This window comes from Saccopteryx leptura, chromosome 4 (genome assembly GCF_036850995.1).
Source record: "Saccopteryx leptura isolate mSacLep1 chromosome 4, mSacLep1_pri_phased_curated, whole genome shotgun sequence".
In the NCBI taxonomy this organism is placed as follows: Eukaryota; Metazoa; Chordata; class Mammalia; order Chiroptera; family Emballonuridae; genus Saccopteryx; species Saccopteryx leptura.
The window spans coordinates 187,442,377-187,514,465 of NC_089506.1; the positions used below are offsets into that span (position 1 = coordinate 187,442,377).

Genomic DNA, 72,089 nt, shown 5'->3' on the forward strand with positions numbered 1-72,089 from the left:
TTTTTTAAATCCATCCTACTACAGTACTCTGTGCCAAAAAGAGCCATTTAAACATCAATGAGATGGAAAAAGGTAAACAGTTTATACTCAGCAAACTCCCAACATTTTAATTATTTTTAAACTAAATCTTGAACATAAATCTCTTCTTTTTGCTAAAAGTCACAGTAATTCTTGTAAGGAGTTAAGTCACTGTAGATAGCTAGAAGCTTAGTTCATAAATCTTAATCTTTAATTTTTTGCCTAAGATATGCAGGGTTCTCTTACACATAATTCCCAGAGGCATCATGCCCCCCGCTGTTACAGAGATAACAGCAAGGATGCCAGATAGACCTGAGCTGGCATCAGGAGGACATTTCAGAAAGGCAGTGCAGTGGATTCGTCTCCCACCTCCTGCACATTGCTATATGACTAACTGAATGCTCTTTCATAAGTCTCTAACCTCCCCAAAATGTATATACAGGCCAGTCAGTTGAGACTGTTAAGGTAAACTTTGGATGCAGTGAGGCCCCCTGCCTTCTCAGGTTGCTAGCAATTTGATTAAAGCCGCTCATATTCCACTTGATACTCATCTCTGTGATTGCCTTTGTAGCAATGGGCAACTTGAACCCTGAGGTTAATCTATTCTTGTCCTCTCTCAGCCATTAGTTGAACTGTTTATGAGTTCACATGAGTGAAAATTTCTAGATGACCCTGCTGAGGGTCAGATATCTGGCTAAACAATGTCATGTGTTATTTTTAGTCATAATCACTGTTAGATTCAGGGAGTACTGGGGCTGCCAAAGAGTGTAACTATTGAAGTAACAGTAAGTGCTGATATGGCTCCTGTGAGGCTGGGAACAAAGAAGGTCAGAGACCCTTATCAGAAGTTTAGGTTTGAAATTTGCCACTAAGCTAAAACCGGCCCCTGTTGCTATGCTGCGTGTGACCTCCCTAGCCAATAGCTAAACTGCCACATCTGCTTCTGTACTATGCTTGCTCACTTAGGATATATAAGGGCCTGGCTGTAAGCTCCAGGCGCGGCTCCCATTTGCAGCTCCTTGTGGGCACGGTGTCTCCGGACATCTCGGGAGTTTGCCCCTGCACAGGTTAAACTGGCCAATAAAGTAACATCTTAACTCCTGAAAGTCTCCGACGTTTGTTCTCATACCTGGTGGATGCTACAACCACCACTAGCCAGACTCCTCTAAGCCATATCAATTCATAGGTCAAGGTCTAGTCTGGTCTGGGCTCCTTTGGGAAGGAAAGACAATTATTAAAACTCACTTTATAGATTAGAAAACTGAGGCTAAGTTTGTAGAAATAATTCATTCAGGGCCTACATATAAGTCACATTTGATGGATCCCTACTGGCCAGCTATCTATACAGCAACAACTCCCCTTAAATAAATTGCTTCCCTAAATGGTGTTTGCGTTGTTTAACGTGACTTGCATGGGTGCTTCAGGTGATCAGTCAGATCCTTCTTGGTGATTGTTCTCATTACTTGACTATTTCCCAAATTTATCTCCCCGATCACTTGCTTACTGGCTGGTTACCAGCTTAGGAGATATTCACTGTCTGACTTGCTATTGTTTCTTATTTGTGATTTCCAGGCTGTCCTTTGCTGTATTCTCAACTCTCATTAACCTTCAACTATTTGATTAATTCAGTCAGCCTTCCATTGCTTCAGCAAACATTTACTAAGTGTCTGTGATGTACCTGGCAGTATGCTAAGTCAGGTATTTGGAATCAAGAAGACAAAGTTCTTGCTCTGAAGAAGAAAATTCATGAATTGTGTATCATATCTCCATTAGCAATTCTCATTCCTCACTCCATGTTAGCATGACTTAGGTTTTTGTTTTAGTGGTGGTGTTTTATTTTTTTAAAAAGTTTTTTTAATCAACTGATTGATTTTACAAAAAGAGGAGGTAAGGGGAAGAACGAGAAGTACCAACTCATAGTTGCTTCACTTTAGTTGTTCATTGATTGCTTATCATATGTGCCTTGACCAGGACAAACCTAGGGTTTTGAACTGGTGGCCTGAGCATTCTAGATTTACTCTGTATCCACTGTGCTACCACAGGCCAAGGGATGTTATATTTTTTAATACTGATCTTTTCTCCTACTTTCAGATATTTTGGGGAACCCACGTGTCTATATTTTTTAATGCTCTCCATGTACATGGATTGTAATGAGCATCCTGGACTGAGAGTCACTATTTGTTCCTCAATAGGAGCTGTAAGCTTTGGGGAGTGGTAAATTTTACCATTTGCTTAAAATATTGTGTGCACATGGAAAGTGGGCCAAGAGAAGACTGAAAGAGCCAGTCATGGCCATATGAACAAGTGTCTTGTGTTGGTTTCCTGAGACATTTAGATTTTATCCTTTGGATGCTGAGAGCTGCTGGATTTAAGCAAAAGAGAAATGTTATAAGGTCCATGTTTTACTAGGTTTTCCTGGTGGTCTAATATAGGATACCCTGGATGAGGCCAACTATTGTCAAACAAAACACCTTGGGAGGTTTGATGAACAATTAGGTTAGATTATAAAGTCTTTGTCCCCCTTTGACAATATACTCTGAGATACTTATCTTTTCCTTCATTTTATGCTTCCTGTTTTATTAATTCCGTGTGTTCTTCTGAAATTTACCTACCATTCTATAATTTCTCTTTCATTCATTTGTTTCATCACCTTTTACTTTCTGCTTTCCTGGAAACCTGAAAGATTTTCATTGCGATATATCAGAATTGTTTGCAATGTCCTCTATCTGCTGAGACTAAGTTAGGCTTAGTAATAATAAGTAATAATAACTGAGACAATCTGCCCAGTTATTTCAGGAGGCCTTTGGAATTGAAGCAAGCATGGTGCTGGTGCAATTTGAGATCACAAGATGCATCTCCAGGCTATGGATTTGTGGTTTAATTGCTTGGAAAAGACTCTCCTCCATCCTGAGCTTCTGTTACCACATCTGTAAAGTGGGCATTAAAATAATGCAACACTGCTTATCTCACAGGGTTGCCGTGAGGATCAATTAAGAGAGACGTGAAAGAACTTCTTAAACTCTGCATTGAGGTGGAGATGTTTATTCTACTTGTGCTCAGGATTCTCTTCCAAACTCTCAGGTTTGTCCTTTGTTGGTATTCAAGCTTGCAGCCCCTTTTTCATTACTGCATTGTGAGGCTCCATTATCCCAGATAGTCCAGAGGTGTTCTACATTCTGAACACAGTTATTTGTCTCTCTCCCTCCACGGGGAGGCTGCTCCCAAGGATGGAGACTGTGTGGCTTGTAGCCCACAGCCTGGCATGATAACTGCAAATAACATTCACGCACTTGGCCTTTAATCAATGAACAGATGAATAAACATACTTGTGCATTATACTTTCCAGTGGCAGCTATGAAATTTAACAGGTGCCTCCTGGAGAAGAAAACCTTAATGCAAAGATGGCAAACTGTGATGGTAGAAATTTCAGGCTCTATGACAAGCTTCCAAGTAAATACAAGTTGGTGCAATAGTTGGGACTTACTGCATTTTACTAATAAGACATCCGCCTACTCAGTCCAGTGTCAGGAAGCCATAGGGACTTTCAGGCCTGAAGGGCCTTAAGAACTGACAAGTGAGTATCAGTTTAAGCAAAAGGGCTGAAAGTGAGAAAGGATAAAGAGAGGAGGAAGTGCACAAACACAGCTCAAATGTCTCCTATTTCTTTCTTTCTTCCTTTTTTTTTTTTTAAAATAAGCATTTAAGGTTTTGCTTTTGACATAATCTACAGTTTCTCAGGCCAAGCAGACATATAACATAGGTCTGAGTGATGATAATGAGCAGGTAGAATTTCCAGATGCACAGTCCTTAGATTTCTTTCATTAGGTGACACTCACAGGTATTACAGACCTTCTCCTACCAGCTCCTGACAGCCCATTAGAAAATCCCCCACTGGTCAAAAAACTAGGAAGCCATCTTCCCTAACTTACTTTGCCCTAGAAAAAAGCTCATGTCATCTTTTTGGAGTCCTGTGTGCTATGTGTGCTGCCCAGAATGACATTAGTCATATCAGAGGTGGCTAAGGTGTTCAGGGTTCGCTTGGCCATCTAGGCTGCTGTTCTCTTCACAACCATTGTTCTTGGACTCGCAGTCTTTCCAGAGAGAGGGAGCTATTCTTTGGTCGTGAATCTGACTAACTCCCTGTTTACCTCAGGACCCTCTGAAGGGCAGGACAGGAAGCAGGATGAATTGATAATCTTGGCATAGCCATGATCATCTCAAAATCCTGATGGATCAATCTGAATGTGCAGCAATGATGACCGAGGCACAGCCAGATCCTTTTGTTGTATTAAAAATCCAGGAAAATAGAGTGACCACCAAAGAACTACTTTGGTGAAGAAAGGACATGCAGGTGACCCAGCAATATCACTTCCATCAATTCAGCTCCACCAACCTTTCTCAACGCTCACTACACATGAACTGTTCTTCTCAAGACTAGGGACATAATGGTGACTAATATCTAGTGCAAGCATGGTCAACATATGGCCTGCAGGCCACATGTGACCCGCGGAATGAGTTTATGTGGCCCGCAATTAAATTTTTAATATTCTCTGCATGATGCACTGTGGAAATGAAATAAGTGGTACTTTTAAATCGTTATACATAAACTACGATATCTAACCACTGTACAACAACGAAAGTTAAAATCTCAGCTACTCAGAAGCAGAAGTGTCTTTGATTATTGAAAATCGAGATATTTAAAAAGATAGTGATAAGTGGAAAAGAATTCCGCGTGTGACTAATTTAGGGTTAACTTCCAATAATTGGTCGAATGAATTCGTGATACTTCTTTATTTTTTAAATAAATTCCATTATAAAGATTTACAACTTTTGTACTCATCTGTGCAATTTTTATAAGCAATTGAATAATGGAAAATATGGAAATTTAAAAAAACTTTCCAAGGAATATTTAGTAATCTTCAGCTCAACTTATATTTGTGACAAACTTTTTCTTTAATGAATCTAAATAAAAGTACAAGATCAAGATAGAATGATTTACATTTGGAGGTTGTGTTAAGAATAGCTACTACAAGTATAGAGCCAGATATTAAAAAAATAATAGGTGATGCAAAGAGCCTCAACACATCACATTAGTTTCTTTGTTAATTTGTTGTACTAAATTACTTACATTTATTCATAAACAAATTACATAATAAAGTTTTGTTTACTTAAACAAATCATTTTTGTATTTAACATTTTTAAAATTTTAATATTTTGTCCAACCAGTGAAAAAAGTTTTCTTTCTAATCTGGCCTGGGGGCAAAAACTGTTGGCCATGCCTGACCTAGAGTGTACCCTTAAGAAGCTTTCAATCTGGTAAGGGAATTTGGTGTAGAGACTAATTCATAGTGGTGCCAGATGGTAGGGAGTACAATAATAAAACTGTCTGCAAAGGATAGAAGTTGCCCAGAGGAGGAAGTGGGTGTATCTGTTCAAAAAGGTTGGTTAGGAAGATTCCAACAGAAGGGAATCTCTCTGAACTAGGCCTTGAAGAATGGGTAGGAGCCTTCTAGGGGGCACAGGGGAAGACAACTACATGGGTAAAGATCTGTGCATAGCTTGTTTGAAGGATTCCAAGTACTTTTTAGTTTATAAAGGCAGCCATGGAGTCAAGGGCATTTTAAAGATTTAAGATTAGTGGGTTTTCTTGAGTTCCTGTAACCTTTGAGCTTACTGATAAACTCTAGTTGTTTATTGATTTTTTCACAGAACACAAGGGTGGTCAAAATTGGAGTTTCCACAATGTTTGCAAATGATCAAGGTGGAAAGGGGACCTACAGGGGAGCACAGAAGGCCGGTCCACTGGTTGCTGCTCTAGCCCCGCCCACTTTCTCTGTGCGTAAACATTCCAGTCCCGCTGAATCACAGCTGGGTGAAAAAGAAAGCTGTGTGCTCACAGACAAAGCATAACACGCACGGCTGAAAGGAGTACTGACAGGCAAAGCCTAACACGCACGGCTGAAACGAAGTTCAGAGCAGAGACTCTCAGAAGGAAAGTGGCCATGGACCTGATCCCAAGCTTTTCCACAGAAACCTGGCTTCTCCTAGTTACCAGCCTTGTGCTCCTGTATATGTGAGTAACTGTCCAGTTTCATGGCCTCTGTAATCTTGAACTTGGGGAGCTCATCAGGCCCCCCTTTCCCTAGTCTGTTTTAAAGATCCACCAGTTAACATAGGGGAAGTTGCTTAAGTCTTTGGGTCTGCAAACTCCAAGGGGGTTATTATTGATCTTACCCTCATCTGTTGAAGGAGTAATAACCCCTTCTGCCCCCAACTCCCAGTTTCTGTAGTCTGGAGGGTTTGGTGACATTATTTGCTTGATTTTTCTGATTGCCAGTTTGGGTAAACCTAGACTACTTAACCAGAATTCAGCAGAGGCAGATTAAAAACAACTGTCTTCTATGCAGTGGAACCCTCACCCCTTTCTCAGCTTTGGGGTTCTGGGGGCAGGAGGGAGTGGCCTGGGGTTTTGCCTCATTATCTTCACCTCCCGGGATCTGTGTCTGCTGCAAGAGGTGTGTGCAAGGATCGGTCCTTGTGTGACTAGGTTTGTTCCTGCTCCCTCCGTCCCACTGCCTGGCATAACTTACACTGTGTGCCAGGATGTACCCCAGGCTTCATGGGAGGCTAGAGACTGTTCCCCCTTCTTTTCCTACTAGCTCTTCCTGCTGTTCTGTGTCTATCCGCTGACAATCCCCTCCTAAGACTCAGTTCCCACCCTCTGTAACAGGCAGAACTGTTCCCCCTAAATGAGAAAACTTTAGAGCAGAAGAAACTGGACAGAAATCATGAAATCGTATTCTTTTCTTTCACCTTTTTCTTCTAGTCTTTGGAGAAGGTTAGTGTCAGTATAGAGCTTTATTTCTTCCCGACATGAAATCTGCTAACAGCCTGTAAAGGCATAAACCCACAAGCCAATTTAGATTTAAATGTTTTTTTTTTCTGTTAAGTAACAATACAGGAGGATGAATCAAATCATTGAGCAGAAGAATTCCTTTTAAGGGTGGGATTCCTGGCATCATGGAGCAGGTTGGGAGAGGAGGTATTCTGGACATGTGGGTGGGGAAGTTCTCCTCCATGTCCCATTTGACCTCTGTCTCAATTTCAATTTCATTAAGGGTAGGAAATCATAATGACATTAATATAGAAAATATAAACTTTGTTATAATTCTTTGAAAAAAAAAATATTATGAATCCTGGGTACTATGGCGTTTTCTGTTTGATAACATTTTAAAACTAACTACAGTAATATTTAATTTCATTTATTTAATATTGGATTTTTAAAAACTGAGTTTTTTTTTTTTTGTATTTTTCTGAAGTTGGAAACGGGGAGGCAGTCAGACAGACTCCTGCATGCCCACCAGGAGGCGATGCTCTGCCCATCTGGGGTGTTGCTTTGTTGCAACCAGGGCCATTCTAGCGCCTGAGGCAGAGGCCATAGAGCCATCCTCAGCGCCCAGGCCAACTTTGCTCCAATGGAGCCTTGGCTGTGGGAGGGGAAGAGAGAGACAGAGAGGAAGGAGAGGGGGAGGGATGGAGAAGCAGATGGGCGCTTCTCCTGTGTGCCCTGGCCGGGAATCGAACCAGGGACTCCTGTACGCCAGGCCGACACTCTACCACTGAGCCAACCGGCCAGGGCTTAAAAACTGAGTTAAGATTATTTTCAGCATGTTCCTTCTGAAGGATAAAAGAAGCTGTTTGTTCAAGATTTGTGACTATAAAGGTGTGTAAATAGCCTCACCCTACTAGAATAATGTCAGGGATATGAGTCCAATGTGCAAGCATATACTTCTATGGCATAGGTTGTATGTATCTTTTAAAATATACTTGCCCAGCCAGTTACTTTAATCTCACAGTGCAGGTGAGTAAGTGAAACTGTGAGGCTGTGATGATAAGAGAGGCATCCAGGTAGCAGTCTGGATGGAGTGGGAGAATATTTCTTCCAGATACTCCTGGTCTTGGCCCCACAGGAGGTCATTCAGAGGGTGTCACTACTGGATAAACAACGCTGTGGCCTTAGAAGACACTGGGACAGCTAAGAGTCAGTAGCTGTAGAGCAAACACCCCCCTTTATAGCAACACAGTGTAAATGCAATAGAAATGATTCCTTTATTGTTAGCTCCTTCATTTGCATCAAAAGCAACATTACTCCACCAAAAAGGGGAAAGCTGGAAAGAAACCAAGGAATTCACTCAGCCCACCCTCTGCCTTGACATGAACCATAAGAGTTTAGACTCTAGGCCAGATCAATCAGCAGGAGCAGTGGTGCTGACACATTCACTTAATTGCTTGGCCTCACTTGCGAGTTCATGTAACACATTGAAAGTTGAGAAGCAGAAATGGGTTTCATTGATTTGCCATGGTTGGCATGGCAAAGGAAAAAACTAGGGTGGGACTAACCAAGGGTACCCCAGGTTTTGACAGTCAGTGAATACAGTTTCACCAGCTTTCTGGAAGAATGATCAAACACCCATTTGGGCCTGGCTGAGATGCTTTAGCTGTCCTTCAGCACAAATTCTTTTATGCAATAATTTAAAGTTTTTTTTTTATTAAATCACATACTGTAAGGTTATTAAAATCATACAGAATGTTCGAAACCTGTACTTTCTTAAGGGCTAACTTCCAAAAAATAGGAGACAAGGTTTTAATTCACCTTTCTGGAGCATGTCATGGTTACTCGTTTTATGTTGTGTGGCACATCTTTTGCTATCAACATGAAGGTACTGAAGTTTGGAAGACCCCCTTTTGGCTGAAAGTGCTTGCAGAGCACGCTGAACCATTAGACAGAACCTACTTTTCAGCCATACTATTCTCATTTGCATCTGTGGGGTATGCCTTGGAGGCCTAGCAACTTCCTCCTCAACATGCTTGCGAGCAGCCTCTTTCTTCGGCCTCTCTCTGTCCTCCACTCTTCCATCTCTCAGTAACACTGGAGTGGAAAGGCTTGCAGGGATTTAGAATGCCCCACCCCATTGTGAAACTCCACAAATGACACATAAAAGATCACATGCAGGCAGGCCTGCCACAGGAAGCACCGGCCTTAGGGGGATATTGAGATTGCTGACACACAGAAGCAGTAAACTGCTTTCTGACCGGCGGTCTTGAGAAAATGAGTGAATCTGCCATTGTGCTTAGCAGATGAGCATCACTGGTTGGAGAACCAGATACCACAAGGAAAAGAATGGTTTGAAAATGAGTTCTCTGCTTATTGGTTCCTTTATACAGTTTTATTCAGGAAGCATATTGGTCAGTCACCCTTCTCTAGAGCTCAAGTCAACCAGATTGCCTCATAACAGATTTGGGTGCAACGGAAGGGCACTCACATTTCTATAAGGCCAGTGGGAGCTTTGAACAAACACAGTGTCAATTCTGTAGAAATAAGATCACTGTGGTTATTTCAAGGCCTCTTTATGATGATATATTTCAGAAGAACCAGATTCCAAAACAGGGTCAGGGCAGAGAGGGAAGGAAAAGCTTAAATGTTACTGAGCAAACTGTCGGACAATGTCTTAGTAAGCTTGCAGTAACTTATGCAGGGGATGAAGTTAAGCAAAATCTCATCTTTGGAGCAGAGTTTTGTTTTTTCTTTTTTCTATTTAGAATTAAATCTCTGACATTATGAAAGAGTAAACTTACTAAATAGACATGGGTGAATCTCATAGAAGAATTCCAGCCTGAACCTCTCGGGAGCACTGTCATTGGAAACACTGATCAAGTATTCACTCTGACATTGGGTCCATGCAGTCTTCAGCTGCTTTTATCTAATCTTATTACTTTCTGTGAGTCTCACAGTGGAAGTAAAAAAAGAGATGATGAGTGAATGTAATTATTGCTGTTGGAGTTGCTATTATAATTTACCACGTAGTTTTTAATTCCCTAGCGTGACTGTTCCAGTTGAGTCAGTGACTGGCCAGCCCCAGCATGTATTCTGTTATCCCATGACATTCTCTTTCACTTTAAAGATATGGGACATATCCACATGGACGTTTTAAGAAGCTGGGAATTCCTGGGCCGACACCCCTGCCCTTTTTTGGAACTGTTCTGTCCTACCGGAAGGTGAGTGTTGTTTGAGTTGCCTCTTCTGCTTCTTTGTGGTTACAAATCCCAGCTGAGCTCCACAGTAAAAGGGACTCCTGGGTTCTGAGGTTTCACACTGTCCAGAAAGGGCATCAGAGGCCCCGCCCAGCACAGGGCGGGGTTTACCCCAGGGCTCTGTCAGCTGTTAGGAGCCTCAGGTTTTGCCTCCATGGGCAGCAGAGCTCTCTGGCTGATTCAGGACAGGACTTCACGTTCCAGCTGTGAGCATCACGAGCAGCATTTTCTTCCTGCCAGTGCAGATTCCCAGGAAGACATCATCATACTCAGTATTAGGAGAAAAGCGTGGAGGGGGCCTGGTAGCGCCTCATGAAGTTGGATACTCTGGATTCAGACTTTCCTGTTCTTAAATTAGGAGGCTGTTAGCCTGTTTTGTTTTGTTTTTCTTTGAAACTTCACTATAGTAGGCAGCCCACGAATTTGCCATTGGGTAATTTGCATATCCATACCTGAACTCAATCCCTGCATTTATTTTCATGGCTCCAACTCACCCCTTGCCCCCATGACGTCTTTGGGGACAGGGAGGGACTTTGGAGATGGAATAAGAGCTTTCTGCTTTCCTCTCTGCCCTATGGCTGAGTCTGAGAGGGAGTGAGTAAAACTGAGACAAGACGGTGTTTTTTTCCCTCAACTTCAGATAATTGCTTACATGGAATCACTAGAAAAGAGACGATTTGACAAAATTATTAAAAATTTAATTTATCTGAATGGAATGAACTCAGTGACACATGGGCTGCGAGTTTTGGCTAAGCCTTGTACTTGATCCAGTCCTGATGCAGTGCCCACCAGGGCCTGCCCCCCCCCCCCCCCCCCCCCGGACGGAGGCTTACCAGCTCACGTCTGGAAAGCCAATAGGCAGACCCTTGCGCGCACACCGCCTCTGCCTCAGATTATTATTCTGACCTTTATTACCTGCAGACCAGAGGCTTGTTTCTCAGATTCTCTTTCTGCCAGTTGAGGTCCTCAGTGCCTCATTTAGTTCACAAAATCCCACACTATTTTTGCCTCTGAAAAGCAATCATTTCCTTTTCGCCTTTCCCAGATCAACTTTTTATAGATGCAACCCAGATCCATATTTCTGGAATGGTTTTTGCACAGTTAAAATATGAGATACTACAGCTGAAATTTAGCAACAGGAAGATTTCTTTGGTAAGTTATTGAAGTGAAAACTCGGAGAGTTTTAGTTTCCTCTGTCCTTGTGGAGTGGCGGCATCTCCCCCTCATTCCCGTGTTGAGCTGGAAAACTGGGAAGTGAGTCACTGCCATTCATTCATTCACGCACTCACTTTCTCACTCAACAAACATGCCTTAGGCTTTTTGAATCTGCTAGACTAAAAAGGGTCGCTGGTGTCTTGAATTTCCTAATTCTGCTAGAATTCTAGAGAGGGCTCAAGAGATAAATGAAAAAGATGCTTAAGAAGGAAATAAAAGAGTGTGCGGGTCTTTCTTCTTCTCCCTCAGCTTCAGTTCTGGAATGTCTGTGGAGGTAATAGTTTAGGAGGTTATGAGAATTTAGAGACAGCACATGCACAACAAAAACACTTCAGAAAGACAAGGAGTTAGTCTCAGGTGAGAGAAGTCAAGTATCAATACTACTTGGTGAAAATGCAAGATTTAAAATTCTCCATTTCAAATATCTCCTCTATATTCTCTCTGTTCCCCAAGACACTTCTGGATAAGGATTTCCCTCTATCTGCCTTGGAAAGTAATCTTAATTTCATGGGATTCAAGTTCTTTTGGTCCCAGTTAGAGTTGTGGTTCAAAACATTTAGATTATTAATCTAATTTTGTTTCTTTTTGTAGGGCATATGGGATTTTGACCAGGAATGTTTTAAAAAGTATGGAAATATGTGGGGGTAAGTACTTGGGAAACTCCCATTGGATAGACTTGCTGTTGAAACAAGGGCCCCAAAGGTGTGGAGGACAGTCTCAGCCCAGAGCCTCTTGGTAGGAAGTCAGCTATTGTAAAGCTTTTGGAGGCTTGTCCTAGCAGGGATCCCCGATGTCACCAGGTGTCCAGGTCTGCATTCAGAATCAAGCTGGGGAGTTGCAGGCTGTTATTACTCTCTAGATGTTGTTGGGCCAGGATTCCTGGTGTCCCTTTCTGGCCAGTGTCTCATTATTCCCTCTTCTCCAGTTTTCCTTCCTTAGGTCTGTTTTACTTGGATAAAATGCATTATTTCAGACCCTTCTATATATGCTCATAAATGCATATCATAACCCTCCCCACAGGACTATTAATTAGAAGCCCAAATCCATAATTTTATATTTGGATTTGTTGCATCCTTTTGAAAAAGGACTGAAGGTATAGGGAAGCAGAATGGGAAACCACATCTGCTCAGCTTTTTAAAAACTTTCTCTGTAAGCTTGGAGTTTGGGTGTTTTAAAAGATGTTTAAGCCAAAACTTTTCACTAGAGGTTTAGTTTGTACAAGTATTGCTTTATCTACTCTGATGTACTAACTTTGAAAAGAGACAGAATATTTTTTAAAATTAATTTATTGTATTTACATAGATTCTAGTGTCCCCCGAATTCATCCTCCCCTCCCCCATGTTTCCCAGTACATCCCCCCTCCCCTCCCCATAACGACCTCCCCCCTTCCCTCCAGGATTTACTTTTCTGCTCTCATCCCATCCTATCAGCCTATCATCCCCTTTCCCCCGTCCGCTTTCCTTCTGGATCTTTTGATCTCGCCTTTGTCTCTATTCCGCTCCTCAGTTTATATTGTCTGTCGGATTCCTCAAATGAGTGAGGTCGTATGATATATTTTTTTTCTCTGCCTGGTTTATTTCACTTAACATAATAGTTTCCAGGTCTGTCCATGTTGTCACAAAAAAAAAAATAATATTTCCTTTTTCATGGACCCATAGTATTCCACTGTGTATATGTACCACTGCTTTTTAATCCACTCGTCCACTGGTGGGCACTTGGACTGTTTCCAGATCTTGGCTATTGTAAACAATGCTGCCATATACATGGGGGTACATTTCTCATTTTGACTTGCTGATGTGGTGTTCTTGGGATATACTCCTAAAAGTGGGATGGCTGAGTCAAAAGGCAGTTCGATTTTTAATTTTTTGAGGAATCTCTATACTGTTTTCCACAGTGGCTGCACCAGTCTGCATTCCCACCAGCAGTGCAGGAAGCTTCCCTTTTCTCCACATCCAACTTATTCTGTGTTGTTTTGTTGATGAGCACCATTCTGACTGGTGTGAGGTGATATCTCATTGTAGTTTTAATTTGCATTTCTCTAATGATTAGTGATGTTGAGCATTTTTTCATATGCCTATTGTCCATCTGTATGTCCTCTTTGGAGAAGTGTCTATTCAGTTCTTTTGCCCATTTTTTGATTGGATTGTTTGTCTTCCTGGTATTGAGTTTTACGAGTTCTTTATAAATTTTGGTTATTAACCCCTTATCAGACGTATTGTCGAATATGTTCTCCCATTGTGTGGTTTGCCTTTTTATTTTGTTCATATTATCTTTAGCTGTGCAAAAGCTCTTTAGTTTGATGTAGTCCCATTTGTTTATCCTGTCCTTTATTTCCCTTGCATGTGGAGATAAATCAGCAAATATATTGCTGTGAGTAATGTCAGAGAGCTTACTGCCTATGTTTTCCTCTAGGATGCTTATGGTTTCATGACTTACATTTAAATCTTTTGTCCATTTTGCGTTTATTTTTGTGAATGGTGTAAGTTGGTGGTCTAGTTTCATTTTTTGCAGGTAGCTGTCCAATTTTCCCAACACCATTTGTTAAAGAGGCTGTCTTTACTCCATTGTATGCTCTTACCTCCTTTGTCAAATATCAATTGTTCATAAAGGTGCGGATTTATTTCTGGGTTCTCTGTTCTGTTCCATTGCTCTATATGGAGAGGCAGGATATTTCTAAACCACACTGTTTCCTGGCAGGTCGATGGACTTGAGGATTTTGTAAAGTGGTCTTGGCCAGCTGCAGCAGCTGTTCCCAGGGGGAGCTGCTGGTGGTGTGGCGAGAGCAGCAGGAGAGCTGTAACCGGTGCCACCTCAATAACTTATATCACCGCTTCAACACTAAATATACTTGACATCCACTTAAACCTTCTGAGTTTTAGAAGACCTTTGGAAAATAGGCTGCATTAGTGCAGTGGTTCTCCTCTAGTTTTATATATGACACAAAACATTTGAAATTCTCTGTGAAGTGAGAGAAGGAATAAATAACAAGTATGGAAATTATCCTATTTTGTTCAAGCTAATGAAAAGGATTTATAGTAAAAAAATAAAAATGCTGGAGAACAGTGTATTTAAACTTACATGAGTAATCCTCATGTAATTAAACTTATAGTAAACCAGTCAGGAGATCAAGCCAAATAGGAATATAGCACACAAAAATAGATAGCTTTGTATGGTATCTGAGTCAAAAGTGGGATGGCCCTGCTACTAGCAGATGTCACCCACATGGGGCTGGAGACCCACTCAGGATCACTTATAGAATGAATATAACTAGCTCTGCCCGGTTGGCTCAGTGGTAAAGGGTCGGTCTGGCTTGTGGATGTCCCAGGTTCAGTTCTCAGTCAGGGCACACAGAAGGGACCTTCTCTACCCCTCCCTCTCTCCCTTCTATCTCTCTCTTCAGCCATGGCTCAGTTGGAGCAAGTTGGCCCTGGACACGGAGGATGGCTCCATGGCCTTATTTCAGATGCTAAAATAGCTAGGTTGCTGAGCAACAGAGCAGTGGCCCCAGATGGGCAGAGCATTGCCCCATGGGGGCTTGCTGGGTGGATCCCAGTTGGGGTGCATGTGGGAGTCTGTCTCTCTGCCTCCCTGCTTCTCACTTAAAAATTAAAAAAATAGAAGAATAAGTATAACTAATGAGAAGAAAAAAATATTTTAATGAATTGTACATGCTTCTTTGTGTTTTTTATTCTCTTTGTCCTTTTCTTTTAAATTTTTCTAACCTTTATTCTACCAAGGACTTCTCTTTAATAGTAGTTAAAATAATATTTTTTAAAGGATTTGCTAACTAGTAAACAAATTTTAGGGAAACAAAAAAATCATTCATATTTGTACTGTATCTTTTTGAGTATTCCAAGTCTTTCTTATCTGCAGGCATATTTTTATGTATTTGTGATCAGTATGTCTACACTTGTAGCGCAGTGGATAAAGCATTGATCTGAAACGCTGAGGTCGCCAGTTCAAAACCCTAGGCTTGCCTGGTCAAGGCACATATAGGAGTTGATGCTTTCTGCTCCTCCACCCCTTCTCTCTCTCTTTCTCTCTCTCCTCTCTAAAATGAATAAATAAAAATAAAAAAAGAAAAAGATTGTAAAAAAAAGACTATGCAACAAAGACTGCACATGGTATGTCATATACATTTTTTATGCTTTTGATATATCTTCAAAGTTGTATCTTCCAGTGACTGAGTGGGTGAACTCTATTTCTTTGTTCTCAGATAATATACTTGCCTTCAGCTATATACTATACTATTTTCCTTTTTGATTATGAAATATTTTAAACATACAAAAAATTGTGGAGAATGGTATAAGAAATACCCATGTACATGGGTACCACCTAGATTTAACAAATGTTTCAATGTTATTTCTAACCACAATCTCTAGGAATGCGGATTATGTAATATCAGAATGGAGTTTGGACTTCCAGGAATGGCTCCAGTTGCAGAAACTGGCTCATTAAATTAATCAGCTCTGTTTTCCTGGCACAGGTTCTATGATGGTCAACAGCCTGTGTTGGCTATCACCGATCCAGACATGATCAAAGCAATTCTAGTGAAAGAATGCTATGCTGTGTTCACAAACCGGCGGGTAGGTAGAACCCATTCTTTTTTTTTTGTAATTTAAAATTTTATTTATTTATTTTTAATTCTGAAAGAATAATAAATTAACAGGAAGTTGCCAAGAAAAATATCCAGGTAGGTCCTATGTCATGTACCCTTATTCAGTTTCCCCCAATAATAATGTCTTGTATAACGATAGTATCACATAACATAATATCAAAGCAAGAAATTGACATGGGTACTACCACAGAGCTTATTCAAATTTTATCACTTTTATGTGCACTCATTTGTGTGTGTGTTGCTTATAAAAATTTATTATGTATGTAGAGGATACAGAACTGTTCCATCACCATAAGGCTCCCTCTTACTATTCTTTTACTTTCCTTTTATCAGGGTCTTTAGCATAGCAAATATATTTTTTCATATTGATGTTCCCAATTTATTAATTTTTAAAATAAGTTATGCCTTTAGTGCCTGTTCTGAAAACTCTTCCCCTAGTCTTAGGTCCCAAAGATTTTCTCTTAGTTTTTTTAAACATTATATATTTTTACATTTTACAATTAAGTCTGTCTTTTATTTTGGCCCTGGCCAGTTGGCTCAGTGGATAGAGCATCAGCCTAGCATGTAGACGTCCTAGGTTCGATCCCCAGTCAGGGCACACATGAGAAGTAACCATCTGCTTCTCTTCCCTTCCCTTTCCCCCTTCCCTCTCTCTTCTCCTCTCACAGCCAGTGTGGGTGTATAGTGACTCCAGGAATAGGGGGTAATATTGGCCAGGTAGCTGGGATTCACAACATAACCACTGCATGATCCTTGGCAGCAAGAGCTGTGGATGGTCCTTGGTGGCTTCGGGGGCTGTTGGGGTTTTCAACAGCATCAACAGGTCCAGTGGTTGGCTCCTGGGCACTAGGGCAGGTAGCAGTGGTGACCCAGATTGGGTGATATACAAAATCTTGGGACTAACGGCAGGCACACATTTCCAGTGGTGAGATATGGTTCCAGTGACAGGGGTTGGGGCCAACTGTGGGCACATAAGTAGCTTAGAGTGCCTGAACTGTCAGAGTGCACTCATGTAGCTCTAGCAGCTATCTTCCATCACATGCATAAGCTGTGAGGACTGCTGGTGACTAGAGTTGAGGCTGAAACGATGTAGGGGTGTGGCTGCAGAGGTTAGCTGTGGGCATATGTGGCAACGTAACCCACTAACAGGAGTCAGAGCGGGCTCTAGGGGATGGGGCTTGTGTTATGCACATGCCCAGGCACCTGAGAATCTGCAGGACACTGGGCTAGTGTTAGGCACATGCCCAGCCACAGAGGCCAGAGCTGACTGCTGGCACAGATCCTAAGGCTACGGGCATTAGTTGGGGCACAAGTTGGGGCAGGAGTAGTACGTGGAGTGTGGTTGGGCAGGACTCAAGCTCCTGGAATTTGCGAATGTGAAAACCTGTGGGGCTCTCAGCACTAAAATCTGCTGGGGGTTCTCAGTGTCTGTGCCAGCTGTCAGCTTCCTCCGCCTCAAAGGCTGTTGGGGTCTTCTGCAGAACAACACACAAAAAAGTCATGGTCCCTCATGCCACATAGCCAATACTGGTAGTTCCTGCTCTTCTTTGCTCTTAACTGTCTCTAGACTTCTCCTCTAAGCTGGTGGAGAGGGTATAGTGAAACCAACGCAGGGCATTTGTGCACTGCCCTGAAAGGCGGGGGAAAATTTTCCCCCACCCTGTTGTTCTTTTCCCAGCAAGGGGAAGTGTCCCAGGCTGGGGAGTTTCCTCCTGGCGCTGAGCAGTGCCTGGGGGTGAGATGATGCAGGCAATAGAAAACTATTCTCCGTGTCCAGTTGTGCAGTTATTCTCAGGGGTTTTTTTTTGCCCCACTTGTTGCTGAAGCATCCCAGATGTCTAGCATTTTGTGAAGTTGTAGGAGACAACAAGCCACTTGAGGTGATATCCAGCCTTTATATTCCAGTCTCTTTCTAAAGGCTAATTGCCATTAGTATAGTTGCTGTTGAGTGATCTACTGAACTCTTGTAGACCTATTTTTGTGTGTGGATAGCTGTCTAGTTTTATTTCTTTTGGGGCACAATGGTGGCAGGAGTGTCCTTCTCCACCAGGTGATGTTACTGCAGGCTTTTCTCATTAAATGTGATGTTACCTGTAGGTTTTGTAAATGCTCTTTATCAAGTTGAGGAAGTTTTCCTTCTTTTGTAATGGGTGATTTTTTTTTTATTTTTATATCATGTGTGTCTATTAGAGATGTCTATTTTAAAACAAAAATAGTTGTTGGGAAAAATGGAAGAAAAGTTTCAAGCAGGTTGGCTTGATAGGGCAGTCCCAAACTGAGAAATAGAATGACCTCTTCATTTTGTCTCCTATCCCTAGTGGGAAAATGTAAGAGAAAAGGATTTCCATGTAATTGTATTATTTCTTTTCTTAACATCAAATAGTTTCCTTATCTTTTAAGTGTTAACTATTTTATCTTAAAAACCCTACTGTATTAGACATTTGCTTTTCAAGTTGCTCATGCTGTAAATTTAAGTAAAAGTAGAACTGGTCTGAAGCTACATACAGTTTGCCAAGACTATCTGGCTATCTGTCAGGAATCCTTTTCTATTCTGCAGAACGCTGGAGGGTCTCATTACTATGTATTCCCCTGGAAAAGCAGTTTTCCTAACATGTGGGCAGTTTGCCTTTAGAAAGAGATTGGAATTATAAAGGCTGGATATCACCTCAAGTGGCTTGTTGTCTCCTACAATTTCACAAAATGCTAGACATCTAGGATAGGGATTTATTGTCTAGCATAGGGCCTGCTATTAAGTGGATAGTTATTAAATATTTGTAATTGATGTCCATTTAACAATTGTTCAGACTTCTAAAACTTATGTAGGGCAAAATGTCTTTTGCTTTAAACTACAGACTTTTGGTCCAATGGGATTTATGAAAAGCGCCATCTCTTTGTCTGTGGATGAAACTTGGAAGAGAATACGAACATTGCTGTCTCCAACCTTCACCAGTGGAAAGCTCAAGGAGGTAGGAATATAAGAGGACATTTAATTTGAAACATAAAGAATATAATTGGGGACAGATAGAAAACATGATAGTTTCTTTCCAAAGGTAGCTGCTGAATTTGAGCTTCCTAAAAATGACTCCTTCTTTTAGTTGTATGTCTGAGCAGTGACCTTTTAAGATTCATTATGAAATATCACTTACTGCTTCCATGCTTGTGAAAGCCAGGTTTTTCCAGGACTTGATTCTTCACAATTAACTTCAGATGATGTTATATTTTGTGTCTAGATGTTCCCCATCATTCACCAGTATGCAGATGTGTTGGTGAGCAACGTGAGGAAGGAATCAGAGCAAGGCAAACCTGTCAACTTGAAAGAGTAAGTAGGAGCCCAGATGCTGGGATTCTGAGCTCTGCCTCTAGAACCTACAGCTGCCATCACAGAGCTGCAATTCCCACTGTTGAGTCACTCTTGTGACCAAACAGAAGTAGTTGTGTGGTGTTAGAACTCCAATGGGCTACCCACAAAGATGTGAGTCACCCAAAGAAGCAGGGCATCCAGTAGAGGAAGATGTTCTCCTGGGTCAATGAACTAGGACAGGGGTAGTCAACCTTTATATACCTACCGCCCACTTTTGTATCTCTGTTAGTAGTAAAATTTTCTAACCGCCCACCCGTTCCACAGTAATGGTGATTTATAAAGTAGGGAAGTAACTTTACTTTATAAAATTTATAAAGCAGAGTTACAGCAAGTTAAAGCATATAATAATAGTTACTTACCAAGTATTTTGTGTCGGATTTTTGCTAAGTTTGGCAGAATAAATCTTTATAAAACAACTTACTATAGTTAAATCTATCTTTATATTTATACTTTGGTTCCTCCGCTACTGCCCACCATGAAAGCTGGAACGCCCACTAGTGGGCAGTAGGGACCTGGTTGACTACCACTGAACCTAGGATTAATTTGTCTGCTTAATTGTCACCTTGGATATTCTGGAAGACAAAAATGCACAATTTAAAAGGAAGAAACATGATCATATCAAAGGGTTTAGGGTAGAGAGTATAAAATAATGGGAGAGGAAGGCATTGGTGCATATCGATGGGCAGTGGGTAGGGCCAGGAAGTTACAACATGGGACTTGGAACAACTTAAATCCCTTTGATTTTGGTGAGGGTACCAGCAAAATACTAAATATTAAATCTTACCAGCACTTCTTTCTTTATACTAAAAAGAGAGAAGGTCTTGTACAGACTAGGGGTAGGTTGACTATATCAATTATTGTCTACAGTAAGGTATTTTTTAATTATGCAGGAGCAGCAGATGTAAACTGGGAAAACTGGGGACATGAGATCACTTACCTATGGGATTCCCCCAGGTCAATTTTAGACTGATTTATTTTTATTATTTTTAAACCAGGGACATTCTTCTTACACTTTACAGAAATGAGTCTGCCCTCGGGCAATCTCAGATCACTGGAATTGAGGAGAGGGGGTCTTTCAGGAGCTTTAGCAGGAATATAGAGAAGGAGGGATGACATTCCAGGCAGCTGAGAGCCAGGTGCCGCTGTTCTGTGATGGGCTGAGGAGGAATCAGCTCTGAGTATAGAGACTGTGGTGAGGCAAGACTCAGACCAATGTCAGCTCTCTTGATCCCACTAAAGAGTTAGTTATCTACCCTCTGTCCTGCTTGAGCACAGTACAGCTACTATTGTCCAGACTCAAAGCACACTACTGTAATATGTCTGGTATGGGTCTTCAATCCTCTGACTGACCTCCTTGCACCCATAGCTGGGTCTAATTTGCCTTAGTGCCACCATAACCCCAGCACAGGGCCAGCTGCACCACTGGCACCTGAAAACACGTCATGATGAGTGTGACAAGAGCATAGATTTTCCAGATGTTCCAGCAGGTGCTTTGGACAGTTGTGTGACTCTTTACTTGGACATGAGTTTACATGCCGTTCTTGTTGTATGTGTTGGATGAGGATAGTAAAGAGGTGCTGACTCTAATTGTCCATGTCTTTCTTTCTCTACCCAGCATCTTTGGGGCCTACAGCATGGACGTAATTACTAGCACATCATTTGGAGTGAACATCGATTCCCTCAACAACCCACAAGATCCCTTTGTGGAAAATATCAAGAAGCTCTTAAAATTTAATTTTTCCAATCCACTCATTCTCTTATTAAGTATGTAGACTACTATATTCCTCTTTCTTTCTTCCTCCCTTCACCTTCCTTGTCCCTTCCTTCACCCTTCATCCCTCTCTTCTCTTTCATCCCTCCCATTCTTTTTCCTTCCCTCCCTCCCTTCCTCCCTCTCTCCCTCCCTCCCTTCCTATCTTCTTTTAAAAGCTTTATTGAAAAATAATCTACATACTATATATCATAATTATCCATTTAAAATGTACAGTTTAACCACTTTTACAACCTAGTGTCCATTTACAGATGAATGGATAAAGAAAATGTGACACACATGCATACACACACACAATAGAATTCAGTCATAAAAAGGAATGATCTCTTGCCATTTGTGACAACATGGATGGATCTTGAGAGCATTATGATAAGTCCAACAGAAAGACCTGTGTGACCTCCCTTATATGTGGACTCGAAAAATAACCAAACTTATAGAAAAATGATTTGTGATGATCAGAGGCAGGGTTTGAGGGTAGGGGGATTAGATAAAGGTGCTCAAAAGGTATGAAATTTCAGTTATAAGGTAAATAAGAGTATAGATTCTAAAAGTTCTTATCACAAGAGAGAAAAAGAATTAGTCACTACTGTATTTCCTCATGTATAAGACGCACCCTTTCTCAAAAAATTTGGGGTCTAAAAACTGGGTGTGTTTTATACAGTAGTTGTGGCATTTCAAATGCCATAGATGGAACTGAGGTTGAGGCAATATATGAAGACAGTGATTTGTCATCAGACACAGATGAGGACAAGCTAATGAATAGGAGTTTTGACAGTGTTGAGGAGTTGTATGAATTTTATGATGAATAAAACTTGAGTTCAACAACTTTATATAATACATTTAAAAAAAATTTGGGGGCCCCGCCTGACCTGTGAGGGCGCAGTGGATAAAAACCTCAACCTGGAAGGCTGAGGTTGCTGATTCGAAACCCTGGGCTTGGCCAGTCAAGGCACATATGGGAATTGATGCTTCCTGCTCCTCCCCCCTTCTCTCTCTCTCTCTCTGTCTCTCTTCTCTCTCTAAAATAAATAAATAAAATCTAAAAAAATATATTCTAAAAAAATTAAAAGAAATCACACATTAAAAAAACAAATAAAAAATTTTAGGCCCCAAAATTAAGGTGCGTCTTATACATGGGAGCATCTTATACATGGGGAAATACAGTATATAAGGTGATTGATATTAACTTACAATGGCAATTATATCGTAATACAGGGGTCAGGAACCTATGGCTTACGAGCCAGATGTTGTGGCTTTTTTGATGGCTGCATCTGGTTGGCAGACAAATCTTTAATAAAAAAAAATAACGTTAAAAATATAAAACATTCTCATGTATTACAATCCATTCATCTCCTACCGCTCATGTTCATGGTTGAGGATGGCTAGAGCCAATCACAGCTGTCCTCCGGGACAACACCAAATTTTTATTGGATAATGTGTAATGTACACGGGTCGTTGTGAGGTCAGGAAGTAAACTTCCCTCCCTTTAATCAAGTAGTCAGTTAGCTAATTGCAGAAACCCTTTGACAAAGAAGATGGCTAAAAGGAAAAAGATGAGGAGGATTGTACTTTTCAGCAGGAATGGACAGAGAAATTTGCCTTTGTGGAGAGAGCAGGTTCTGCAGTGTGTCCAATATGCAATGATAAAATTGCATCGATGAAACGGTCAAACATAAAGCGGCACTTCAACACATGCCATACTACATTTGCATTGAAATATCCAGCGGAGGACAGCAGGAAGAAAGTTTGTCAAGAGCTACTGTGCAGAGTGTAAGCTAGTCAGCAGTAACTTCGTGTTTGGACCCAACAAGGTGACTAAAATTCGGCTAGCTTTGCTGGTGCTTTAGCAATTGTGAGAAACGGAAAGCCATTCATAGATGGGGGTATGCCAAAACATTCATGCTTGATGTTGCCAATGAACTTTTTGACGACTTTTCGGATAAAGACAAGATAATCAAACAAATAAAAGACATGCCTCTGTCAGCAAGAACTGTTCACAATCATACCATGATGATGGCAAATCAAATTGAGGCAACACAAGTGAAGGACATAAATGCAGCACCATTCTTTTCTCTTGCTTTGGATGAGTCAACAGACATAAGTCATTTATCCCAGTTCAGTGTTATTGCAAGGTGTGCTGTCGATGACACACAACGTGAGGAAAGTCTTGCTGTTTTGCCTATGAAAGAGACAACAAGAGGGGAGGATTTATTCAAGTCTTTCACTGAGTTCGCTAAAGAAAAAAATCTACCGATAGATAAACTTATTTCAGTGTGTACTGATGGTGCTCTGTGCTTGGTGGGGAAAAACAGGATTCGTAGCGCTTCTTTGTGAACCTGAAAAGAGACCCATTCTAAGTTTTCACTGCATCCTACATCAGGAGGCGCTTTGTGCTCAGATGTGTGGCAAGCAACTTGGTGAGGTGATGTCACTGGTCATTCAGAGATGTGTGGCAAGCAGCTTGGTGAGGTGATGTCACTGGTCATTCAGAGATGTGTGGCGAGCAGCTTGGTGAGGTGATGTTGCTGGTCATTTGGGTGGTCAACTTTATTGTTGCCTGAGCTTTAAATGATTACCAGTTTAAAACACTGCTGGATGAAGTTGGGAATTATCCTGGTCTGCTTCTTCACAGCAATGTGTGTTGGTTGTCAAGAGGGAAGGTGCTCAGCTGTTTCCCGGCTTGTCTGAGTGAAATCGGACTTTTCTTGAAATGAAAAACATCGAGCATCCTGAGTTAGCTAACACTGAGTGGCTCCTGAAGTTCTACTATCTCATGGACATGACTGAACATCTGAACCAGCTCAATGTGAAAATGCAAGGCATTGGAAATACAGTCTTATCCCTTCAACAAGCAGTGTTTGCATTTGAAAACAAGCTGGAACTCTTCATTGTGGACATTGAAACAGGTTGTTTATTACACTTTGAAAAACTGGGAGAGTTTAAAGATGCATGCACAGCAAGTTACCCTGCTCAACATCTTGATCTCCAGCAGCTAGCAGGCTTCACATCTAATCTCCTGCAGTCATTCAAAGTGCAGTTTGGAGAATTTCGTGAGCACACTTGTCTTTTTAAGTTCATCACCCATCCACGTGAGTGTGCAGTGGACAGCACCAACCTGAGTTACATCCCCGGTGTCTCCGTCAGAGATTTTGAACTACAAGCTGCTGACCTGAAAGCCTCAGACATGTGGGTGAATAAGTTCAAGTCACTGAATGAAGATTTGGAAAGACTTGCACGATAGCAAGCAGAGTTGGCGAGCAAACGCAAGTGGAGAGAAATGAAAAAACTTCAACCCGTGGACCAGCTGATTGTCAAAACTTGGAATGCGCTTCCCATCACATACCACACACTGCAGCATGTGAGTATTGCTGTACTGACAATGTTTGGCTCTACGTATGCATGTGAGCAGTCTTTCTCACATCTAAAGAACGTTAAGACCAACCTAGGATCACGTTTAACGGATGGAAGTCTCTACGCCTGCATGAAGCTTAACCTCACCACGTATCAACCAGACTACAAAGCCATCAGCAAAACCATGCAGCACCAGAAGTCACATTAATGGTAAGAAGTACTTTATTCATCATTGGTTAGCAGCAGCCTAACAACATTATTAAAAAGAATTCAGAGACTTACTGTTCTTTAAAAGTGTTCGTCTTACATAAAATGCACACATTTACTTGTATTTAGTGTTAAACATATTGTATGGCTCTCATGGAATTACATTTTAAAATATGTGGTGTTCATGGCTCTCTCAGCCAAAAAGGTTCCTGACCCCTGTCGTAATATATGTGTGAATCATTATGCTGTATACCTTAAGCTTATACAGTACTGTATATCAATTAAAAGTCATTGAAAAATGGTTTTTAGTACATTTAAAGACACATACAACCATCATGGTATCAATTACTAGAATATTTTTGCCAACTTAGAAACCTTTTAACTCTCATCTACTACCCTGAACCCTAAGCAAACATTAATGTTATTTTCTCTGGCTGTAGATTTGCCTCTCCTGGACAGTTCATATGTATGGAATCACATAATATGTGGTCTTTCTGTCTGACTTCTTTAATTTAGCATAATGTTTTGAAGGTTCATTTATATTTTAGCATCTTTAAATGTTTAGATAAGTGTCTATTAAAATTCTTTGCCCATTTATAGGGTTTTTTTTCTTTTTGTGATTAAGTTATAAGAGTTCTTTATTCTAGATAACAATTCTTTATTAGATATATGATTTAAAAAGTTTTTGTTGCTATCCTGTGTTTTTATCACTTTTTTTTTTTCTGAGAGAGAGTGAGATGAGAAGCATCAACGTGTAGTTGTGGCACTTTTAGTTGTTCATTGATTGCTTCTCATCAGTGCTTTGACCCGAGGGCTCCAGCTGAGCCAGTGGCGGCCTTGGACTCAAGTGAGCAACCTCACTCAAGCTGGTGACCTTGGGGTTTCAAACCTGAGTCCTCGGCATCCCAGGTCAATGTTCTTTCCACAGTGCCACCATTGGTCAGGCAAAGTGGGTAAAATCTCTTCACTTTCTTGATAGTGTTCTTTGAAAGATAAAATTTTTAATTAAAAATTTTTTAAAAAAATTTTGATGATGTATGTGTATTTTCCCTTTTGTTGCCTGTGCTTTTGATATCATATTAATAATACATTGCCAAAATTGTCATGAATAATTACCGCTTGATTTTCTTCTAAGAGGATATAGTGTTAGTACTTATTTTTAATCCATTTTGATATTGTTTTCGTGTATGATGTGAGGTAAGAGTTCAACTTCATTCTTTTGCATATGGCTATCCTGTTATCCCAGTACTATTTATTAAGACAATCATTCCCTATTGAATCATCTTGGAACCCTTCTCAAAATTCAGTTGACCATAAACACATGGGTTTATTTGTAAACTCTAAATTGTATTCCATTGATATATATTTCTATTATACCAGTACTACATTGCATTGATTATTATAGCTTTGTGGTAAGATTTGAAATCTGGAATTGTGAGTTCTCCCACTTTAATTTTTTTTTTTCAAATTTATTTTGGTGATTCTGGTTCCCTTTTAATTTCCTAATAATTTAAAATTTATCTTATTAGTTTCTATAAAGAAGTCAGCTAGGATTCTAATAGGGAATATGTTACATCTGTAGATCAGTTCAAGGAGTATTGCTATCTTCATATTAAATTTTCTGATGCAGGAACATGGATGTTTTTCCATTTACTTAGATCTTTAGTTTATTTCAACAATGTTTTGTAGTTTTCAGAGTATAAGTTTTGCATTTCTTTAATGAAAGTTATTTCTAAGTGTTCTAGTTTTCTGGATGTTATTGTAAATGTAACTATCCTCTTGGATTGTTTATTGCAATTTATAGAAATCCAATTGATCTTGTATCTTGAAATCCTGCTGAAATTTTTTATTGATTCTAATAGGTTTTCAGTGGATTTTAAAAAGGATTTTCTATATATAAAATTATGTTATTTGATAGGAGAGATAGTTTTACTTCTTCCTTTCATATATCAAAACCTCTTATTTCTTTTTCTTGTCTACTTCCCCTGGCCATGATCTCTAGTACAATGTTAAATAACAGTGGTGAGAGAGGCATCCTTGTCTTGTTCCTAAACTTAGGGGAAAGCATTCAAACTTTCACTATTAAGTATGGTGTTAGCTATGGGTTTTTTATAGATGTCTTTTATCAGATTGAGAAATTTCTATTCCTATTTTGTTGAGTTTTTTGTTTTTTTTTAATCACAGAAGGTGTTGATTGTGTCAAATGCTTTTTCTGCATCTATTGAGATGAATATGTAGTTTTAGTTTTTTTTATTTTATTGATATGGTGTATTTTATAACCTTGCTTTCCTGGGATAGACTCCAGTTAATTATGGCGTATACTTCTATTTTGTTTCTGGATTGAGTTTGCTAGTATTTTGTTGAGGATTTGTGCATTCATGTTCATGAGATATGTTGATCTGTAGCTTTCTTTTCCTGTGATAGCTTTGCCTGGTTTTAGTACCAGGGTAATATTGGCCTTGTACAATGAGTTTAGGAATGTTCACTCCTCTTTTATCTTTAGAAGAATTTGTGAAAAAAATAGTATTCATTCTTCTTTAAACATTTGATAGAATTCACCATTGAAGCCATTTGTATGTTAGCTTTCTTGTGTGAGTAGTTTCTTCATTACTAATTCAATTTTCTTACTTGTTTAGGTCTATTCAGATTGTCTATTTCATTTTTGAGGCAGTTTCTGTAGTTTGTGTCTTTGTAGGAATTTGTCCATGTCATCTAAGTTATCTAAATTATTGCCACACCAATGCTCATAATATTCCTATATAGTTTTTTTTTTATGTAAATTCAGTAGTAATCCCCTCCTTTTCATTTCTGATTCTAGTAATTGGAATGTTCTCTTCCTTTTTCTTGGTCAATTTATCTAAATGTCTTCAAAGAATCATCTTTTGATTTTATTGCTCTTACCTATTGTTTTTATTTTTTATTTTATTAGTTTCTTCTCTCACTGTATTACGTTTTTTCTCCTGCTTGCTTTGGTTTTGTCTGCTCCTTTTTATTCATTATGTTAAAGGGGAAAGTTTGGTTATTGATTTGAGATCTTTGTTCTTTTTAAATATAGCCATAAATTTCTCTCTGAGTAGTGCTTTTGCTTCAAACTGATTTTTGATATGTCATATCTTCATTTTTACTTATCTCAAAGTAATTTCTAATTTTCCTTTTAATTTCTTGGAGGCTCACTGGGTTAGTTATGAGGGTATTTTTTAGTTTCCACATATTAGTGAGTTTCCCAATTTTCTTTCTGCTCTTGATTTCTAATTTCATTCCATTGTGGATGAAAGACATATACTGTATTATTTCTATCCTGACTATGAATTCCTTTCTAAAAAATATATTTTGGTTAATATTTCTGTTATTACACAATGTATATTTCTTTTTTTATTTTTTATTTTATCATAATTTTCTTTTATTATTGTTATATATCATAATTTTCTATGTTCATTTTATGCCATTTGTATCATCTCTACACCATTTTCTTTCTCATTTTATTTATTTATTTATTTTTTTAAATAAATTTTTATTAATGATAATGGGATGACATTAATAAATCAGGGTACATATATTCAAAGAAAACATGTCTAGGTTATTTTGTCATTAAATTATGTTGCATACCCCTCGCCCAAAGTCAGATTGTCCTCCGCCTCCCTCTATCTAGTTCTCTGTGCCCCTCCCCCTCCCCCTAACTCTCTCCCTCCCTCCCTTCCATGTACTCCCTCCCCCCACCCCTGGTAACCACCACACTCTTGTCCATGTCTCTTAGTCTCGTTTTTATATTCCACCAATGTATGGAATCATGTAGTTCTTGTTTTTTTCTGATTTACTTATTTCACTCCGTATAATGTTATCAAGATCCCACCATTTTGCTGTAAATGATCTGATGTCATCATTTCTTATGGCTGAGTAGTATTCCATAGTGTATATGTGCCACATCTTCTTTATCCAGTCTTCTATTGAAGGGCTTTTTGGTTGTTTCCATGTCTTGGCCACTGTGAACAGTGCTGCAATGAACATGGGGCTACATGTGTCTTTACGTATCAATGTTTCTGAGGTTTTGGGGTATATACCCAGTAGAGGGATTGCTGGGTCATAAGGTAGTTCTATTTGCAGTTTTTTGAGGAACCACCATACTTTCCTCCATAATGGTTGTACTACTTTACAGTCCCACCAACAGTGGATGAGAGTTCCCTTTTCTCCGCAGCCTCTCCAACATTTGCTATTCCCCGTCTTGTTGATAAAAGCTAATCTAACAGGGGTGAGGTGGTATCTCATTGTAGTTTTGATTTGCATTTCTCTAATAACTAATGAAGATGAGCATCTTTTCATATATCTGTTGGCCATTTGTATTTCTTCCTGGGAGAAGTGTCTGTTCATGTCCTCTTCCCATTTTTTTATTGGATTGTTTGTTTGTTGTTGAGTTTTATGAGTTCTTTGTAAATTTTGGATATTAGGCCCTTATCTGACTGTTGTTTGAAAATATCATTTCCCATTTAGTTGGCTGTCTGATTATTTTGATATCAGTTTCTCTTGCTGAGCAAAAACTTTTTATTCTGATGTAGTCCCATTCATTTATCTTTGCCTTCACTACTCTTGCCATTGGAGTCAAGTTCATAAAATGTTCTTTAAAACCCAGGTCCATGATTTTAGTAGCTATGTCTTCTTCTATGTACTTTATTGTTTCAGGTCTTATATTTAGGTCTTTGATCCATTTTGAATTAATTTTAGTACACGGGGACAGGCTGTAGTCGAGTTTCATTCTTTTGCATGTGGCTTTCCAGTTTTCCCAACACCATTTGTTGAAGAGGCTTTCTTTTCTCCATTGTGTGTTGTTGGCCCCTTTATCAAAGATTATTTGACCATATATTTGTGGTTTTATTTCTGGGCTTTCTATTCTGTTCCATTGGTCTGAGTGTCTATTTTTCTGCCAATACCATGCTGTTTTGATTATCGTGGCCCTATAATATAGTTTAAAGTCAGGTATTGTAATGCCCCCAGCTTCATTCTTTTTCCTTAGGATTGTTTTGGCTATTTGGGGTTTTTTATAGTTCCATATAAATCTGATTATTTTTTGTTCCATTTCTTTAAAAAATGTCATAGGAATTTTGATGGGAATTGCATTAAATTTATATATTGCTTTGGGTAATATGGCCATTTTAATTATATTTATTCTTCCTATCCAAGAACAAGGAATATTTTTCCATCTCATTGTGTCTTTTTCTATTTCTCTTAATAATGCCTTGTAATTTTCGTTATATAGGTCCTTTACATTCTTTGTTATGTTTATTCCTAGGTATTTTATTTTTTTTGTTGCAATCATGAAGGGGATTATTTTTTTGAGTTCGTTTTCTAATATTTCATTGTTGGCATATAGAAAGGCTATGGACTTTTGTATGTTAATTTTGTATCCTGCGACCTTACTGTATTGGTTTATTGTTTCTAATAATCTTTTTGTGGAGTCCTTCGGGTTTTCGATGTATAGGATCATATCATCAGCAAAAAGTGATACCTTTACTTCTTCTTTTCCAATATGGATGCCTTTTATTTCTTTGTCTTGTCTGATTGCTATGGCCAGAACTTCTATCACCACATTAAATAAGAGTGGAGAGAGTGGACAACCCTGTCTTGTTCCTGATTTAAGGTAGAAAGTCCTCAGTTTTATGCCGTTAATATGATGTTGGCTGATGGTTTATCATATATGGCCTTTATCATGTTGAGATATTTTCCTTCTATACCCATTTTGTTGAGAGTCTTAAACATAAAATTGTGTTGTATTTTATCAAAAGCCTTTTCTGCATCTATTGATAAGATCATGTGGTTTTTGTTCTTTGTTTTGTTGATATGGTATATTACGTTAATCGTTTTGCGTATGTTGAACCATCCTTGAGATTCTGGGATGAATCCCACTTGATCATGATGTATTATTTTTTTTAATATGTTGTTGTATTCGGTTTGCCAGTATTTTGTTTAGTATTTTAGCATCTGTATTCATTAGAGATATTGGTCTGTAGTTTTCTTTCTTTGTGCCATCCTTGCCAGGTTTTGGTATGAGGGTTATGTTGGCCTCATAAAATGTGTTTGGAAGTATTGCTTCTTCTTCAATTTTTTGGAAGACTTTGAGTAGAATAGGAACCAAGTCTTCTTTGAATGTTTGATAGAATTCACTAGTATAACCATCTGGGCCTGGACTTTTATTTTTGGGGAGGTTTTTAATAGTTTTTTCTATTTCCTCCCTGCTGATTGGTCTGTTTAGGCTTTCTGCTTCTTCATGACTCAGTCTAGGAAGGTTGTATTGTTCTAGGAATTTATCCATTTCTTCTAGATTGTTGTATTTGGTGGCATATAATTTTTCATAGTATTCTACAATAATTCTTTGTATATCTATGATGTCTGTGGTGATCTCTCCTCTTTCATTTTGGATTTTATTTATTTGAGTCCTGTGCCTTTTTTCCTTGGTGAGTCTGCCAAGGGTTTGTCAATTTTGTTGATCTTTTCAAAGAACCAGCTCCTTGTTTTATTGATTTTTTCTATAGTTTTTCTGTTCTCTATTTCATTTATTTCTGCTCTGATTTTTATTATCTCCTTTCTTCGGCTGGTTTTGGGTTGTCTTTGTTCTTCTTTTTCTAGTTCCTTAAGGTGTGAAGTTAAGTGGTTTACTTCGGCTCTCTCTTGTTTGTTCATATAGGCCTGAAGTGATATGAACTTTCCTCTTATTACTGCTTTTGCTGCATCCCAGAGATTCTGATATGTCGTATTTTCATTTTCATTTGTCTGTATATATCTTTTGATCTCTGCGCTTATTTCTTCTTTGACCCATTCATTTTTTATAAGTATGTTTTTTAATTTCCACATTTTTGTGGGTTTCCCCCCCCTCTTTTTTGCAGTTGAATTCTAGTTTCAAGGCTTTATGATCAGAAAATATGCTTGGTACAATTTCAGTTTTTCTAAATTTGCTGATATTGTCTTTGTGGCCCAACATATGGTCAATTCTTGAGAATGTTCCATGTACACTAGAGAAAAATGTATACTCTGTCGCTTTGGGATGAAGTGTCCTGTAGATGTCTATCATATCCAGGTGTTCTAGTATTTAGTTTAAGGCCACTATATCTTTATTGATTCTCTGTTTGGATGACCGATCTAGAGCCGTCAGCGGTGTATTGAGGTCTCCAAGTATGATTGTATTTTTGTTAGTTTTTGTTTTAAGGTCAATAAGTAGCTGTCTTATATATTTTGGTGCTCCTTGGTTTGGTGCATATATATTAAGGATTGTTATGTCTTCTTGATTCAACTTCCCCTTAATCATTATGAAATGACCATTTTTGTCTCTGAGTACGTTTTCTGTCTCGTAGTCAGCATTATTAGATATGAGTATTGCTACACCTGCTTTTTTATGGGTGTTGTTTGCTTGGAGTATTGTTTTCCAGCCTTTCACTTTGAATTTGTTTTTATCCTTGTTGCTTAGATGTGTTTCTTGTAGGCAGCATATAGTTGGATTTTCTTTTTTAATCCATTCTGCTACTCTGTGTCTTTTTATTGGTAGGTTTAATCCATTTACATTTAGTGTAATTATTGACACTTGTGGGTTCCCTACTGCCATTTTATAAATTGCTTTCTGTTAGTTTTGTATCTTGTTTGATTCTTCTCTTTTGTTTTTCTGTCATTTGTTTTTGTTTGTTTGTGTTCCATACTTCTTTCCTCTGTTGCTACCTTTTTTTAAGTCAAGTGTTTTTGTGATCGTTTTTTCAAGGGTGGTTACCATTAAGTAATGAAAAGGGTACCTACCATATTCATTGTAGTACCCTATCTTATGAGTATTTCTGCACTTCATTGTCCTTTGCTACTGTTAATCTCCATCCTCTCCCCCCTTTTTTTCCTTTGTTGTCACAGTTTAAGTTTGGTTTTATTGTATTCTTGGTGGAGCTGTTACTTGTGGTGTTGTTTTCTTTTGTTCTTTGAATCTGGTTGGAAAACCCCCTTTAGTATTTCCTGGAGTGGGGGCTTTCTGCTGATAAATCCTCTCATCTTTTCTGTATTTGTGAACGTTTTTATATCTCCTTCGTACTTGAAGGATAGCTTTGATGGGTATAGTATTCTTGGCTGAAAGTTCCTCTCTTTCAGGGCTTTAAATATTGGGGTCCACTCTCTTCTAGCTTGTAGAGTTTCTGCTGAGAAATCTGATGATAATCTAATAGGCCTTCCTTTATATGTTGTACTCTTCTTTTCCCTGGCTGCCTTGAGAATTTTTTCTTTGTCATTGGTTTGTGTCATCTTTATTATGATGTGCCTTGGAGTGGGTTTGTTGGGGTTAAGAAAACTCGGTGTTCTGTTTGCTTCTTGAATTTGAGGCTTTAGTTCTTTCCACAGGCTTGGGAAGTTCTCGTCTATTATTTGTTTGAGTATATTCTCCATTCCATTTTCTTTCTCTTCTCCCTCTGATATACCTATTATTCTTATGTTATTCTTTCTGATGGAGTCAGACAATTCCTGTAGGGCTTTCTCGTTTTTTATTATTTTTGAGTCTCTTTCTTCTTCTCTCTGTTGTGCCTCAAGTTGTTTGTCTTCTAGTTCACTAATCCTATCTTCTATCTGGGCTGTTCTGTTAGCTAAGTTTGTTACCTCGTTTTTCAGCTCGTGAATTGAGTTTTTTATTTCTGTTTGATTTGTTTTTATAGTTTCAATTTCCTTGGTAATATATTCTTTGTGTTCATTGAGTTGTTTTCTGATCTCCCTAAATTGCCTTTCTGTGTTTTCTTGTATATCTCTGAGTATTTTTAAGATTTCTATTTTAAATTCTCTGTCATTTAGCTCCAAGCCTTCCAATATGTTAAGTCTTTTCTCCATAGATTTTTCCACATCTATTTGTGTTACCTCTCTTTCTTTTGTATCCATAATATTCGATTTCCTCTTTCTTATTGGCATCTGAGGGTGGTCTTGTTGATAGCACACAGGTGCACTCCCTCCGCGGCTTGAATGAACGTCCCTGCGGTAGTTAGCTTCCTCCACACCCTCGTCTCTCAGATTCAAGTGATAACAGTCCTTTCACTTTCAGTTTGTGTGGAACTCCGGAATGCTCCGAGGATAAATTTTTCTGTTTCTAGTTGATAAATTTGTTGTGATTTTGGGGAGATCTGTCAGACGCGCTGCTCACGGCGCCATTTCCGTGACGTCACTCCTCACAATGTATATTTCTTATAAAATTTTCAGAATTAGAAAGAAGACAAAGAAATAAGACTCACCTATAATTAAACTCTCAGATATAATAATTGTTGACATTTTGGTGTCTAGTGTTCTACTGCGTCAATGCACGCGCATCTGACAACTATTTCTTGAACAGTTGATTAATGAAAGTGTCAGACTCTGGTCTGGTTTATTCAAAGACAGTCTAGTTTAATAGAGAAAAGGCAAAGCTGTTCAGAAATATAATAATGTTCCTTTAGTCAGCCAAAGATGAGAAGGGGCCACTGACCTCACTGGTATAGTGATGCCTGGTAAGTGTGGAGGTGCGCTCGCTCAGCCATGGTCTTGGAAGTCTGAGCAAAGGTCATAGAGGGAATGGCTCCTGGTTAAGGAATCTGGTGTCTTTTACTCTTCTGGTTGGTAGAGAAAATTATAATAGCTCTGGGTACCTTTCATATTTTCATTGTTCTTTCTTTTTTTTTTTTTACAGTAATCTTTCCATTCCTTACCCCCATTTGTGAAGTGCTAAATATTTCTCTGTTTCCAAAAAGTGTTACTGATTTTTTCAAAACCTCTGTAAAAAGGATGAAAGAAAGTCGCCTTCATGATAAAGAAAAGGTAAAATCTGGTAGTGGTTACATGAGTGTATTTACTTTCTGATAATTCATTTGTCTGTGTACATAGGCTTTGTACACTTCTATTTTTTTGTAAGGGTAGGTAGAAACTCTGGGGTTTAGAGTAAGAAAGTTAAAAATGAGTCAGAGAGACAATATTTAAAATGTAATAATTGGCACAAAGGTTAGTATGTCACTGCATGAAAAATTTTAAGATTATTTTCACATAAAAACATACCACTTCCTTTCAATAAATTGTGAAAAGAAAAAAATTACTGTTTAAAAATTATTTTTTTGTTATTATAATTTCCCTAGATTTTAAATTGTCAAAGAATCACATCAATTCCAAGCCTCTTATTTTATACGTCTAGCAATGGAAGGTCCCATGAAGCACCTGATGGAGTGCACTCTATGTCAAATTTGAGCCTGCTTTGAGACAGAAAGTGCAGGAGTCTGCTCTGGACCTTGAGGTTGCAATCTGGCTAACCCAGCTTTGCCTTCATGGGCCTGGATGCAGACACAAGAATGTTTGCAGGTCATGAGGATAGGACTAAGTACGCCAGGATTGCACTAAACGTTGTGGAGAGTTCTGGGATGGTAGGGCATTTGAAGCTCCTCACAGAAAAGCATCTGATTAACTCTGCAAATGTAGGAGACTGATAATCTATGTGGCCCAGCGAACAAGAGTGTAGTGATTGCCTGGTTAGGGGGAGGGTACAGGGAGGATAAATGGTGATGACCAAGGGGGAGGGTACAGGGAGGATAAATGGTAATGACCAAAGACTTGACTTGAGGGGCAGGTGAACACACAATGTGGTGTATAAAGATGAGTTGTAGAATTGAGTACCTGAAACCTGTATAATTTTGTTAACCAGTGTTACCCCAATAAATTTTTTTTAAAAAGTATTAAGGCTGGAGAAAGAAAAGTGTTGAAGTCAGGGTCCTTTTTCTGAACAAGTAGGTATAACAAGAGAGGGAACTGGCCAGGAAATTGTGTTCAAAAGTGAGAGAAGCCAAAGATCAGAGAGAATGAGGACCACAAAGCAGTTGGGCATGATGGCTGGATTTCTCTCAGGGAAACATTGTGCTTTCTAAGATTTGTAGCTGGATGTTTTTGTTCACTGATGACTCAGGCAGCACTAGTGAGACTTCTGGACTTATAGGGGCCATATTAGACAGTATAGTGAATACAGTCAATAATATTGTAATGAATATGTATGGTGCCGGGTGAGTGTAAGAAATCTTGGGGGGAACACCTTGTAAAATAATTGGTTGTCTAACCACTATGCTGTACACTGGAAATTAATACAAAATAATATTGAATGTAAACAGTAATTGAAAATTAAAATTAAAAAATAAATAAAGGGGCCATATTATCAGAAGAAATTTAGTACTCTACTCTTGATTTATTTCTGACTTTGCCATTGAAAGTTTTCCTTCTGCTTCCAGCACCGGGTGGATTTTCTTCAGCTGATGATGAACTCTCAGAATTCCAAAGAAACAGATTCCAGTAAAGGTAAACAGGTGTGCTTCAGAGGGCCATTGTTGGGGAGGCTCAGAGGTAGCAGTAGTTCTGACAATGTGCAGGAAGATTTCCATGCATATATGAATTTCTACTGAATTGAAAAAGGACGCATGCTCAGATAGAAATGGAAGCCAGAAGTACTTTCTATAAGCATGTGGTCACAACTTCTTTTAAAGCTTGAAGGGTACAATAAACAAGAATTTTATACCCAGAGGTCAATCAGTGGCCTGTGAATCACCTACATCAGAACTTGCTGGGAGCTTGTTTCCGATGTCTATTCTCTGGCCTCATCCAGCTGCACAGAGATTTGCATTAAGCCTTTATCACATTAGGAGGCACATTGCCCCTGTACTGGTGACCTTCACTTGGAACACTTGGTGAAAATTGTGTTCACTAGCTAAATCTAATGTAGAGTTTTATTTTTCATTTGTAATTAATAAGTAACTTGTGGGAAAGCCTTTGAGACTAGTCTGTGCCTCTTCAAACTTTTACCTACTAGTTTTATCATCCATGGATGGTTTTTGACTGAAATGATTAGTACTACGATGGCTGAAAAATGATTACTTTCTAATTCCATCATTTCTTCTACATTTATGAGTTGATGTTCCACTGTAAGGGAGAGCTTTTCATTTTCCTTCATTTATTTGTTTTTTTCTTTATGTCAGTATCTCATATATTAGAAATTTACTCTTTTTACATCATTCTTTCTTTTTTCTTTTTGTGTTCAAATTCTCTCAGGTTTGTCCACTGGAGCCCTTTCCAGTAGGCTCTAGGGTCTTTTTTTCCTCTTTCTTTCTTTTTAATTTTTAATTTTGTTCAATAGACTTTTTTTTTAATAATTTTATTTTTTTAATGGGGCGACATCAATAAATCAGGATACATGTATTCAAAGATAACATGTCCAGGTTATCTTGTCGTTCAATTATGTTGCATACCCATCACCCAGAGTCAGATTGTCCTCTGTCACCTTCTATCTAGTTTTCTTTGTGCCCCTCCCCCTCCCCCTTTCCCTCTCCCTCTCCCCCCTCCCCCCATAACCACCACACTCTTATCAGTGTCTCTTAATCTCACTTTTATGTCCCACCTACGTATGGAATAATGCAGTTCCTGTTTTTTTCTGATTTACTTATTTCACTTCGTATAATGTTATCAAGATCCCACCATTTTGCTGTAAATGATCTGATGTCATCGTTTCTTATGGCTGAGTAGTATTCCATAGTGTATATGTGCCACATCTTCTTTATCCAGTCAATAGACTTTTTTTAGAACAGTTTTAAATTCACAGCAAAATTGTGTGAAAGGGACAGAGATTTTCCATATCCTTATCCCCTCACTTACACTCAGCCTCCTCGACGATCAGAATCCTGCACAGGAGTGTGTCACTTGTTACAGTCAGAACCTACACTGATACATGATTATCACCCAATGGGCATAGTTTACATTAGCATTTACACTGGTGTTGTTCATTGTTCTTTTAAGTTTCTGAAAACATGTTTAGAAGAAAGATCCTTTAAATTTTCCGTACATAAGCCTTAGTATTGCAAGCGCTCTCAAAAACTTTCCAGATATGTTCTACATAGAATAATTTAAATTTTTCCTGCGGGGAGATGCTACCCCATATTATTTGTAGCTAAACTACTCTTAGGATTCTCCAATAAGATACTGTGTCTGTTACACAAAAATACTATCTCTGGAATTACACAGTTGTGTTAGTGGTGAGAGTGATGTAACCAGGAGCAGATGCCTAAGAATAGTGTATACCGTTGGAAAAACTGGATTAAGACTTTTTTTTTCCTTTTTATGGAATAGTAATTACATATCAGAGTGCAAATCCTTCAAGTTTGATCTGAATTACTTTCCATTATTTTCCCTTCTAGCAGTTTAGAGTTTCATTTGGATTTCTTATTATCTAAACTGATGTTGTACAGTGACCTGCTTTATAAAATGTCTTTTTTCTCGTTTTAGCTCTGTCTGATCTGGAGATCGTGGCCCAATCTGTTATCTTTATTTTTGCTGGCTATGAGACCACTAGCACTTCTCTTTCCTTGCTTATGTATTTGTTGGCCACTCACCCTGATGTGCAGCAGAAACTGCAGGAGGAGATTGATGCGACGTTTCCCAATAGGGTGAGTGGGTGATGCCTGGAGTGGAAGGGAGAAAGTGAAACCTTAGCAAGAATGCCTCCTCACCACTTCCTAGGAAATTTTTGCAAGAGCATAAGCATCAATTCTTCTGTGCTATTAGGAAGAATGGAGAAACATAGGTAATGTGTGCTATTCATATATTATAAGATCTTTGAGTGAAGTCCTTTTCCTAACATATCAGGTATTTGTTATCACAATAATGTCAAGTGAAAATCAAAAAATCTCAGGGGCAATTAACAACATTTATTGCTCAAGTGTTTGGATAATCATCTCTGTTGGTATTGACTGGACTTGCTTTGGTCTGGCTCTAGGCTGATCTAGGCTGATCTTGGCTAATCTGGCTGGGTGACTGAGCTCCACACATGCTCCACATGTCTCCAGTACTCCAGACAACTAGTCTGCCTATGTTCTTCTCAGGCAATGGTCAGGGGCAAGAGCAAGCAGCCCAATCATATGGGTGCCTTTCAGAACTCGGCTTGCATCATATTTAGCCAATATTCCACTGGTTCAAAGCATGCCACATGGCCAACCCCAACATCATAGTAGGAGGGCACCACAAAGTTAGATGGCTCGAGGCAAGGGTGGAGAAGTGGCACAAATAGTACAGTCTAGGAGAAGCCTGATACACAGGAAACAGCACAGGGTAGGAAATAGAAGACAGGGATTTGAATCCAAACTGTGGTTTGGACAGGTCATGTGACCTTTCTGAGCTACTGGTCTTTCAGATAGAAGGTAAAGATATTTGGCCTACCTAAATAGAGATTGTTTTTCTTCTCTGGGAAAGACCATATTAGTGGCATTCTTTTGATAACAGTAAGATTCAATAAAAGACAGACTGACTAAAGTATTATGTTCTGCTTTTTTATAGTAATAATTGCAATACTGATAGCTCACATTTTCTTCCTACTATATATGTCTGTTCTCAATGCCTTGTATTTATAAATGAATTTAATCTTTAAAAAATATTGGATTAGGATTGGCTAGGTTATGCCTTGGTAACAGATTGGTCCTCAAATCTCAGTGGGTTTACATAGCAAAAGTTTGCTTCTCATATTTTCATTATGTGTCCAACATGGATTATTAGAGGAGGAGGGGAGTGGGAGTCTCTGCTTCACATAATTTCTTGTAAATATAAACTAAAAAGGCCCCACCTTCTAGTAGCTGCACTTTCTGGAACACACAGCCTTTGTGTTGGTTGGGAAATAAAAACTAGAGTGTTGCTCACTGGCTTTTCAAATGTTTTGGTCCTGAACTGACATATGTCACCTCAGCTCACAGCCCATTCTCAAAGCTGATCTCCCCTATCCTCCAGTGGGCTGGGAGATGTGGCGACTACATGGATATTGAGTGAGCAGTGACTGTCTCTGCCACACAGCTCTATGAAGTGTCATCTCTAATTATCTCCATGTAAATGTCAGAAAAGTGAGCTACAGAGATGTGAAATAACTTTTATACACAAGTCATATAGTAGAGGTAAGATGCCACTATCCAAAGCCTTAACTTCTACAATATTGCCTCTTCAATATAATACCAAGTGACACCACGTACTGCCCACACCGTTTTCAGATAGCTGACAAAACTGGAATTCTTGGCATGAAAAGATTGGGCTTTGGGGCTGAAGATGCTTGTTTGAGATCTTCACAGTTTGTAGTCAAGGCCTGAAGCCACAGCCTGGGGACTGTTCCAGCAAGGCAGTAGGGACCGAGTGAGGTCCCACCTCTTTATGACTTCCACTGGAATGAAACTGTGGTCCCTGCTAGCTGGACCTGTCTTTTGCCAAATTTGGTTTAGAAAGGAACTTGTTTCTCATTAAATTATTCATAGAGTTTCTATATAATGTAGTGTTTTTCTCCAAATTTTACATATATATCATCTAAAAAGTTAGCAAGCAGGATTTTTAAACTAAAAATCTATGTCAAATAGGGATTTTGCTATTTTATAGATTTTCTTTCTTTGGTACAGAAAGAACTATGGCTTCCCTTTTGAAAGGAAACAATGACTTTAGCATACTTTAGTTCAGGGGTCCCCAAACTACGGCCCGCGGGCCGCATGCGGCCCCCTGAGGCCATTTATCGGGCCCCCGCCACACTTCCGGAAGGGGCACCTCTTTCATTGGTGGTCAGTGAGAGGAGCACTGTATGTGGCAGCACTGCAAAATGCGGCATTGCTCACCACGTACAGTACTACTTCCGGTGATGTGGGCCGCATGGGGCAGGGCTCCGGAAGAGTGTCATATCACTTGTTACAGCTAGCAGTGACAAATATGGAACCAGACATTGACCATCTCATTAGCCAAAAGCAGGCCTATAATTCCCATTGAAATACTGGTCAGTTTGTTGATTTAAATTTACTTATTCTTTATTTTAAATATTGTATTTGTTTCCGTTTTGTTTTTTTACTTTAAAATAAGATATGTGCAGTGTGCATAGGGATTTGTTCATAGATTTTTTTATAGTCTGGCCCTTCAATGGTCTGAAGGACAGTGAACTGGCCCCCTGTGTAAAAAGTTTGGGGACCCCTGCTTTAGTTAAAAGTAGGGGTCATAGTCTATTAGTCACATTTGTTTACATGAGAAAAAAAATCACTACATGGTAATATGAAGGATTTCAGGTCCTGCTTAAGGAATTGTCCCAAAGGTCTCCCTCGTAACTACTCCACACATCTCACTGGGCCAATAAGCAGGTCAAAGGATATGACAGGTATTAAAATGTCTATGAATTGTAAGGTCCTTTGCCAAAATACATTATTCTTTGGAGCTCCTAACATTTCTATGGAACTACATAGACTGAATTCAAAGTTAATCTCAAATCTCAGTTTATCAAAATCTGTTTCTCTCTTCCCAGGCACCTCCCACCTATGATGCTGTGGTACAGATGGAGTATCTTGACATGGTGTTGAATGAAACTCTCAGGATGTACCCAATTGCTGGTCGACTTGAGAGGGTCTGTAAGAAGGATGTGGAAATCAATGGCGTGTTCATTCCCAAAGGGACAGTGGTGATGGTGCCAGTCTTTTCTCTTCACCATGACCCAGCACACTGGTCAGAGCCTGAGGAATTCCGTCCTGAAAGGTACTGGGCCTCTGGGAAAGGGAACCCCCATGATCCAGGCTGGCTGGGGCGTATTCTGATATCTGTTAGTATTGATGATGAACATGTGGTTGTACAATTATTTATATGTACTTTATATTTTTAGAAGTTTTTTTTAAATTATAAGAGTAATTATTATTTTATAGACTCTAGGCTAGAAAAAAGAAAGTTGTAATTTTCCATAATCCCACTACTTTAAGATAGGCCTCATTAATAATGTGTTTATGTCATTATTGACAGTTTTGTATGCATATATAGATTTTTCTTGTGTGTGTGATAGAGACAGAGAGAGGGACAGATAAGGATGAACAGGAAGGAAGGGAGAGAGATGAGAAGCATCAATTCTTTTTTTTTTTTATAAATAAATTTTTATTCTAATGGAGTGACATCAATAAATCAGGGTACATATATTCAAAGAAAACATGTCCAGGTTATCTTGTCATTCAGTTATGTTGCATACCCATCACCCAAAGTCAGATTGTCCTCCGTCACCTTCTATCTAGTTTTCTTTGTGCCCCTCCCCAACCTCCTCCCCCTCTCCCTTCTTCCCTCCCCCTGCCCCCCGTAACCACCACACTCTTGTCCATGTCTCTTAGTCTCGTTTTTTATGTCCCACCAATGTATGGAATCCTGCAGTTCTTGTTTTTTTCTGATTTACTTATTTCACTCCATATAATGTTATCAAGATCCCACCATTTTGTTGTAAGTGATCCAATGTCATCATTTCTTATGGCTGAATAGTATACCATGGTGTATATGTGCCACATCTTCTTTATCCAGTCTTCTATTTTTTTTTTACAGTGATTAAAGACTTTAAGTAAACTCTTGGCCAACACAGCAAGAATCCATAAAAGAGTAGTGTCCTTAACATGTTCACCAAGTCCAAGTTGGCCCCAACATCATGCCAAATCCCTGAAAAATACAACCCAACCCCAGTTCAGTCTGTTAGGAGCTGTCACAAGGAGCAGGAGTCCAGGAAAAGTCCACATCCAGGAAAAGTTCGCATGGCACTGGAGTTGTTGTGACAATTCTATACTTTGCAGCTCATGTCCAAGTCCCAGAGACCGCTGCTTCTAGCTGGTAATGATTCAGGTAGACTGGAAAAGCCATCTGCAGCATGTGTGGAAATGGAGCTTCTGTTCTCCTCTGCCTGGAGAGATGAGACCAGGTTGCTTTTCCCTGGAGCTCTGCGACTGTGGCTTGGTAAAGAGAACCTTGGGATACACTAAGTTCCCGCCACGCGAGTCTCTCCTGGCTGCCGTTTGCTCCGGGGAGCTGGGCAGCCCTCTCCGTGTTTCTGCTTTTCCTACCAGTCTCGGTGTGGCTTCTTCAGTGTTCCTTGGTTGAAGAGTCCTCTTAGTTTAGTCCAAAGTTGGTTTTTCCAGATGATAGTTCTTAAAATTAGTTTGTAATCCACTTTGGTTCTGGGAGGTGGATATTGGTACGTCCACCTACTCCAGCGCCATCTTGTCTTCTTGAGAAGCATCAATTCTTCATTGCGGCACCTTTGTTCTTCATTGATTGCTTTCTCATATGTGCCTTGATTGGGGGAGGGGGAGCTACAGCAGAGCGAGTGACCCATTGCTCAAGTTAGTGACCTTGGGTTTCAAGCCAGCGATCTTGGGCTCAAACCAGTGACCATGGGGTTGTGTTTATGATCCCACACTCAAATCAGCAACCCTGAGCTCAAGCCAGTGACCTCAGGGTTTTGAACCTGGGTCCTCTGCATACCAGTCTGATACTCTATTCACTGTGCCACCACCTGGTCAGGCTACATATATAGATTTAAGAAAAAATTTTTATTTATAAAATTAACTTTAACAGGGTGACATTGATCAATAAGAGTACATAGATTTCAGGTAAATATTTCTATAGCTTTTAAAAAAAATTAGAGTAGTATTATATTTTATACTACCTACTTTATTTAACAATAAACTATAAACTACAAACTACACCCTGTGTATAAAACATCATCAAATATATATAGGTATACATATATAAATATTTATGTGTGTATGACTATATACTTATGCCATAATTTACTTATTGACTATCTTATTTTAGGGATATAGACTTTTTTCTTTAAGTTTTTCTGTGCTGTTCTCTTTAGCTGTCTGAATTTACCACCATTTTTAAAATACATTGATTGCTATTCCTTTAGCATGATGGGAGAGTGCAGTCTGAGAACCTGAGAGCTCCTCATCCCAGATGGTGTAGACAGCCCCTTGAGGATAGAAATGAACACAGGTCTCTGCTGCTGTCTATGACTGCAATCCTGTGTCAGCTCCCTCCTACTCTCAGTATTTGATGATTTCCAAAGGGAAGTCACCTGCTCTGTAGACTACGTCTGAAACACTGGTCCTTAGGGGTCTTTTCTTCTGGGTATTCTGAGCCACGTTCTGGCTTTGGGCACAGCTTGAACTCTGGAAAGAACTGATTCCATTACCTGGGATCTAGACTTTGATTAACAAAACTATAGGATTCCTAATGGCAGGGACCTTGTCCCATTTGCCATGGTGTCCCTAGTTCTAGCATCATGTCTACACATAGTATTTGTTGAAAGAAGTAGTTAGCTGACCAAATCCTCTGTTTTCTGAACCAGGGGACCTCTGTAGTTCCTCCATGCTTAGCAATTTCTTCCCCTGTACCTTCATAAACATCAAATCAGAGACCTTTTATTGTACTTTTTAAATTAAATTTAATGGGGTAACATTGTTTAACAATAGAATATAAATTTCAGTTGCATGTCTTTGTAAATACAACATCTGTACTCAATTGTGTGCTCATCATCAAAGTCTAGTCTCCTTCAATCACCTTGTATTTGACCCCTTTTACCCTCTTCATCCTCCCCACACCCTTCTTCCCCTCTGGAAACCACAATTCTGTTGTCTATATCTCTGAGTTTGTTTGTTTATTTGTTTTTTTTTTTTTTATATCACACATATGACTAAATCATGTGGTTCTTGTCCCTTTCTGTTTGACTTATTTCACTCAACATATTCCACTCAGGATCCATCTATGTTGTCACAATTAACAATACTTTATCGTTTTATGGCTGAGTAATATTCCATTGTATATATGTACCATATCTTCTTTATCCAATTATCCACTGCAGGACAGCTTGTTCTGTTTTCATGTCTTGACTATTGTAAATAATATTGCAATGGACATAAGGGCACCTACATCTTTATGAATAAGTGCTATAAAAATTTTCAGGTATATATCCAGAAGAGGGATTGCTGGGTCATATGGTGGCTCTCTTCCTAGTTTTTTGAGGAACCTTCATACTATTTTCCATAGTGGCTACACCAATTTATATTCGCACTAGCAGTGTATGAAGATTTTCTTTTCTTCACATCCTCTCCAACATTTATTTCTTGTCCTATTGATGGTAGCCTTCTAATGGGAGTAGTTGCAATTTGCTTTTCCCTTATAGTTGAGCATTTTTTCACATTACTGTTGACTATCTTGTACTTCTCTTTGCTTCATTCAGCCTCTAAAGAGTAAGTGCTTACCATGTGTCAGGAAGTGGACCAGACAGTGAAAAGTCTATATGTTTAAAAGTCTATTATGGAGAATTTTTGACATATACCTAAGCATTTTCTATATATACAAGTCTATGAAATACTTTTAATGCACCTGCCTTATAGGTATCAACCCACATCCACTGCCCCATCCACATGCCACTGATACCCTCCTCCTGATTACCATGTTATGTTTAGGCACTCTATCTATAAATATTCCAAATGTTCTCCAAAATATATGAACTCTTTAAAAAATGCACAACTATAATGCCATGACCACTTTTCTTAAATACATATTTTTTCTTTAATATACTGTATTTCCCCATGTATAAGACACACATTAAAAAAAATTGGGGTCAAAAACTGAGTGCTTACTTATAGTCTTATACAGTGGTTGTAGAAATGTAGCATTTCAAATGCCGTAGATGGAACTAAGGACAAGGCAATATATGAAGACTGATTCGTCATCAGACACAGATGAGGACAAACTAATAGATGGGAGTTTTGACAGTGATGAGGAGTTGTATGAATTTTATGATGAATAAAACTTGAGTTCAATAACTTTATGTAATAAATTTTTATTCAAGTTTCAGGCCTCAAAATTAAAGTGCATCTTATACACGGGAGTATCTTATACATAGGGAAATATGGTAATCAAATATTGAGGAATCAAATTTGAATAAAACATAGATCTAACCTTCAGGAAATTTATAGCCTATTGGAACAGACAAGGAAATCAGTGATGATACTAGAGTAGAGGAGCTACATATGCCTATGGAAGTCATACGATTTAAGCTATTCAGTGGGAGAGAGACAAACAGAAGGGGAGAGGTCAGAGGAGTGGAAGGGAAGGAAGGGAAGAAAAAGAAAGGAAAGGGAAGGGCAGGGGAGGGAAGGAAAAGGAAGGGAAGAGAAGGAAAAGAAAATAACAACTAATGGGAGATTGATTCCTACTTCCTACCTCCATGAGCCTGTGGCCAACATGAGTCTGATGGAGGCAGAAACCTAACTTTTCCTTCTATCAGTGTCATTTCCTACTTGCCTTTCAGAGTGTGAACATCTCAACACCTTGAATGTAATTTTTGTGTTTAAAAATAAATTTTCTTTAAACAGCATTCATCTTGTTTCTTCAATGAGACTGAAAGCTCCTCCAGATTAAGGGGAATGGAAAGGGTCTGTAGCTTCCAATTCTCACAGGAAAGTAACCATAGCAGGATCTCACTGACTAGCCCACAGAAGTATCCTGTTACTCCTGGTTGAGGAGTCTAAGAGAAAACCCTAAATATGTAGCTCTTGTGGTATTTATGTTTCATTAATTGTTTTCATCTACTGTTGTGGAATCAGGTTCAGTAAGGAGAACAAAGACAACATAAATCCTTACCAATACCTGCCATTTGGAACTGGACCCCGAAACTGTATTGGCATGAGGTTTGCTATGATGAACATGAAACTTGCTGTCATCAGAATTCTGCAGAACTTCTCCTTCAAAACTTGTAAAGAAACACAGGTTAGACACTTAATATGTTACCACTCTGTATATACAATGCTTTTTTGGGAATTAAAAAAAATAACAGGTTCACACACACATAGAAATACATATGTATTGCATGAATGTGCTTATTTTTTTATTTTTTAAATTTTTTAGGGAGAGGAGGGGAGGCAGAGAAACAGACTCCCACATACACTCTGACCAGGATCCACCTGGCATGCCCACTAGGTGACGATGCTCTGCCCATCTGGGGCTGTTGCTTCATTGCTCAGCAACAGAGCCATTTTTTTTACTGCCTGAGGCAGAGCCCACAGAGCCATCCTCGTTGCCCAAGGCATATTCACTCAAACAAATTGAGACATGCATGCGGGAGGAGAAAGAGAAAGAGAGAGAGAAGGAGGAGGAGTGGAGAAGCAGATGGTCACTTCTCCTGTGTGCCCTGACCAGAAATCGAACCCAGGACATATACATGCTGGGCTGATGCTCTACCACTGAGGCAACTGGCCTGGGCCCTCATTTGTTATTTAATAATTTATTCTGTAAGCCAGAGAATCTACTTGGATCATATGTGACCTTTAAGATCCCATTAGTCTGGAGTGCTACGTATGTGATTTATAAATACCCAACTATAAAGGACATCTAGAATCAATGCAGTTAGCATGACATGATGATGCAGCGTCCTTTGAACAAAGTTTTAAATATAGTTTCAAGTCCACTGGAAGGAAGGGAAAGTGCTCCGTCCTGAAGTGCAATGATAATAACTGGGTCATGACTTTTGAGTGCTGCTCTTCTCCACCAGAACTGACAGAAGCTCTTGTGATAGTGGTTCTCAACCACTGGCTGTATAATAAAATGAGTGGGGAGTTTTAAAAAATCCTGATGCCGGTGCTGGCCGGTTGGCTCAGTGGTAGGGCATCGGCCTGGCGTGCAGGAGTCTCGGGTTCGATTCCCAGCCAGGGCACACAGGAGAAACGCCCATCTGCTTCTCCACCCCTCCCTCTCTCCTTCCTCTCTGTCTCTCTCTTCCCCTCCTGCAGCTAGGGCTCCATTGGAGCAAAGTTGGCCCGGGCGCTGGCGGTGGCTGTATGGCCTCTGCCTCAGGTGCTAGAATGGCTCTGGTTACAACAGAGCAATGCCCCAGATGGGCAGAGCATCGCCCCCTGGTGGGCATGCTGGGTGGATCCCGGTCGGGTGCATGTGGGAGTCTTTCTGACTACCTCCCTGTTTCCAACTTTAGAAAAATACAAAAAAGAAAAAAAAAAAAAAAAAGAAAAAAAAAAAAGAAAATCCTGATGCCTAAGTCATCTCAGATACTAAAAGAATTCATCTTTTGTGGCTTTAAAAGCCTCTCTGATTTTCATGTGCAGCCAAGGTTGAGAATCACTAATGAAAGCATTTCTGCCTGATGTGAAGAACTCCCTCAGTCCACCGTCTCCTAGCTTATTGACCCTCCTTCTGGGAGCCTTGCTGTGATCAATCTGGGCTGCTTTTACATCCTAATAAGTACTCTATGGTGTTCTTCTCACTCTCCTACCCATTCTGTTTTCGTTCTTTAAGTTCTAGTTCACTCCCAAAGCCTCTCTAGGAGCCTTCCCTATCTAGTCCAGAGCCCATTTTTTTCTCTGCAGCAATAGCTGCTGCAGGCTGGTATCATCGCTTGTACCACATGACCTAATATTTTCTCATTAAACCATCTCGTTTGGTTCTCAGATTTCTTTGTACCTAAGAATGTCTTTTACTCTAGCACCTTATTTTATTCCTTTCATAAATTTCCAATGGAGCCTTACAGTCATGCAGGAAATGCTTAAAGAGTGATTGGCAGTTGATTTGGAACTCTTAGATACAAATTCTAATTAATTTATTTAAAAAAATTTCACAATATTTGTGATGTGAATTTGTATATATTCCCTGAAATATATATTTATATACATATACATGCCGTGAGGTGAAATTATAAAATAGGAAGGTTTTACGTTAATAGAAAGATTTAAAATCTCTCCTCTGAGGAACATAGAGAATAGTTGCCATTGGTTCATGTCAAGCAAGACTCTATAACAAGGCTTATTTTTTGGATTCATGCATTTAATATTTAGCTCCTCCCCTTAAGTAGGCTTTTGGGAAGAGGAGAAGGATAGAGATGGTATCCATCTTATTTGTGCCTTTGGGGGCTATGTAGCAGCCCTGTAAGTGTGTATGAATGGGGGACTCAGGCCTGAGAGGCAGTGGGCCTCCAGCATACATGGGGTGGGGCTGACACTCCCTGCCATCTTCCAGTTATCTATGGCTGCCACTTCTCATGCTCCATCACAATTTCCTGCCCTCCAATCAGCTGAGATCAGAAGGTTACTGTGTTGGTAACTCCCCTAAATTAAAGAAGTGATTGGGTGAGAATGGAACTAAAAAATTAGTCAAAACACTGTAAGTCTTCAGAAGATCATCATTTACACTACACTTGGAGCCAGGAGATGCTAGAAAATGCTTCATCAGACCTTTCTCATCATGAAACTGGAAGGTTTCCACTTGGAGAGGAGACTGAGCTCTAGAAGTCGAGGCTGGTCCGCACGATTAAAACATGTAAAAAGTACTCAGGATTACTTTGCAAGTTCCTACATGCACAAAATTAATTCTGTATGGCTTTTCCAAATAGTTTGTCACAATGACTAAGAGTCTGGTTTGAGTTTTTTAAAAATCATCCTTTTTACTTGAAATTAAAACCGAAAACAAACACAAATCAACATCATTTGGTCTCTGGCCTGGTACAGAACAGGCACTATATTGATATTTCCTTGAATGGATGAACTGGTGAATGGTTTTACTGTCCAGTTTTGAAACAGCTTACTCAATAAATTTAAATAAGCAAAGATATATTATGCTCAAAGTAATTGTTATATGTATGTAAAGCATTATTGTCCTCAATGTATCTCAGCTACTTTGCTGCTGTTGTTGACAGTGCTTCATTAACTGGTTTGCATATGCTGTTTAACATTTGCAGATCCCTCTGGAATTAATTTCTCAAGGACTTACTCAACCAAAAAACCCCATTATTCTAATGGCTGAGTTGAGAGATGGGACTGTAAGTAAAGCCTGACTTTCCCTAAGGACTTAACATTTTGTTCTTCAAGGGAGTTGTATCCTCCAACACCAGAAAGCTCAATGTACTTTGTGAATAAAACCCAGAAATGAAGATGAACTTACCCTACTGAGCTTGATGAATGACTAGGGATTCTGTACATTCATTTAGCTTTCTTGGTGTCTATACAGAATGTTATACATATATTTTGTAATATAAGGGGGGTGACTAAGTGCCATATATGTGGACTCAGCTTATTGGCTTTTTATAGTACTATCTCCATCTACCTTATCAACTCTTACAAAGGACTAATCAAGAATACAAATTTCTCTACAATTTTGTCAACAACCTTTAATGAAAACAAGAATTATTGTGGTAACATTTGTATCACATATTTTATTTTAAATATTCTATATCATATATTGAGCAACTCAATAAAAATGTCTTCATAATAGTATTAACTAATGCTTTAGTGCACAGTACAGGGAACCTATAGAAAGAAATGACTCAGTGGTTTTGGCCATCACTGGTTGGGTTGGGCCTTTTTCAGAACTAATTTGATATAATAAGATAGGTGAGTGGAAAGGGATGGCACAGGTTTGGCTACATAAAGAAGGGTTCATCAAATAAATAAATGTATTATGGATAATGAAAGTCAGTCTTCTCAGTACTGGAGAAGAATGTCACTGATTCAGAAAGAGAGAAAACCAGAAGAATAAACCTTGTAGGCTCAGAGATTAGAACTGAATGTGTTGTGTAAATTCATCCTTTTCTATATTGATAGATGATAGCTAGCTAGCTAGGTATGTGTGTGTGTGTGTGTGTGTGTGTGTGTGTGTGTGTGTACACACATGTAAAGGAGTAGGGTCCCAGCAGTTGTCCTGATGAGAAGGTAAAGATGACCACTGCCAGTAGGGTGTGGTGGTTGAGATGGAAGTCTCTCCCTGCATTCATTAACCAGATCTGCCACTTACAAACTGATGATCTAGTTATTTAACTTGTGAAACCTCAGATTCCTCATCTGTGAAGCAAGAATGATAATAGCACTTACCTTATGGAGTAATTATGAGGATTATGGAAGTTAATACAGATGAGATTCTGAGAATGATTCCAGGTACATAGTGAACCAATAACAGTGCTGGTCATTGTTAAGATTCATACATTTAGACCAGCGCTGTCTGAGATGCAGAAGTCATGGAAGCAACCCAATTTGCTACAGATCAATTTGCAGAAGATCCAATTTGCTGAATGACTCAGTCACTGAATTCTGGAAGATACTCTTTGAGGTCTTATTTATTCTCCTCCCTTGGCTCTGTGATGCTGCACTGTGGTGTGAAGAAGTGGGTTTTCTGTAAACACACTTTATTATTATTATTATTATTATTATTGGACTCATGTTCTTCCTGACATCAGCTCTATTACCTGCATTGTCCCTTTCTTTGGCCCACTTTGCTGCCCCCGTCCTTTGTCCACATTGGTGTATTGTTGTTCTATCCCTCAACAAACTTGACTGTTTTCTCTATTTTTCTGAACTTATGGCAATAACAGAGTAGTCTGTGTCTTACTGTCTTATGGTTTTGATGAATTGACTTATCTTGAATTGACTTATGTGCAGTGCCATAAGTAGACACTGGGCTTCAGGCTAGCTGCACCAGGTTTCAATGGTCCCTTGGTCCTGGCCTCATTCAGTGAAAGCTTGACTTTCCTTATTTCAGTGATTTGCAAGCAGCTTACATCATTGTACCTGTGACCCTTCATGTTATGCCCTAAGAACTGGTACTAATAATTAATTAATTGTACTATTTACAGAATGACGTGTCCACAGCACTCTCCATCTTATTAACTTTGACATGTATTCATTCAAAACCACCATGCCAGGTATAGAATTCTTAGGCCCCAGGAATATAGAAGTAAATAAATTGTGCTTCCTACCCAGGAAGATTCCATAATATTTGGAGAGACAGAAACATAAGTATTGTACAATCACTGAGTCCACAGACACCCTTTTTCTGGCCCACAAGGGAAGGAGATTAGGTCTATATTAGTCTGCAAGGGCTACCATAGCAAACTACAGTAGACTGGTGGCTTAAACAGCAGAAATTAATTTTCTCACAGTTATGCAAGCTTCAAGTCCAAGATCAAAGTGTCGGCAGGTTTGGTTCTTTCTGAGGTCCCTCTCCTTGGCTACTAGATAGCCATGTTCTCCCTATGTCTTCACATGGTAATCCTTCTTTATCTGCCCGTCTGAATTCTCTTTTCTTAAAAGGATACCAGTCATATTAATTGGTACCTACTGATATGTTCTCATTTAAAGTTAATTAGCACTTAGAAGGCCTACCTCCAACTCCAGTCATATTCTGAGGGGTTGGAGGTTAAGATTTCAACATATAAAATTTTGAAATTTCAACATATAAATTTTGTGGGAGACACAATGCAGCCTTTAACAGGATCTTAGGAGAGCCTGCACATGGATGTCACAGGATGGCTAAGGGGTCCCCCCCCCACAGCAGTGAGAATGCCCTCTCATCAAGGGTGGAGGGTGGGGCTGAGCCCTGAATGCCAGCGAGAAGCCACTAAGTTAGCAGGGGAGACTCTCAGGCTTCACAGAACCATGAATGTAACATGGACATTTGAAGACCCTCTGCAGAACCAGGACAGGGAGGAAACATCCCCTGCCAAGTGCAGGGCAAGGTGATGGTCTGAGACCCACCCTTCATTAGTCCTATCTATAAACATCCCAATCTTATCTTGGGAGGAGCAGGAAAAGAGGTGGTCAGCAACACAAAACTCAGAAGTTTTTACCCAAATAAAACCCAGAAGTTGGTTTATGGAAACAAATAATTTTTTGATCCTAGTTTTATCCCAGGTAAGGTTTCATAGGGATGATGATCTTATTCATGAAAAGTTAAAAAGATACATTTTCTTTGAGCATCTGTGTGCATTTTCAAAAATGCTATATATCTTATTTCTACAATTAGTACCATAACATGATTGATGAACAAAGATAAAATGAGGGTGGAAGATCCAAGATGGCAGAGCAGGTAAAAGTTGCATTCACCTACTATGAACATATCAAAATTACAACTAAATTATAGAACCATCAGTCTGGAGACTAGCTGAACAGAAGTCTTCTAACTAAAGATATAAAGAAGTCATGTTGAGACCAGTAGGAGGGGCAGAGATGCAAAATGGGCTGGTCTTACACCCACATGCAGTGGTTAAGAATCTGGAGGGATATCTCAGCTACAGAGGTCCCCATGAGGAGCAAGAAGCCCCAGGTTGATGCCATTCTCCTCAACCTGCAGTACCAGTGCCAGAAAGAGGAGCCCACAAAACATCTAGCTGTGAAAATCATCAGGGATTCAGTCCAACCAGGTGAGACAGTAGGCAGCTAGAAACCTAGGCATCCACTTAAAGGACCTGCACACAAAATCTCACTCAAGACACTCATCTTGGGCTCCAGCAGAAGGATGGCAGTTTGGAGAGTGCCAGAGTCATCCAGGGAGAGATTGAGTTGTGTGGCTTTGCAGAGGGCTGGATAAACAGCTGCCAATGTCCCGGCTTTGTGTCTCATTTCCCTACCACCTATGGAGGCCATCTTTCCAAGATTGAGCACACCCTCCACACTTCATTAACCTGGGAGCTACACTATCCTCACCCTGATGACGCCCTGAAGTTTGGCCCTGCCAAACTCAAACAGCACTATGGGTTCTGTCAATGGTGGAAGCCTGGACTGTATTGCAGTATTTCTTGAAAATCTCTCAAGGAATGCCGGGCAAGCTCAGGGATGCCAGAGAAACACAGGGAATGACAAAGTTATGTGGCTTTAAGGTGAGGGTCATCTTCCAGTGCACTCAACAGGAGCCACCATTCTTGTGAAGAGCCCTCCTTACACATGGTCAAATATTAATCTGCTTTAGCCTGATGAATACTACTGATTCCACCCTGAGGACTCAACAAGACCATGCCCCACATCAAGGGTTCACTGTTCCCAGGAAGGTGGTGACTTTCCTTGGTGTACCCTGAGACTTTTGCTAAGTGGCCTTAGACCCAGCACTGGTGCTTAATTTCAATCTGTATTAACCTGATTGAATTTCTCAACCCCACCTGGTGACTCACTGAGAACCTGCCTCATCAATTCATGTGCCAACTGAGGCTCTTTACATGGCTGAAATGAATGGGCAGCCAGCAGGTGGTGGTGGGTCTTAGGTTGCCTTCAGCCTTTTATTGACCTATCCCAGAGCTGGTACTTTTGACAGCCAGCCTTGGAACACAACTGGGCCCCTCCTGCATCCACCCAGACATAGTATAGACAGATACCGAACATAGATTGCTTTGTAGCTCCTAACTGGTTGCAAGGGCCAAACATAGGCAGAGTCTGACATTAATCTTCACTGAAGTACATCCCCCAAGACTTCAGAAACAACATACCTGGTGCCTGGCTTCAGACCACAACAATACATAACCGGATTGGCTCCAAAAGTGGTAAACCCAAAGGCAGATCTCTTCGGGCATCAGACTCTGTTGGGAAAAATTCTACTTCATGGGATCAGTCTCTACACAGTAGCCTGTGTAATGTAGTCAGGGCCAATCTGCAGAACCAACCAGCCTGAGGGTCAGTTTCACCCATGGATGTGCCAGCAGCAATCAATATTTAAGTATAATAAAAGGGTTCACAAATTCACAGTAAGGACAATGCTAGAGCACCTAGATCAGAGTGATCATGGAGACTGTGCCACTGAACACCATTAAACATCTACAGTGTAAGGCCATACTACCAAGATTAGGAACAAAGTAGATCTACCTAATGCACAGAAAAACACAGAGAAGCAGCTAAAATGAAGAAAAACAATCCACATGCTCCAATTGAAATGATAAGAGAAAACTCCAGAAGAGGAACTAAATGAAATGAAGGCAAGCAATCCACCAACACAGAGTTCAAAACAATGGTTATGAGAATGTTGAAGAAACTTAGGGGAAGAATAGATGAAATTACTGGAAACTTAAAAAACTGATAAGCATAAAAAGCACAAAGACTTCATAAAAAAGAACCAGTTCAAAATAAAGAATACAATATCTGAAATGAGCAATCCAATAGAAGGAATCAAAAACAGGTTAGCTGAAGCTGAGGATCAAATCAGCAATTTGGAAGAAAAGGTAGCAAAAAAAGAAAACAAAACTCTCAGAACAGCAAGAAAACATAAAAAATAACAAATAGAAATAGGTTAAGAGGACCTCTGGGACAGCATCAAGCATAATTATATCCACATTATAGGGGTACCAGAAGGAGGACAGAGAGAGCAAAGGACTGAGAACCTATTTAAAGAAATAATGACTGAAAATGTCCCTAATTTGGGGAAGGAAATATACATGCAAGTCCAATAAGCACAGTCTCAAACAAACTGAGACCCATACCAAGATACATCATAATTAAAATGGCAAAGGTTAAGACAAAGAGAGACTGTTAAAAGCATTAAGAAAAAGACAGCTGATTATCAGTAAGGGAGCTCCCAGAAGATTGTCAGCTGATTTCTAAACAGAAACTTTTCAGGCCAGAAAGGATTGGCACAAATGAAAAGAACTGCAACCACATCTACTCCACCCATCAAGGCTATCATTTATTATTGAAAGTGAAATAAACAGCTTCCCAGACAAGAAAAAGCAAAAAAGAATTCATCAACATCAAAATGTAATAAAAAAATCTTAGAGGGACTCTTTTAAGAAGAAGAAAGACCCCAACTTCCCTCTCTTTCTCTCTCTCCTCTCTAAAATGAATAAATAAAGTCTTTTTAAAAAAAGTATTTAGCCTGACCTGTGGTGGTACAGTAGATTAAGTGTTGACCTGGAACCCTGAGGTTACCAGTTCGAAACCCTGGCTTCCCTGGTCAAGGCTCATATGGCAGTTGATGCTTCCTGCTCCTCCCCCACTTCTCTCTCCCTTTTTCTCTCTTCCCTCTAAAATGAATAAATAAAATCTTAAAAAAAATAAGGAATAAAAAGAGGAACATAAATATGAATAATAAAATGGCAAGTAAGTACCTGTTAATCACTTTAGTGTAAATAAATTATGCTGCAATCAACAGACATAGGATAGTTGAATAGATAAGAAAACAAGACATATATGCTGTCAACAAGAGTCCCACTTCAGATAGAAAGATATAGACTGAACGTAAAGGAATGGAAAAGATATTTCATGCAGACACCAACAAACAAAAAATCTGGGGCAACAATACTTAAACAAAATAAACTTTAAAACAAAGGCTACATTAAAAGACAAAAAAGGAACACTACACAATGATAAAGAGATCAACAAGCAGATAAAATCCTTGTAAACATTTATGCACCCAAAATAGGAGTGCCTAAATACATAAAGCTAATGTTGATAGACATAAATGAAGTGATCGGTAGTAATACAATCTTAGTAGGAAACTTTAACACCTCATTGACAACAATGGATAGATCTTCCTGGCAGAAACTCAATAAGGAAACAGCAGCCTTAAATGACACATTGGACCAGATGGAATTAATTAATACTTATAGAGTATTTGACCTCAAAGCATTAGAACATATATTCTTCTCAAGTGCGCCTGAATATTTTGAAGGATAGACCACATGTTAGGCCACAAAACAAGTCTTAATAAATTTAAGATTAAACTTTATCGAGCACTTCTTCTCACCACAGTGGTATGAAACGAGATATCAAGTATAAGAAAAAAAACTGAAAAACACACAAACACATGATAAAGGAGGTTAAACCACATGCTACTAAACAATAAATGATTAAGAATGATCAAGTAGGATTTATTCCTGGGATGCAAGGTTGTTTCAATATACGCAAATCAATTAAGTAATAAACCCCATAAACAAACTGAAGAGTAAAATCATATGACAATATCTATAGATGTAGAAAAAATATTTGACAAATCAAGCACACATTTATTATAAAAACTTTCTGCAAAGTAGGAATAGAGGGAGCATACCTCAACAAAATGGCCATGTATGACAAACCCACAGCTAACATTATACTTAAAAGTGTTTCGTTCAGATCAGGAACAAGACAGGGATGTCCACTTTCACCACTTTTATTCAACATAGTACTGGAAGTCCTAGCCACAGCAATAAGACTAGAAGAAAAAATAAAAGACATTCAAATCAGAAAGGAAATAGTAAAATTGTCAGTATTTGCAGATGACATGATACTATATATGAGAAAATTAAAGATCCCACCAAAAAGCTACTACAACTGATAAATAAATTTAGTAAAGTAGCGGAATACTAAATAAATATTCAAAAATAAGTTGCATTTTATATACCAAAAAGGAACTATAAGAAGGAGAAACAGAAAACAATCCCATTTAGAATTTTATTAAAAAAATAACATAACTAAAAATAAATTTAACCAAGGAGTTAGAAGACCAGTACTCAGAACATTATAAGACATTGAAGAAAGAAATTGAAGAAGATACAAATAAATGGAAGCATATACTGAGTTCATGGCTAGGAAGCATGAACATGGTTAAAATGTCCATTCTAGCCAAAACAATCTATAGATTGAACATAATTCCTCTGAAAGTATCAATGACATTTTTCAGACACTAGAATAAATAATCAAGAAATTTATATGGAACCATAAAGGACCCCAAATAGCCACAGCAATCTTGAGAAAGAGCAAAGCTGAAGGTATGCTATCTAATATCAAACCATACCACAGGACTATAGTGATCAAAGCAGCATGATACTGGCATAGAAAAACAGACAGATAGATCAATGGACAGAATAGAGAGCCCTGATATAAATTCATGCCTCTATGTTCAATTAATATATGACAAAGAAAGCAAGAACATAACGTGGGTAAAGATCATCTATTCGCTAAATGGTGTTCGAAAAACTGGACAGATTCAAGCACCATATAGAAGAATAAATTCAAAATGGGTCAAAGAGTTAAATGTAAGACTTGAAATGATAAAACTCCTCAAAGAAAACATAGGCAGTAAAATCTCTGCATACCTCTTAGCAATACTTTTACTGACACAACTTTTTGGACAAGAGAAACAAAAGAAAAAATAAACAAATGGGACTATATCAAACTAAAAAAAAAGTTGCACAGCAAAAGAAATCATTGACAAAACGAAAAGACAACCTACTGAATGGGAGAACATGTTTGCCAATGACAAAGTGTCATTATCCAGAATATATAAAGAACACATACAACACACACACACACACACACACACACACACAAAGTGCCCATTAAAAAAGGGCAGAATATCACCACACACTTATCTGAATGGCTATCATCAGTAAATCAACAAACAAGTGTTGTCAAGAGTGTGGAGAAAAGAAAACCTCTCTGCACTGTTGGTGACAATGCAGATTTGTAGAGCCACTATGGAAAGCAGTATGAAGCTAACTCAGATAATTAAAAATGAAACTGTTTTGCCTGATCATGTGGTGGTGGCGCAGTGGATAGAGCGTCAAACTGGGATGCTGAGGACACAGGTTCAAAACCTGAGGTTGCTGGCTTCAGTGTGGGCTCCTCTGGCTTGAGCACAGGCTGACTAGCTTGAATGTTGGGTCAGCAGCTTGAATGAGGGATCATAGACATGACGCTATGGTTGCTGGCTTGAGCCCAAAGGTCACTGGCTTGAAGCCCAAGTCACTGGATTGAGCCCAAGATCACAGGCTTGAGCAAGGGGTCACTGGCTCAGCTAGAACCCTCAGGTCAAAGCACTTATGAGGAAGCAATCAATGAACAACCAAATGAAGAGTTGATGCTTCTCTTCTCTCTCCCTTTCTGTCTATTTTTCTCTGTCTGTCTGCCCCTCTCACCAAAAAAAGCAAAACAAAAAAACCCCAAAGAAACTGTTTTACGACCCAAAGATTCCACTTCTGGGAATTTATCCAAAGAAACCCAAAACACTAATCAGTAATTCATGCCTGTCAGAATGGCTACCGTCAATTAAGAAGCGACAAGTGGCGAGGATGCGGAGTAAAGGGAAGCCGTGTGCACTGTTGCTGGGAATGCAGATTGGTGCAGCAACTATGAAAAATATTATGAAAGTCTCTCACAAAATTTAAAAGAAAGATAAGTACCAAAAATATATACTAATTTAAAATAATATATGCACCCCTATGTTCAGTGCAGTGTTATTTAAAGTAGCCAAGATTTGGAAGCAGCTCAAGTGTCCATCAGTAGATGAGTGGATAAAAGATCTGTGGTACATTTACACAATGGAATACTACTCAGCCATAAAAAATAATTTTCCCTTTTGTGACCTGGAGAGGGTTATGCTAAGTGAAAAAAGTCAGTCAGAGACAGCAAATACCATATGATTTCACTCATGTATGGAATCTAAAGAACAAAATGAACTAATAGACAAAATACAGACCCATAGATAAAGAGCATCCATGGGTACTGGGTGAGAGTGGTGAAGGGATTGAGCAAAAAAGAACCAAAAAGAAAACCCAAAACTATGTACACGAACAACAGTGTGATGATTGCTGGGCCAAGGGGGAGGTGGAGGAGGGTATAAAGGGAATAAATGATGATGGAAGGACACTTGCCTCAGGGATGCTGGTGAACACACAATACAGTGTACGTAAGATATATTGTAGAATTGTACACCTGAAACCTGTGTCATTTTGTTAACCAGGATCAGCCCAGTAACTTCAATTAAAAATGAAATTAAATAAAAATGGATAGAGGACCTGAACAGACACTTCTCTAGAGAGGACAGACAGATGGCCAATAAACATGAAAATACTCATTATAACTAATCATCAGAGGATGCAAAATACAATCACAATATCACTTCATGCCTGTCAGAATGGCTACTGTCAATTAATAAGTGTCAAGTGGTGAGGATGCGGAGTAAAGGGAAGCCGTGTGCACAGTTGCTGGGAATGCAGATTGGTGCAGCAACTATGAAAAATAGTATGAAAGTTTCTCACAAAATTTAAAAGAAAGATAAGTACCATATGATTTCATTCATATATGAAATCTAATGAACAAAATGAACTAACAAGCAACATAGAGACAGACACATATAGAGAGCAGGCTGACAGCTATCGGGGGTAGAGAGGCTCGGTGAAGGAGATGGAGGGATTGAAGAAAAAGGACAAATAAAAAGAAAAACTTGTGGCTACAGACAACAGTGCGGTGACGTGGTGGGGGAGTTGGAAGAGGGTACGGGGGGGGGGATAAATGGTGATGGCTGAAGACCTGCCTTGGGGCGGGGGGGGGGGTAAACACACAATACAGTATACAGAGACGTGTTGTAGTATTGAGCACCCAAAACTTGTATAATTATGATAACCCATGTCAATAAATTTAATTAAGAAAAAAAAAATGTTCATCTGAATCTCACGCACGCCTGGGAGCAGGAAGGTTTTGTCCAGGCTCCTGTCTAGATCCACAAATATTTCCTGAACACCTTTCTGGGCAAACGAAGAGGCTCCCATTTTCTCAATGGAAAAACATCAACGCCCTGAACAGATCGATTCAACGTGGAGGTCAGCCTGGTTGGTGGTCTGGGAGCACAGAGAAGGGCATTGACCCCAAAGCAGGTTGGGAGAAGGTGACTCCTGATCTGGGGTTTTTCAAAATTCATTTAAAAACAATCAAATTTATAGATGAACGTAATTTAAGGAGAGAGACAGTCCTACAAGATTTATAACAAACCCCTTGGCACCTTGCCCTGCCTGACCCCCAGTCTGGGTTTTCTCTCCAGTGTCCACTTTCAACCATTTAGTAATATCTTCTTTTTTTTTTTTTTTTTTTGTATTTTTCTGAAGCTGGAAACGGGGAGGCAGTCAGACAGACTCCCGCATGCGCCCAACCGGGATCCACCCAGCATGCCCACCAGGGGGTGATGCTCTGCCCATCTTGGGGTGTCACTCTGCCACAACCAGAGCCATTCTAGCGCCTGAGGCAGAGGCCACAGAGCCATCCTCAGCGCCCGGGCAAACTTTGCTCCAGTGGAGCCTTGGCTGCGAGAGGGGAAGAGAGAGACAGAGAGGAAGGAGAGGGGGAGGGGTGGAGAAGCAGATGTGCGCTTCTCCTGTGTGCCCTGGCTGGGAATCAAAACTGGGACTCCTGCATGCCAGGCTGATGCTGTACCACTGAGCCAACCGGCCAGGGCCAATATCTTCTGGTGTTTCCTGCCCTGTCACTCGTTACATAATGTACTTACATTACTATTTCTTGATTCCTCTGGAAGATGTGAATATAGGTTCCTACTATCCTGCTTTGCCTCATCCCACTTCCTGCCTTCCCAAATCTAAGATAGGAATCTGATTTCTATTCAGTGTTTGTATCAATATGACCTAAGTACTTATTATTAACAGTTGAACCACACACATTTCTATGCTTTCATTTATGTTCTTGACAAAGTTTCATTTTCCTTGAAATCAATAGTACCTTTTTCTGACCTGGGCCGGTTCACCCCTCCTTAGGCAACCTGGTGGTCCCCCGCTCCCGGGAGGTCACCATATTGATGCCGAACTTAGTGCGGACACCCGATCGGCATAGCGCACTACAGCCCAGAGCTCCTGGGCTCAAGCGATCCTCCTGCCTCAGCCTCCCGAGTAGCTGGGACTACAGGCGCGCGCCACCACGCCCGGCGCAATAGTACCTTTTTCTAATCTCATGAGTTTTCTCTGTCCCTGTAATCTGTGTTCTACTGGAAGCTAAGTCTCCTCTCTAAACGTTCAAGTCTTCCAGAGACTTCTCAGTTGCTTTCTGTCTAGGCCACTCAATGGTAGTGGCTTCTGCAGGCCTTGCCCAGACATTCCCCTTGCCTCTCAGCTGTGCTGAATGACCTGTTCCCAGATCCTGTGCCTGACTCTCTTTCTTGGCTTTCTCCATCCTTTTGATGGAGGAATCAATCTTGTAACTTTTAGAGCAATAATGCATAGGAGTAAATTTCTTAAAGAACTTGTATGTCTCAATACATTTAATACATATATGTAATCCTCATGCAAGATTGATAGTTTGGTCATAGAATTCTAGGCTGGCCCAATTTTTCTCTCAGAACTTAAAGATATAGAGTCTTGTTTCTAGTTTCGCTGTTTTTTTTTTTTTTTTTTTTTTTTTTTTTAATTTTTTTATTTTATTTATTCATTTTTAGAGAGGACAGAGAGAGGGAGAGAGAGACAGAGAGAGAGAAGGGGGGAAGAGCTGGAAGCATCAACTCCCATATGTGCCTTGACCAGGCAAGCCCAGGGTTTTGAACCGGCAACCTCACCATTTCCAGGTTGACGCTTTATCCACTGTGCCACCACAGGTCAGGCATAGTTTCGCTGTTGAGAAGTTCAATATCCTTCCGTATTCTGAGCCTTTCTGTGGGACCTATTTTCTACTCCCCTAACCTTTCTTCCAGCTTTGCTATCTTCTTTTTGTTCCTGTTCTGAAATTTTATTATGGTGTGCATTGGGGCCCTGCCTTCATCCATTATTCTAGGCCAGAGCTGTTTGATAGAACTTTCTGCAATGACGCAGCTGTTCCCTGTATTGTCTAACAAGGAGTCCTCCCACCACACGAGGTTATTGAGCACTGAGGAATTGCATTTCTGATTTAATTTAATTTTAATTAATTTATGGTTAAATTTGACCAGCCATATGGCTAGAGGCTACTATTTAGAAAAGTGCCTTTTAACCTGGAGACTCTCGCCCTTCAGTTCTCAAAATTTTCTTGAACTATTTCTTTTACTTTACTTTTTCTATTTTCTGTTCTAATACCCACTATGAGGTAGGATATGGAACTCCTAGAATGATTCTCTACTCTTCTAATTTTTTGTTTTTCAATTTCCATCTATTCATTTCTCTTTTGTAATAAATTACTTACCTTCACCTTTCCATCTTTCTCTGGAATGATACATCTTCTGTTATATTTTTTTATTTCTATGAGTTCTTTCTTCTCTGTTCTGATTTTACATGAGCACAGCTCTCAGGTTGCTATGGCTATTTCCCGAAGCTCCCTTCCTAACCAAACACTGCTTGTTTTCCTTTGGGCTCCTATCCCTGTTTGTGCCAGTCTTTCCCTTAAATGCTGCCTGTCCTTGCCTAGCTGCGTGTGTTTAAGAGTGTGTGGGATTTGATGTATAGCCATCTGACTGGAGAACCCATAAATCTCAGAATCAGTAGTTCATATGGACGAGGAATTCCTAGGAGGAATTCTCTGGTCTTTAACCCAGGAGGCAGAGGGTGAGGCAAATCTCATAATTCCTTCTTCCTTCTGTCCAGCACTCCTTTTCTCTGCCACGGTTCTCAAGCCCACAGTGTGGCTGGTTTAATGTGGGTGGAGTATAGCCCACAGTCCTCTGTAGGGTAGGAGAGGTGGCTGTAAAAAAGTATACAAACTGAGTGGCTTAAAACAACAGAAATGTATTTTCTCAATATTCTGGAGGCTAGGAGGCAGAGCTCACAGTGTTGGCAGGGTTGGTTCCCACCGGAGGCTCTGAGGGAGAATCTGCTCACTGCCTCTTCCTAGTTTCTGGTGGTTGCCGGCAATCTTTGCTGTTGCTTGACTCGTGGTAGCATCACTTCAATCTCTGCCTCCATCTTGATATCACTGCCTTTCTTCTGTGTATGTCTCTTGAAAGACACTGCTCATTAAATTAGGGATGATACATCCCACTATGACCACATCTTAACTAATTGTTTTTGCAATGACTCTGATTCTGAATAGGGCCACATACTGAGGTAGCTAGTGCACATGAATTTTGAGGGAACACTATTCAAGACTGTACTTTCAGGGATCATTTCTATAGTTTGTTGAGGGAACACTATTCAATCCAGTATAGGAAAGAATCTGGAAATATAACTATTGTGCAGACTATAAACCAGGAGTCCCCAAACTACAGCCTGTGGGCCACATGCGGCCCCTGAGGCCATTTATCCGGCTCCCGCTGCATTTCCGGAAGGGGCACCTCTTTCATTGGTGGTCAGTGAGAGGAGCACAGGATGCGGATGCTGGAGTACTGTATTGGCGGCATCACAACGCGTGGCATCGCTCACATACAGTACTACTTCCGGTGACGAGGGACGCACGTGTCACAGCTCTGGGAGCGCATCATATCACTTGTTATGGCTAGCAGTGACAAATATGGAACTGGACATTGACCATCTCATTAGCCAAAAGCAGGCCCATAATTCCCATTGAAATACTGATCAGTTTGTTGATTTAAATTTACTTGTTCTTTATTTTATTTTATTTTATTTTTTTTGTATTTTTCTGAAGCTGGAAACGGGGATAGACAGACAGACTCCCGCATGCGCCTGACCGGGATCCACCCGGCACGCCCACCAGGGGCCGATGCTCTGCCCCTCCAGGGCATTGCTCTGTCGCGACCAGAGCCACTCTAGCGCCTGGGGCAGAGGCCAAGGAGCCATCCCCAGCGCCCGGGCCATTTTTGCTCCAATGGAGCCTCGCTTCGGGAGGAGAAGAGAGAGACAGAGAGGAAGGAGAGGGGGAGGGGTGGAGAAGCAGATGGGCACTTCTCCTGTGTGCCGTGGCCGGGAATTGTACCCGGGACTTCTGCACGACAGGCCGGCGCTCTACCACTGAGCCAGCCGGCCAGGGCCTTGTTCTTTATTTTAAATATCATTGTATTTGTTCCTGTTTTTTTTTTTTACTTTAAAATAAGATATGTGCAGTGTGCATAGGGATTTGTTCATAGTTTTTTTTATAGTCTGGCCCTCCAACGGTCTGAGGGACAGTGAACTGGCCCCCTGTGTAAAAAGATTGGGGACCCCTGCTATAAACAATCCTTTGTTTTCAGTCTCCACCTCTTGATTTTAGACATACCTGTGCATTCAGTTCCTGAGTCCTTCTGGGCCTGCTGATCTGGTTCTACTTGCTCTGGTCTCCCCAGTCCTGCCAGCTCAGTTTCTGTTTTTTCTGTTCTGCCCAGCAAGTGACCATTTACAGTAGATGTATAGTTGTAATGGGCATAGATTCTGGGGCTAGGTCATCTGGGTTAAATCCTGGATCTGTGGCTGTATGTTACCTTGCACTAGTGACTTAACCTCTCTGCACTTATTTGTAAAAGGGGGTTGATAATAAGAGTACCCACTATACATGTAAGGGGAGCACTTAGAATGGTGCCTGGCATGAAAAGCTCACGATAACCCTTGGCTCTACTTCTAGGTTCATGTGTTTGTTGGCAGTTGTTTCCGCTGGTTGTCTTTGTCCTTGTGTATTTATGACTTTTTTTTCTTTTTTTCTTTATTCATTTTTAGAGAGGAGAGAGAGAGACAGAGAGAGAGACAGAGAGAGAGAAGGGGGAAGGAGCTGGAAGCATCAACTCCCATATGTGCCTTGACCAGGCAAGCCCAGGGTTTCGAACCAGCGACCTCAGCATTTCCAGGTCAACGCATTATCCACTGCACCACTACAGGTCAGGCCCTATTTATGACTTTTAAGAAAGACCTTTTGCCTGACCAGGCGGTGGTGCAATGGATAGAGTGTTGGACTGGGATACAGAGGACCCAGGTTGGAGACCCCGAGGTCGTCAGCTTGAGCGCGGGCTCATCTGGTTTGAGCAAAGCCACCAGGTTGGACCCAAGGTTGCTGGCTTGAGCAAGGGGTTACTTGGTCTCCTGTAGCCCCCCGGTCAAGGCACATATGAGAAAGCAATCAATGAACAACTAAGGTGTCGCAACAAAAAACTGATGATTGATGCTTCTCATCTCTCTCCGTTCCTGTCTGTCTGTCCCTGTCTATCCCTTTTTCTGACTCTCTCTCTGTCTATGTAAAAAGAAAAAAAAAATAAAAGAAAGACCTTTAGTGCATTTTATGGGGCTCCTGGATGCTTCAGAGATAAATGTATGTGTTCAATCACCATGTTCAAGTTTCTGAGAGAAATTTTAAATATGAAGCAATTGGGAGGGAATAAAGCAGGCAGAGCAGCATGAGTAAAAGTGAGAACGTATGAGGTAGCCAGGGGTGTGTAGGTACTGCAAAGACTCCAGTGTGCTGCAGCGGGAGGTCTGAGGAGGGGAACTGGGACCACACCTGGGGCAGTCACCTGTCACCTGGATGAAGTACTGGCAGTGCCTGATGTGGGAGAGTCAATCCTGGCACACCTTGATTAAATGTGCAAAGGTTGCCCTCTGAAAGACATCAGCCAGGAAGCTCCGGTTAGTCTCCGTCAGAGATGATGAGAGTTTGACTCGAGTAGGGGTATGGGAAGTGAGATGGGAGAACTTTAAATGATGTTTAAACTTAATAAATACTGCTAATAATATCTTCAATTATATAACAATAGTTTTCAAATACAGAAAAATAGTACAAAATAATGAAAAAATGTTATATAAGCACTTGTGTGTACGCCACCCAGATTTTATGATTAGCATTTCTTTATCATCTATGCATCCACCCATTGACTTGTTTAATTTTTTGTTGCATTTCAGTGTGAGCTGCAAAATAAGAGCGCTTTCTCCTTGCAAGAGGTGTGTAATTACCTAGGTGAATCTTGGTACTTAAATAAAATTAACCTGCAGACCCTACCTTTATTTCAAATTTTGACATTTTGTTTCTCACTTTTTTGCATTACTGTTGATTTCTTAAATATTGCATTAGAATATATTAATAATGATTACTGGGGCATTTGGCAAATTTGTGCTCAAGTAGAATGTCTCCCTCTCCTCACTCTCATTCTGTTTTTGCTTGGAAGTCCCATTGAATTTTATAAATTTCCTGTGTCTGCGAGAAGGGAATGAGCTCTCTCCCTACTCCTTTTTATGGTTCTGGGTTTTGCCCTTTTTCTGCCTACAATGTGCAAAACTTTGGGAACTGTTTAGAAACAAATTCTGCCTCACCTAAGGAGAATGGGGAGAGAGATTTTATCTGATGGGAACTTTAAGATTCCACAAGGGCAGGGAAAGGTAGACCTGCTGCAGGTCCTGTGCTGACACAGCTGGACAGACACCACCTGCCTTAATTAGATATTCAGGAAAATAAGGCTCTAATTTCTTATGTGTTCAGAGGCTATTCACACAGGAACTAGTAAAAAGAACCATTTACTTAATTTATTTTTAAAATTAAATTTGTTGTGGTAAAATGGATCAATAACATTATATAATTTTCAGGTGTACAAGATCATAACCGGATATCTGTGTACTCTGTTACATATTCCACATCTGAAGTCTACTTTTGTTCCATTACCTATATTGGAACCTCTTTACCCTGACCCTTTCCCTTCTGGTAACCACCATGCTATGAGTCTGGTTTTGATTTTTTTGATATTTTGTTACTTTTTGTCTTTTATTTCACATATGAATAAAATTTTGTTATTGTCCTTCTCTAACTTATTTCACAGCATAAGACCCTCTAGATCCATTCATATTGTCACAAATAATAATATTTTATCTTCTTTATGGCTGGAATACCATTTTATAGGTGCACCGCTATTTATTTTTTCAATCATGGGCACTTAGGTTGTTTCTATGTTTTTGCTTGGGAAATAATGCCGCAGTTAATAGGGGTACATACATTGTTACAAATAAGTGTTTTCCTATTTTGGGGGTAAATCCTTAGAAAATGAATTGCTAGATCATATGGCATTTAAATGCTTAATTTTTTGTTTTGTTTTTATTTATTAAACAGTTTTAAAAAATGATTGATTTCAGCAAGAGAGGAGCGGAGAGATAGAGAAAAAAAAAACATCCAGCTGTTCTTGTATGTGCCCTGATCAGGGATTGACCAACAACCTCTGTGTTTCAGGATGATATTCTAACCAACTAAGCTATCCAGCCAGGGCTCATTTCGTTTTAAAAAATAATTTTATTTAGAAAATTAAATTTAATGGGGTGACATTGATCAATAAGAGTAGATAGGCATATAGTATTCTTGGCTGGTAATTCCTCTTTTTCAGTACTTTGAATGTTTGGGTCCACTCTCTTCTGGCTTGTAGAGTTTTTGCTGAGAATTCTGATGATAACCTGATGGGCCTTCCTTTATATGTTAAGTTCTTCTTTTCCCTAGCTGCCTTGAGGATCCTTTTTTTTGTCATTGCTTTTTGACAATTTAATTATGATGTGCCTTGAAGAAGGTGCATTTGGATTGAGGTAACTCTGATGTTATGTTTGCTTCTTGGATTCAGGGACCTAACTCTTTCCATAGGTTTGGTAAGTTTTCATCAATTATTTGTTTGAATAGGCTTTCCATTCCCTTCTCCCTCTCTTCTTCTTCTGACGCACTCATTCTTATATTGTTCTTTCTGATGGAGTCAGAAAATTCCTGTAGAGCTCTATAATTTTTTTTTTAAAACTCATGAGCCTCTTTGGTGCTCTCTCTATAGCATCTCTAGTTGCCTGTCTTTGATGTTATGATTCTCTCCTCTATAGGACCTGTTCTATTAGCTCTACTTGCTATCTCATTTTTCAATTCATACATTGACTTCTTTATCTTTGTATAGTTCTTTTTTAAAGTTTCAATTTCCTTTTTGAAGTACTCATTTTGTTCATTAATTTGTTTTTTGAGCTCATTTAATTGCCCATCAGTGTTTTCTCACATCTTACTGAGTATTTTCAGAACTTCCATTTTAAGTTGTCTAGTGTTTAACTCCAAGGTTTCCATGAGATTAAGATGGCTTTCTGGAGATTTTTTAATATTCTCTCTAAACTATATCTGTTTCTGTGTAGCCATATTTGTTTTCTTCTTTCTTGATGGCATTTGAGATTGAATTATTAAGATCTCTAACAAAAAATAAAATCTTTTTCAAATGAAAATATGATACAATAAAAAAATTTTTAAATAATGAAAATTAAAAGAGAAATCACCAATAACAAAGAAAAAAACCCAAAAAACAAAATAAAAACAAACAAACAAAATGCTGCAAAAATGAAAAAAATAATATAAAAATTAACAAAAGAGAAGAAATTTCAGTTTGAGAGGTTTTCTATTTTCTTCCCATAGGTGGTGCTGTATTACAAGTTTTAGGTCTGAAATTCTTGGGCTGACCTCTGCTGAGATGTTGCTGTCTTAATGATGGAGGCAGGGATGCAGTCTCAATGATGGGTGGGGTGTGTTGTGAGGGATTTACAGCTTTAGCAATGGTGATCTCAGGCCTCTAGGTGCTTCTCTTCACATCTCAACAGATCAGGGGACAAGACACAGAGCACCTCTGTTCTTCATGAAAGAGAGTGGCTCTGGAGAACAGGCTGTGAGGTAAATCTCTGCAGTTCTCCATACCCGTGAGGTGAGGGAGGCGAGATCTGAGAGCCTGGGGAGGTGTTGTACTTTGTTTTTTTCTGTCTCTGTGCCAAGTGTGGGCTGCTGGCAGGACCCACGACCCATTGCTCTGCCACTGCTTTGTTTTGTTATCTCCCTCTCTGACCCTCAGTCTCACTGCTCCTCCTATCAGAAGAAGACTCAGTCACTCTGGGTTTCTCCCCTCTCTGGAGCCCTGGCAAATTAAACCCCAGACAGTCTGGGTTTCTCTTCTCTCCAGAGCTGACCGTGAGTGTGTCTATCTTCCACTCTATCCCCCACCCATCTCAACCCTTACCTCCTTTAGTTAGTCCATGTGCAGATCATTTTGGGCAGAACTGTGAGCCCAGTTGAGATTTTTTTTCTCTGCATTATAGCTGTTCAATTTGTTGAAATTTCAAGGGTAGTGATCAAGGATACCTCTCATGCTGCCATTTCTCTGACATCATCTCAATTTTTAATTTTTGAATAAACCTTTATAAATCTTCTCATATGTCTGTTGGCCATCTGTAGGTCTTCCTTGGTAAAATGTGTGTTCAACTCCTCTGCTCATTATTTAAATTAGATTGTTTTCCTGTTGTCAAGTTGTGTAGTTCTTTACTTATTTTAGATATTAACTATTTATTGGAGGTATGGTTTGCCAATATCTTCTCCCATTCAGTTGGTTGCCTTTTTGTTTTGTTGACAGTTTCCTTTGCTGTAGAGTAGTCTTTTTTGTTTGATGTAGTCCCATTCATTTATTTTTGCTTTTAATGCACTAGTCTTTGGAGCCAGTTTACAAAACCCCTTTGAGACCAAGGTTTGTAAGTTTAGTACAGTGTATTTATATTTTTGCCTTGTTCTTCTTTTAAAAAGTCCCTTTAATATTTTTTGTAATACTAGTTTGGTGGTGCTGAACTTTTTAAAATTTTTCTTGTCTCAGAAGCTCTTTATTTGTCCTTCAATTTTTTTTGTATTTTTCCAAAGTTAGAAGCGGGAAGGCAGTCAGACAGACTCCCGCATGTGCCCGATGGGTATCCACCCGACATGCCCACAATGGGATGATGCTCTGCCTATCTGGGGCATTAGTCCATTTTGGCCCGAGCTATTCTAGCTCCTGAGGCAGAGGCCATGGAGCCATCCTCAGTTCCCGGGCCAGCTTTGCTCCAATGGAGGCTTGGCTGCAGGAGGGAAAGAGAGAGATAGAGTGGAAGGGTGGAGAAGCAGATGGGCACTTCTCCCATGTGCCCTTTCTGGGAATCAGACCTGGGACTTCCACGTGCCGGGCTGGTGCTCTACTGTTGAGCTAACTGGCCAGGGCTGTCCTTCAATTTTAAATTATATCCTTGTTGGGCAGATTAATCTTTGTTATAGGTTCTCACTTTCCATCACTTTGAATATTTCATGCCAATCCCTTCCGGCCTAAACATTTTTTGTTGAGAAGTCAGCTGACAATCTTTTGGCACTCCATTGTAGGCAACTAACTGCTTTTCCCTTATTGCTTTTAAGATTTTCTCTTTGTCCTTAACCTTTGCCATTTTATTTATAATGTCTTGATGTGGGCCTCTTTCAGTTCATCTTGTTTAGGGTTGTCTGTGAATCTTGGGCTTAAATGTCTATTTTTTTCACCCAGTCAAATAATTTTTCAATTACTTGAATCTCTCTTCTCCTTCTGGAATACTATGATACAAATGTTGTTACGCTTGATGTTGTCCCACAGGTCCCTTAAACCAGTGTTTTTGTCATTGCAGACATTTTTTTTTTTTCTGAAGCTGGAAACGGGGAGAGACAGTCAGACAGACTCCCGCATGCACCCGACCGGGATCCACCCGGTACGCCCACCAGGGGCGACGCTCTGCCCACCAGGGGTCGATGCTCTGCCCCTCCGGGGCGTCGCTCTGCCGCGACCAGAGCCACTCTAGCACCTGGGGCAGAGGCCAAGGAGCCATCCCCAGCGCCCGGGCCATCTTTGCTCCAATGGAGCCTTGGCTGCGGGAGGGGAAGAGAGAGACAGAGAGGAAGGAGGGGGTGGGGGTGGAGAAGCAAATGGGCGCTTCTCCTATGTGCCCTGGCCGGGAATCAAACCCGGGTCCCCTGCACGCCAGGCCGACGCTCTACCGCTGAGCCAACCAGCCAGGGCCTAAACCAGTGTTTTTGAACCACTGGACCAAGTACGGGTCAGCCAGAAATTCTGTGCCATTCCACAAAAGAGTTAACCACCCACCCTGATATTGTAGGAAGATTATAGACTCAACGATCTTAGTTGAATTTGCTTATGCACAGGATGATTTCCGCCTTAGCAGTTCCCAATATAATTCTCCTATTTTCACTGGTCCCCAAGTGTGAAAAAGTTGAAAACACTGCCTTAAACTATCCTCATTTTTTAACTCCTTTTACTACTTTCTCTTCTAAATTGCTGATGTGTTCCTCTGTCCATGTAATTGCTTTTAATTTCACCTAATGCATTTTTTATTTGTTATTACATTTTTATTCTTTATTTCTAATGGGTTCTTTTTATGGTTTTTATTTGTATAAGTTCTCCTTGAATTGATCTATTTTTCCCCTAAGTTTATTGAGCATCTTTATAAACAAAATTTTGAACTCTGTATTTGTACATTTCATGCCTTCATTTTGGTTAGTTCATTTTCTGGAGTTTTTTCCTGTTCTTTTATCTGAGACCTGTTTCTTTGTGTCTTCAATTTGCCTCTCTTCTTACTTTTGTTTCTATGTATCTGGGAGATATGCTACATCTCCCAGTATTGGCAGGGTGGGCTTATGCAGTATGTCCTGTGGGGCCCCAGTGGCACAATTTCCCTGGTGACCTGAGCTGGGTGCTTGAAGAGTGTTCCTTGTGTGTGCCATCCTGTTGTAGTTGAGACATCATTGTAGCTGGCACATCAGTTGTTAGGATTGTCTTCAGGCTGACTGGCTATAAGAACCGGCCATAACTAGAACAAATGAACTGTTGTCCAGGGTCTGACCCCATGAAGGAAAATTCTTTTTAGTGAGCCTCTAGTCAGCTGAGGTTAGTTCTGGGGTGTGTCATTTGTGATGGCAACTCAGTGGTGCTCTGGTTTGGTCTGAAGCAGGCTACCAGGTAGTTAGATTTGGGGCCTCTTGGAAGTGGCTCTGGCTCAGGCTAACATTAACCATGGCTTGTACCTGGACCAGGGCCACCTGAAGGATCTACAACCTGATCTGCATTTTGTAGCTACCTATTCTGGGCTTGGAAGTCCCTGAGAGAGGTTATGGTGCAAACTAAAGCTTAGTTTGCACCAAGTATCACTATTGTTAAGCTTAAGGCTGCTTAGCAAATGGCACAGGGCACACCAACACCTTCTGCTGCTTGTTTAGCACTGTGGCCCTTGGGAAATTTTAGGACAGTCTGCAGCATGGACCAAGGTTGGCTGTTGGTGAGAAACAGCTTAAAGAATGGGCTGGTGCAGGAGCTGGGTGAGATGGAGTCTCAGGGAATTACCAAGATGGGGCAAGCTGTCGTAGCCAGGTTGATGGAAACTCAGAACTGGGTTCCACCAGTACCTACAGGCTGGGTGAAGAGAGGGCTCAGAAAGAAACAATGGAACAAAGCTGTCCGCTCTGTGCAGGTTGGACTCAACAGTGAAACAACGACACTTGCCAGTACTT

At 39.8% G+C, this 72,089-nt stretch overlaps 1 protein-coding gene across 1 annotated transcript; it reads left to right on the forward strand.

Moving 5' to 3' along the window:
• Positions 1-5,862: 5,862 nt before the first annotated feature.
• On the forward strand, positions 5,863-49,372 carry LOC136403446 (cytochrome P450 3A12-like). The gene is made up of 13 exons (XM_066382185.1): positions 5,863-6,091; positions 9,981-10,074; positions 11,917-11,969; positions 15,812-15,911; positions 18,796-18,909; positions 19,174-19,262; positions 20,920-21,068; positions 34,289-34,416; positions 35,862-35,928; positions 37,903-38,063; positions 40,925-41,151; positions 46,038-46,200; positions 49,175-49,372. Exons 1-13 carry the CDS (start codon positions 6,021-6,023, stop codon positions 49,268-49,270), a joined length of 1,512 nt encoding a protein of 503 aa, XP_066238282.1. The 5' UTR covers positions 5,863-6,020; the 3' UTR covers positions 49,271-49,372.
• Positions 49,373-72,089: the final 22,717 nt, after the last annotated feature.

Coding starts and splice junctions, on each gene's coding strand:
- LOC136403446 (XM_066382185.1), top strand. CDS start 6,021: ATGGACCTGATCCCAAGCTTTTCCACAGAAACCTGGCTTCTCCTAGTT. Junction 11,970..15,811: donor AAGTATGGAAATATGTGGGG/GTAAGTACTTGG, acceptor TTCCTGGCACAG/GTTCTATGATGGTCAACAGC. Junction 15,912..18,795: donor CTGTGTTCACAAACCGGCGG/GTAGGTAGAACC, acceptor TTTAAACTACAG/ACTTTTGGTCCAATGGGATT.